Here is a 72089-nt window from a genome sequence, read left to right as displayed (position 1 = left end):
CTGCAGACACAACTACTGGAAAACGGTTTGTTTTCTTTCTAACCGCTTATATAGGATGAGAGATTCCACAATTTTAAAACATGGAAAACGTGTTTTAAAATAATGCTCTTGTGTTTTTTTTAAGCAACATATTTGTTTTTGTCTAATGTGGCTAAAGCAGTGATTCCCAACCTTTACTGGGTTGGAACACCATTTTAATATCACACATTTCTGGTGACCCCAGACACATATTTTCCCCCTAGTATTATTATCATTTGATAATGTTTGTACTGCGTTACAAATATAGAGTAGGCCAGAATTAATGCTCAAAGTGACAACATGCACCAGCTCACCAAATTACACTTCATTTATTTGAACTAGATTTATATATTTTTTTAATTTTTTTAATTTATTTTTTTGATCAATTACTAGACATTTCAGGCGACCCATGGTAGAAAAACTCTGGAATAAAGCAATCAGTGTTTGAAACCGTATTTATGAATGTGTGTAACACAAACAGGTTTTAAACTCAATTTATTTGTCCACATGTATTGAGTTTGATGTTCAGATTAAACATTAGTCATAGCAGCAGCTTTGAGATTCTAATCTCCTTGGACTAAAGCTTAATCTCTGTGAGTCTAGACACAAACTGAGTGGATTCCCACTTTGTTCCATCTATTAAACATTAGCATAAAATCAAGTTGAGGTTTTGTTTTGGCTCAATATTATGGATTATGTATGCAAGAAGTGCCCACATGACATAAGTATACAACATTTGGGCGAAAAAGTTGATTTTAGGTTTTGTACAGTCAACAATAACCAAACGCAGGATACAGCAAATCCTACAAGATACAGGATTAAATTGAGAATCAATACCTGATGTGAACCATTTACACCTTATGCACATCCACAAGCATGGTTCTGTAAAACTATATAATAAAAAATCTGCTAATTTTTTTTTTGACGGTTTTTTTTTAAAATTTTGCAAACAAACAGTATACAAGGACATACAAATACACAAAAAAAGTCCCAGAGGGTTCAAATCACATACAATCAAACATTTTAAAAACTGTGCAGATTTAAATGGTTTTCTGAGCCTTTTTATATTTGGATTTCTTAATGAGATTTATATAATTTATTATGTCAATATGAAAGTGATTGTTGTAAATATCTATCATTTTTGTATATTATTATTATTTGTAGAAAAGGCTCCAAAGTTGTTAGTGTGAATTAAGTGTGTTTATTCAGGCTGCTGGTCAGTTAAGTGAATTCAGTGACAGGATGTAGTGGCATGCTGGATATTTCACAATAAAATCAGCCTGTGAGTTTCCGCAGTTAAAGAGGTTCATATAACCGGAAATTATACATAAAGTTGGTTAGCAGTAACTTGATATAAGATTGGTATGTTTAGGTCACTGTGAATTCGGTGTTTTATGTCAGTTCATAATGGTGTGAATGAGGAGAAATTTGATATTAAAAATTGAATTACTTTATCTGTGTGAATATATATATATATATATCAAGTTGATCATGTTATTTTACATAGGTGAAGTCAATTTATGTTTGTTATTTTTTATTATTGTAATTGTATTTTGTTATTCTGTCTTTATAGAAACCACACACACGTAAACCAAATAAAGAAGAAGTTGAGTCTGAAACCTCTCTCTGCTCTTTTCTCCATTATACTTCGGAACGGTGGCCTTAAAGGAGACATATCATGCCTTTAAATCCTTCCTTTTTACATATAAATCATACAGTTGTGGTCTATATAAAGCGGAACTGCAATGCTTGGGTCTGAATTCCTCATTATTATAGCTCCACAGGCCCCTTTTCTACCCCTTTTCTCATGTGCTTCTGAGAGCAACTCGTTTTAGTGCGGTCTCTTTAAATGCAAATGAGACACTTCATACCCCGCCCCCTCTCCAGGTTGCAGAGGTGACGCTCGGTTGAACTCCACCCTGTTCGGCCATTTTTGTAGTTTGATAGAAGAGATACGATTATCTAGGCATCTTTGAGCTTGGACTACAAAATAAAAGCGAGAAATAAAAATGGCAATAGCTCGAGTCGATGTCGTAATTTGGCAGTTTCGCTGCAAATACTGTGACATCATTGTTCGAAAAACGTAATAAAGAATAGAAAAATCGAAACAGATTGAAAAATATGACCAAAACAGAATATAAAGATATCAACGGAGCACCTGAAGAGACTAATTTGAACTATACAACAAAATGCATTTAAAGGCTAAAAAAGAGGATTTAGCACGATATGTCCCCATTAAGTGGTGTTCTGGCCGACACCCTGGTGTGAATCTAGTGCATAACAGAACCAGTGCCTAGCCAGAGCTATCATCATTATCTCCACTACATTATTATTATAATCTTACTTTATTTATTTATTTTATTTTATTTATTCAGTTTATTTCCGACATGGTTACATTCACTTTTTTTTTTTTTTTTTTTTCTTTTTTGTACATGCCGAAAAAGGAGACGAGAGAAGCAGTTTGCTTATCCGGGTCCCGTCGCCTGTTTTACCATCGCAAATTTACATGGGTTTACATGTCTCTCTGGTCAAACATTCTTGATTTCTTCTGAACGTCCTTTTTTGTGTATTCTCATCTGTAGTCAGTGTTGTCCTCTATCTTTGTTCGTGTTGGCCTTGTTTCCTGCCAGACGTTGTTAGCATTCCTCCAGTTCAAGAATAGTTCCTCTTTCGAAGGTGTTTGGAAGTTTTTTCCCTTTTCATCCACAATGTCACCTTGTTTTGTCTCTACATCAAGGGTAATCCAGCTGTTGTTAGTTCTATTGGCAGTGTTGTATTTTCCACTGTCTGATGATGGGATCAGATCCAACTTGTATAAACACATCACCACATCCCAGTTCACAAGCAAAGTAGTATTTTAATGTAATATATCTTAGTTCATAAGTGTGTTTCTAACTGCTGTTGTTAGTTTTATTGGCAGTGTTGTATTTTCCACTGTTAGATTTAACTTGTATAAACACATTATTATATCTTAGTTCATAAGCAAGGTAGTAATTTCATTGTACAAGAAAACGTGTTTCTAACTGCACATATGACAATAAACACTTTGAATTTAAATTTAATGTAATCCTTAATCACCCCACCACCTAGCAATTGAAATGAATAAATGACAGACCTTTTTTACTCTTGGTTTCCACATTTAATTCGGTCTCCGTAAAATAATCACAGTCTGAGTTTTGTTTCCAGTGTTTATATAGATCTGGGTCCATATCCATGATTACCATCAGTAATGTTGTTGTTTAGCTTCGTATTTTCCCAAGTTGTCCATCGTTTTGATGAGAACTGGTTTTCCGTCTTCTTCTTCCAGGATGTAAATCCTGCAGTTTTTTGACCACGTCTTCACAATCTTTCCTTCTTTTTTTATTTGGTGTGCCTTCCTTGCAATGCTTGCATTTTGTCTCGTCAGGTTTTCATTGATGTACACCTTCGTTCCCTTGAGTTTGTTTCCTTGCTGGAGTATTTCTCCTTTGAATTTTATATTCGTGAAGGTTATTTTTACAGCTCTGGTATCATTTTTCTTTGGCAGGAGATGGCAGGAGTTGATGTTGTCAGGGTTCAGGACAATGTCCTTCGACTTCAGGTAGTCAATGACCTGTTGTTCAATCGATTTTGTTTCTTCGTCACTCCTGGGTTTTATCTTTAGGCCTGTGATGATGACATCTTTCTCTCTTTCCTTTTGTTCCAGCTGTTCAACCCTCGCGTTCAACAATTTTATCTCTTCAGCATTTCTTTCATTCTTTTCTTTCAGTACCTTTGTTTCGCTTTGTAGTCTTTCCAGTGAGTTTTCCAGCGTCTTTTCCAAGGACTTTATCTCGGCAGATAGGTTTTGTAGACCCTCGCGTATCATCTCCTTGACCTCTTCCAAACCCGAATTGGGTTCTGAAGGGCCTCCCTGCGTTTTTTTCACCATTTTCCTTCAGTCTTGGGCCCAGTTTTTCAGGCTGTTCAGCTGTAGCCAGCTGTAGCCAAGGTTGTGTTATCGGAGCAAAGGAAAACACGTCTGCTCTCTCCAAAGACATTACTACTGTAACGTGTGTGTTTCTGATCCTTATTTTGAACAGTATTTTACTTAATTATACACTTATTTAATGTTTATTCTTCCTTTCTTTGTTAAACGTTTTTTTCTTTTATTTGTGAATTTTCTTAAGTGGCTGGAACAAAAGCAATTTCCCCCTGGGATTAATAAAGGAATTCTGATTCTGAATGAAGGTTGATTTTTGTTTGCTATTGCCAGGTTCTGTTTGGGTTCATCACTTTTGTTCTGAGTCTTTGTTTATTCTGTGTTCTAGTTTAACTCTTGTCTGTGTTTCAGGTATTCCTTCTTGTGGCTCCACCCACTGCAGGATCTTTGTATGTTGTCTTCCCTCCTCATGTCCTGCTGCGTTTTGTTCCCTGCACCTCCTGCCTCGTTGGATTTAAGTTACTTTTGTGTGGTTAATTAACATGGATTGGTTCAAGAAACGCTACTCCTGCATTCGGCCTCCTTCTCTCCCTGCATTTGGGTCCACACCCACACCGGACCCAGCGGAGAGGATATTTTTTGAGAGACTTTCTTACTGGCAGAGCTTTCTCCTCGAGGTGGAACCCGGAGAGATCCAGGCCAAAGGAGTTCCTGCTCAGCTGGATGACGATCCTGTCTCTCGCCAGAGCCCTCAGCAGACCCAGCAGGACCCTCGATGCAGGATTTTCCATTTTGCAGTGAGTTGGAGGAGCTTCTGGCCGAGCTGGAGCCCCTGCTCTCCAGACTGACGGAGACCGTCTGTCCCCAGGAGAGCGTGGACACTCCAATGGGAGATTGTGTGGCCGATCGTCTCCGGCCTGCTCTGGAGTGAGTCCCCGTCGTGGCAGAGACATTGGAAAACGCTAAGAAGCAGATCAGGAGATTGCTGGGTTCTCTCTGTACTCCACTACCGGAGACGACCTCCGCCCCCAGGTCCTCCTCGTCACTTGAATCCACGCACCATCAAGTCCCTCCTCAGCACACAACTCTCTCCAGTACCCAGCGTTTATTCAGTCCTCAGTTACAGTCCAGTTCCCAGTCAGGATCCCCTAGCTGTCAGGCTAGCTCTCCTGAGTCCCGTAGCTGTCAGGCTAGCTCTCCTGAGTCCCCTAGCACCCAGCCGCCAGCTCTTCCGCCAGTGCCGGCTCCCCGCACCAGGCCACTAACTCCCAGCTTGCCGGAGCACTCTTCGCCTGGCCTGCCGGAGGTGTCGCCGGCTGTCACGCCTGCGCCGCCTCATGGGAGGCCGCCGGAATCCTGCTCCTCGACCCCGCCGCTTGGTTCAGTGCAAAGTTTTTGTAAAGATGGACAATGATAAATTGACTGAATTTTATCAAAAAGTCATTGAGTGTGAGCAGTACCAGAGGAGGTGTTGCACTGTTTCTAGGTGGGTTCCACAAAACAACAAATCACATCAATGTCTCTTTTAAAATTGGTCATTAAATGGTTGGCTGGGTAGTATATGTACAGTGTTGGGTAAATTACTCTAAACTTAGTTACTGTATTACAATATTAGTTTTTTTAAAATGTAACTGAATTACATTATGAGTTACTTTTGGTCCAGAACACTAATTACATCTAGGGATGTAACGATTCACTCAACTCCCGATACGATTCGATTCACGATACTGGGTTCACGATACGATTCTCTCACAATTTAATTTACAAAATGGGACTGTAGACAAATGATGATTGAAAAATATTCCTTTATTTTTTTTAGGAAAAAAACTAGAAGATACGGGACTATTTTCCTTTTATTTTTCATTGTCAAAAGAATTCCTTGATAAACTATTCAAAACAATGCAATTTAACTAAAAATAAATATTGAATGAAATAAATAAAGGAATAATACAAATGAAGAAGAAGCCTATTAATTTAAATTCTGGTTCTATAATAAACAATGCAAAACTGCATAATAGTTCTTTTTCTTTTTAAAAGTGCAATTGAAAATGTATTTTGTGCCTTAACAATTGGACTTTGGAAAAAAAAAACTGATTGCACTGATGTACGTCATATTTGTTTCGACCAGCAGAGGGCGATGGTAACACAGTGGTCGGTTGGCATGCAGATATCTTGCAGTGAAGAAGAGAAGCTATGCCAGCAGACAGAGCTAATAGAAAAACGTGACTTTTACAGATATTCAAATAATATTACAGATACTCTTTCGGTGCTAAAGGGGTAATGAATCATTTATTAACACATTTAAGAGTAGAAGGCGGCCAGAAAGAAAGTATTAGCAGACTCCGCCCGCCGCCTACACTTCTGGATAGATAAAAAAAGTACTGCGATTCAATTTTCAGAAAATCGATATCAACCGTGATACCTATGAATCGATTTTTAACTGCCTTACGATTAATCGTTACATCCCGAATTACATCACACTGATAGTGTTCCAACAACATCTGTCTAAGTTTTGTTTCAAATACTTCTGCTGTTTCAGGAGCAGAGAGCTCTTTTTTGTTCCCCATACGTTATTTATTTAATGATAATGATGATCTTTTTTTCCTCAAATAATTGCAAACAGTGAGAAAACAAAGCAATAATACACTTAAATTAAATATGCCTGTAACTTCAGTTACTTTGTAACTAGTAATATATTACCACTTTTCACTTTTGTAATGAGTTTACTGATTTACTTCAAAAAATATATATTACTGTAATATATTTAAAAAATAACTGGTTACTCCCAACACTGCTTATGTAATATTTTAAAGGACAACATTCATTTGGATCTAAGCATGGGTTTGAAACTCGTGTTCTCTGAGAAGTTAGCATGTAGCGCCCTCTGCTGGCTGTTTATGGTAAGATTATTTCACACAGTGCTGCTGCCGCACCAGCCCGGAAGTGAGATGTTTACGGAACTGCCAAGCCTGACGCTTTGAGTGTGACGCAATTTGACGCATTCTCACACCACGCGCCACACTTGACATTTCTCACGCTTATATTCAGTGTTTGGAATAACGGCGTTTAAAATAACGGCGTTTGTTTTTCAGTAACAGGGTAATCTAACTAATAATTTTTTACGCCGTTATCGTTACTGAACGTTAAATGCAGTGCGTTACATGCATTGATTGAATAAAATGTTATCCGAAAGCATCCCCTGCTTCTGACTCAGCTGTTGTGAGGAGGTGGGTTAAAAACAAGGTGAGCGATTATGATTGGCTAAGGCGACGTGCCAGCACACGCGACACACAGCAGATTGGATGAAGCAGCAGAGATGGTGAGCATGGAGCAATCTGATGAAAAGTTGACATTTTTAAGGTGATGATACAAACACTACTTTAAATGAATTGTGGTCAAAGGCAAGAATGTACATGTGAAGTGTACATTATATCCAGGAGAGAAGACTTTGTCGACATCCGTTGTAAGCAACTCAAATTTAATGAAGCACCTCACGACACACGCATCTAAAAAATGTGAATTCTTTGACATATAGCAACTTTTTTTTTTTTTTTTTAATAGTAACGCAAATAGTTACTTTCCTTGGTAATGAGTTACTTTTATTATAGAGTAATTTAGTTACTAACGCAGTTACATTTTTGAACAAGTAGTGAGTAACTATAACTAATTACTTTTTTAAAGTAATGTTTCCAACACTGCTTATATTTCCCATTCAGTGCTCTTTTTATTTTTTTCATGATAATGAACTTTGGTCCTCGTAGCTCGAGGAACTCTGATTGATGGACTGAGATAACCAATCCCAGAACAATGCATGCCTTTTTGTGCCTAAATCTAACCAACCACGGCAGGCATCACACAATAATAAACCAATCAGAAGCAACGTAAGGCGGGTCTTGACGAGTTGGTCTCTAATGTTGTCGACATGCTTACAGAAAGAAAGAACCTCCATACAAAACCCCAACCAGACTGAACCACATCACAAGAAAACAAAAAGAAAACTACCTGAACCACTGGAAAGAATCAACCCAAACCCAGAGCAAACTGGAAGTATACTTGGCCCTAAACAGGAAGTACACAAATGCAGAATACCTGAACACTGTGATCAACCCACAGCTCAGGAAAATCATGACCCGGTACAGACTCAGCGAGCACAGCCTGGCCATAGAGAAAAGCCGACACAGACAGACGTGGCTCCCCCGAGAGGACAGACTGTGCACCCACTGCACCCAGGGCCAGGTGGAGACCGAGCTGCACCACGTTGAGATAAGCCTGTTTACTCAGACTCTGCTGCTGACTCTCACATAGAGGTGACCTCGAGAGTTCGTTAGCAAAGCCGGGTCCAGGTGTGCATGAAAAGTGAGGGTAAGGTCCGAGTGTCTTATCAACATTCCGTCCTTGGAGAGTTTGGAGAGAACAAAACAGATCACAGGCTGTTCATTCCGGGGGGTGCCGAATGAGAAAAGAGAAGGTGTTGTGAGACGGGCTAGCCATAACATGGCTGCCGGCCCTACGGTTCCTGGTCAGTTTGATAAGTAATCCAATAGTGTTTTTCCACCTGCCAGGATTACTGGTTTGTCTCTGGCCTGTACACAGATTAGCACAAGAACCATTAGATTTCACTGCATCCTGTTACAGACATGCAAACACCAACGGCATGAAAAAGGTAACAACAAAAACCATTGTAAAGGGGTCTCGGGGGGGATCCTCCCCCAAATAATTTTTTTTGATTTTAACACATATTAAGCAATCTGGAACACTCTAAATAGTACAATAAAGCAAAATACACAATTTTCTTCAAGCCTAAAAACATTTATTTACACCACTTAAGTTGTGGTTTGAGAAAAATTACAATATATATATATGATATAAAAGTACCTAAAATTTGCAAAACATTGAGTACAATAAAAAAAAATTTAAATTTATTGCCATTTCTGAATTTAAAGTTAGTTAATTCTGTTGTGACATATTCTCCAACTGCACTCCATCACTTAATACATTTGACATCAACATTAGTAAATTTAATCCCCATAAATAATTGTAGGTGCGTTTCCTAATTAATACAACATGTACTAGTGCAGACAGGCAACTGGCGGCTCGGGGGCCAAATGCGGCCCTTGGTCTAATGTTATGTGGTCCCCAAAGTAAATGTACAAAAAAATACACAAAATAACAAGATAACATAAAAAAAATTACAAAGAATTCCAACATTGAAGGAAAATACAGTAAAAAAACAAGAGAAAAACACAGAAAACTACTACAAAAATGAACAACAGTAAACAACAGTAATACACACAAAATATACAACATTACAGAAAATGACAACAAAAGTACACAAAAAGATAGAAATACACAAAAATTACTCCAAAAATGCAAAATGGCAACACAAATACACAATATGACTGCAAATAAACATATATTTTACAGGAAAAATACATAAAAAGGGGGGTCCCGCCGTGCTCCATATTGCCGGCGCGGTTCGGGGGGGTGCCGCGGGGGGTCTCCGGTTGTGCTGCTCGGCGCGTCCCTGGGGCCCGCTGTGCCGCGTGCCCGTCTGCGCCATCTGCCCTCTCCGGTGGCCCGCCGTGCGGACGGGCCGGGCCCCTACCAGACAAGCCTCCTACATGGTCACTTCACATCACTCACTCCCAGCTGGTCTGGCTCACCCACTTGTTGCACCACACCCACATACCCAACCCTTGGGGGGCTGGATGGTGGTGCTTGGGGTGGAGGGGGCCGCCGCCTGTGCTACTAAGTAGTGGCACGGGGGCGGCACTCCCACCTCTGGCTGCCCTACTAATCCCTCCAATTTTAATTACACCTCAACACACCACCCCCCGGAGGGTGGGACCACCATTTCCACCCTCCGGAGCTATTGCACTACATACACATATATACACATAGGCTGGATGGGGAGCGCCGCTCCCCTCCATCCACCCAATTTCAATCGCACTTCATACATTCACTAAACACATACACTCACTCGGGGGATAGGGAAGTGCCTCTCCATTGGGGAATGGAGAGGCACCATAACAGGGTGGTGGGTAAATTCACACATCTGGGCCTGTCGGATGGGGGCCCGGCCCCTTTGTTGATGGCTGGGCTACCGTGTGGGGATCGGGGGGTGCGGTCGGGCGTGGCGGGGCGGTGGGTCTCTGGGGGGGTGTTGCTGGGGGCTCTTTGCGGGGTCTCTCCGGGCGGTGCCGGCCTGGTGGGGCGTGGGGGTGCCCCTCCCTACGGGTGGGGCTTGGCGCTTGTCTCGTCTCCTGGTTGCCTTGGGGGTGCGCCTCGCGGCATGTGGGTCCGGGCTGGCCTGCCGCGCCGGTGTGGGGAGTGGGCGCGCTTGGGGGTGCCAGCTTCTGCGCCGGGGTTGGGGTGGGGTTGCTTGGCGCTCCGGGGTGGTGCTCTTTGCTGGGGGGCGGCTCTAACTGTTCCGGTGGTTGAGGTCGGTATCGGCCACTTGGTAGGTCTGTACTGCTATCTGCGGGCTGGCAGGTGGGTGGGTTCTGCGCCTTTGGCTGGGGGCTGCTGCTCCGCATCGGTTGGGTGTCGTTGGGGTGCCTCTCTCCCGAGGTGGCGGCCGCCGGTCGCTCTTGCGCCGGGGGGGGCATTGCCCTGTGGCTTGCGCTGTCCGGTGGGGGGCGGGGCCTGGGCAGCTGTTCTTGTACCGTCTGGGGCTTGCCCTTGGGGGTTCCCTGTCCTGCGGTGGTGCCCTTTGGGTCCGGCGGGCCTGGCTGGCTGGCTGGACCGGTCCGGGGCGGGTGGTGCGGGCCGCGTCCTGCCATACCTGCGGGTGCGGCGCCGGGTGGCCCCGGCTTGGGTGGCGCCCTGGGAGCCAGGCTCTGCGGTGTGGCTGGGCCATTTGGGGGGTGGGCTGCTGTCTGGGGCTCATCGCGCGGGCAGGATCAAGGTAAGGCGATCTGGCGCGCTCTGGGGTGCTTGGTCGGTGTGCCTGGGGGCCGGCGGGGCAACGTGCAGCATCCCCTTGGTGCCCCCGGCGACTATGGGCATGGTCGTCATCCCTGGGGGCGCTGCTCTCGGTGCTGCTTCCGTTCTGGGTCCTTCAGGCCTGGGGTCCGGACCCTGCTGGCTCTGGGCCCGCCAGCGGGCACCCGCCGGCTGCTCAATATGGGTTTCAGTAAATATATGTTTCACTTGGTAATTATGAGTTCTTCCATTTCTACCAAATGTTCTCTCTGCAACCCACAGGACATTTTTTGTCCTTCCTCCTTCATGGCCTGAGAGCGATGGTGTGTGACTGTGTTAACAGGTTTACTAAAGGTCCAGTATTATGCTATTTTTCACCCCTCTCCAATTTCTCTAAGAATCCCAACTGTAGTATTTGAGGTTTATTTTCCCAAACTCACCTGTTTTCTGGAGTTTTAGCCCTGGGTTTATTGTTTTGTCCAACCGCTGCGTCGCATTGGGTCACAAACACATCAGATCCTCCCATAAAAGCAATATGAGACGACATAACGCCTACTAAAAATGAAACTGATTGTGAGTGCTCACGCTGTTCTTTGGAGTATCTTTAAACTGAATGTAAATACTGTATATTAACTGTGATATCAACCTGCCTTTGCCATGTTTGTGAGGTATACTGAGAGGGAGGAGCTCACATTCTTATGTAGGGTAGGAGGAGCGAGGATTGTCAGGAGGAGGAGTTATTTCCCCATTATGACGCATGAGGGGGAAAAATCCAACTTTGGTTTTTTTCCGTTTGAAGCTCACGTTTTATTAAATGTGAAATAACAAGTGAGGAAACAGAACATTTTCAAAATTGGCTCTCTGAATGAGGCTAATAGAATTAATATCACTATAGCAAAACCATTATTGTAAGATATGCTATAGTGTGTGTGTGTTTTTTACTACTTTATTAGTTATAATTAAATGATTAAACGATAGTTAGAATATGAAATTATCCATGATTAATTGTGTGTGTGTTTGCAAAACATATCCATTGTCCACCACAGCTGGTTTAAACTAGTTTGGGCCAGTGTGGGTGTACGTGACTCACTGCATGGACATATGAGCTGTTTTCTACCCAAAGTTTTTGTGTTTCCATATATGGTATTAAAACTGCACCCAGAGCGTTGTTGCACAGCCCATCTGGGTGTGGTCTATGTTTTCTATAATAAATACCTCGTTCTGAGGCATCACCTCAGAGCAACTCAACTTATATCAGACTTCTGTGTCTCTTTGTTGGGTTTTTCTCCGAGCTGCAGCTCGCACCCCTCTGCCTCTGGTCGCCTTTTAAGTCAGATAGTGTTTTTCTCCTTGAGTTGTGATTGAGCAACGGTCTTAACGTATTTAGACCTAACATTCACTGGTGCCGAAACCCGGGACCTTATATCTTTTCTTCTGGATCGGCGCAGGCGCAACCGGACCATTAGTAAAACTGCCGGCACCCCCTCCTTTGCAGGGGTGGTCACAGCTTGCTCCAGCGCCGACCCGGGGGACGAGTGACGGGTCCCACGAACCAGGGAGAGCACTGACAAGGTGAGAAGCAGTTTTCTTTTCACCATAATACCCGTGACGTACAACGGGGAGTGAAGACCGTGGTGGGTGACGTAATACTCACACGGCGTGGTAAAGGGACAGAGGGCAGACGGGAGTTGTTGTGTGGTGTTTCTTTGTGGTGTTTCTTTGTGGTGTTTCTTTGTGGTGACGGTGTCTGTAAATCCTGTGCTGAGAACATGGGTAACGCGCAGCGTAAAGCATTGATGGAAAATAATGATGTGAAATTCATGCAGAGAAAGTATCCCGGTAGTTGTTGCTATCTGGAAGATTGGTACAAGAATTGTGGGTTTGCAGGGAAATTGTCAGATGAAGCTGGAATAGAGAAAGTGTCTATCTGGTGTGAGGGAAAGAGAGTGAAGGCATTAAAAAAGTTACGTCCTAAACAGGCTGAGTTAATAGCAGACCACTTAAGAGTAGTGTGTATCTGGAAAGATGCTATGAGTATCAGGAAAAAACAGATAGAAAAAGGTGAAGAGAGAAGGAAACAGAAAGTGTTAGCAGCAGCTAAAATACAGCCTTGTGATGAGACCGTTTGTGCACCGCGTAGAGTTGAGGAGACAGATCAGCAACAGGTTGGGGCTGCAGGAGGATTGGAGGAGGGGCGGGCAGTTGTAGGGCAAGAAACAAAGGGACCTGTGACTAGGGCAGCTAAACAAAAGTCAAAACAGATGAAAGAAAGTGTCGACAGTGAGGAGGATGGGCAATATCATGTAACTCAGACGGGAATAGAGAAAAATCTATATCCAATTTTGTCTATGATAGAGGTAGCTAATCCTCGTGGAGGAGAGCTCCTCGACCCACAGGATCCATTACAGGGTGCCCATCCCCCACAGCTGTTGTTGTTTCGCCCATGGACGGAGCAGGAAGCATTAGATGCCTGTAAGGGCGTATGTGACGTTGAAAAAGACCCGACTGCTTATGCTGAACAAGTACGTGGGTTGATTGAGACATGGCATTTAAATGGACTGGAGGTGGAAAAGGTTCTAAAACTAACACTTAGACACCGATATCCAGTAGTGGTGGGCGGTTTTACGGGGAGACAAGTTAACCGTCAGCCCCTAGCACATAACTCTAATGAGCTGCGACAGCAGGTTGAAGCACTGATGCAAAGAGTGAGAGCTACTTACACTAAACCCCCAAGCCACGAAGAAATAAGTGCGTGTCGTCAGAAACCAGACGAGACGCCAATGGAATATCGTGCCCGTTTAGAAACGGTTTTTAGGACTAATAGCGGGCTTCCCCATTCTCCACTGGCGGATAATCCATACCAAATACAGCTAAAAATGTGGTTAATCAGTGGTTTGTTGCCAAACGTGTCAGATTTCATAAAAAGAAACTGTGTCACACACCGCACCCTCACTGTTCCAGAGCTAATGGAATGGGCCGAACATGCTTATGAAGTCACTGAAAGAAAGAAAGCAAAAACTGAGTCAGCTAACGTTAATGTATTGGCTGAGGCCATGGCTGCAGCTCTAGTGAGCCAACGCCCAGGGTTTAAAAGACAGGGGAAAAAGCCATACCGCACCAGAACGCCTGATGAGGAAAAACAAGCAAAAATAGATCGAGAAAAAAGACAATGTTTCATTTGTCATGAGGGAGGACATATGGCAAGAGATTGCCCAAATAGAAAGCAAAAAACAGACCATACGTCGTTCGGGCAAACTCCTCGGCAGTGACGCCAGGACTGGCCGGAGGAAAATGTAATCAGTGACTCCGGAACAGATAATGAAACCCCAGAGTGTGACATAGCCTTTTTAGGGCAAGATGAGGATGTTGACCAATATGACAATGATTTACCTGCAGAATATGAACATCCCCCACCTTTAAATCCAAACCATTTTGTTGATTTCTCCATTTATGCAGCTGTAACATTAACACATGACAAATACCCAAAACGTACACTGTTGGTGGGACCAAAACAAACACCAGTCACCTTTTTGTGTGACACAGGGGCTGATGTTTCGGTCCTCCGTGATCAGGTGGAGGGCGTGGTCACTTCCAAAAAGATTATTGGCATAGTGGGAGTAGGTGGGAAGCCTCAATATGCATGTTGGTCTGAGGAGGTCATTGTACAAGATGAAGATGGTTCGTATCACACACACCCATTTATTTTGACAACTGATTGTCCCTTCAATTTAATGGGAAGAGACCTCCTCAGTAAATTACAGATCAGTTTAGTGCCAACTGCTAATGGAATAGTGCCAAAGAAACTTTTATCAGATACTAAAGAATCACTTATGGTGTTGCAGAGCCCAGTCATTCCTAACAAATTCTATACATTGGATCCAGTGTCAACAGGCCCTCGGTCAGTGGTTGGGTCTATGGAAGAACTGCGGGCTAAAATAGCTAAAACATTTGTAATCCCTACAGATGCGCAGACACAGTGGCCACCACATGTTACAATGATTTATGTCAGACCGGATGGGCCACTGCCAGGTCAACCAGACTGGCTACGGAGACCAGACCTGTCCCCTGAAGGCAGAGCAACTGCTAAAGCCTGGGAGGAAAAGTTTTTGCGATTGTCACCACAGAAAATAACATTGACAGACGTTTGTTGGTCTCCAGATGGATGGATTATAATCAGAGTGACGCTGCCTCCAGAGTTGACACCAATAAACCCCCCACGGTTTCCACACATCTGTTTACAAAAACCTGCACATAAACAGTGGAAAGATGCAAATGATCTGTTGGCTGCACTTCCTGTCAAGAGTGACCTTTGGAGGAAAGAGAGAAACAATGTATTCACATACAAAGGCTCCTTTTGTGGCTTTGTGAAGAAACAAATGTTGAACTGGTGTACTTTGGCGCCCCCTGCTGTGCATTTGGATGCATGACTTTCTGTGTGCACTCTGACTTTAAATGACTTTCCTACAGTACCATCATGTCTGTGGGCTACATCAAAAACAGATGTTGGACTTATGACAACCGCAACATCTGTAACCATAGATCCAGCCACATCCCACAGGCCTCGAATTAGACAATATCCACTCAAATCAGATGCAAAAGAAGGAATAAAGCCTGTTATTAATGATTTACTCACTGCAGGTGTGTTACAGGAACATGACGCAGCTGAATGCAACACCCCCATCTTCCCTGTAAAAAAGCCACAAGGTGGCTGGAGGATGGTGCATGATTTAAGAGCAGTAAATCAGGCTGTTAAATCACGAGCTCCAAATGTACCAGACCCACACACATTGTTAAATGAATTACAACCCCATCAAAAATGGTTCACTGTAATTGATTTAAGTAATGCATTTTTCTCCATCCCTCTTCATAGTACAGCGCAGGGGTGGTTTGGATTCACATTTGAGAACAAAAAATACTCTTACACTCGCCTTCCACAAGGGTTTTGTGACAGTCCTACGATCTTTTCAGCGGAGATTAACAGATGCATCAGCCACCACACGTGGCCAGAGACCACACAGATAATTGTTTATGTTGATGACATTTTATTGGCAAGTCCCACCAAAGCGGAAAATGAAACAGAGGCAATCAGACTGTTCACACATTTGGCAATAAGGCCTCATTGGAAAAACTCCAATTTACACAGGAAAAAGTAACATTCCTTGGACATAACATTTCAGCTGAAGGGAAAGAACTTACCACATCACGTAGGGAAGCAGTACAAATGGCACCAAAACCACTTACCGTCAGACAAATGATGGCCTTTTTAGGCCTGGCAAATTATTGCAGGTCGTGGATCGTTGATTATGCCATCATAACTGCCCCATTACAGAACCTAATGTTAGACACACATCAAACTTTAAGCGCACCTTTGCAGTGGACACCTGAAGCGGAAGAAGCATTTACAAAAGTGAAACAAATCATAACAGGAACAGGGGTGATGGCGCTGCCAGATTACAACAAGCCATTTACACAGTCTGTTGACTGTAAGGACGGTTACATGACATCAGTACTACTACAGCAATATGGTGAGAAGCAACGACCAATAGCCTATTACTCTAAACGATTAGATGATGTGGCTAGGGCGCTTCCCCATTGCGTTCAGGCGGTTTGCGCCGCAGCCATGGCTGTGCACGCGTCTGCTGAAGTAGTGTTGTTCCATCCTTTGACACTGTTAGTCAGCCATGCAGTTGACATCCTGTTAACACAAACAAAAATGTCATTCTTATCTCCTGCCAGGTTTTTACACCTTACTAATACCTTGTTGACACCAGCCAACCTCACTCTAAAGCGCTGTGCTGCTTTTAATCCAGCTACATTGATACCAACAGCTGACGATGGGACACCGCATGACTGTGGACAGTTAGTGTCGGTGACATGCAAACCACGTTCAGATTTGACAGACATTCCATTGGAAGACGGAGATGTAGTTTTTGTAGATGGCTCCTCCTCCAAAGCACCTGATGGAACAAATCATACTGGTTATGCAGTAGTTACATGCGACACTGTGTTAAAATCAGGCAAATTGGCTGGAAATCAGTCTGCACAGGCAGCTGAAATTGTGGCCTTGACAGAAGCCTGTAAACTTTTCAAAGGCAAGAAAGTCACAATTTACACTGATAGCCAGTATGCTTTCTCCACAGTTCATGTGTTTGCTGCTCAGTGGGCTAGGAGAGGTATGAAGACATCTAGTGGTAGGCCTGTGCAACATGCCTCCCTGTTAAAAGACCTCCTCGCTTCAGTCCTCTTACCTACATCATTGGCGATATGTAAATGCAAGGCACATACTGGCGCCACTGATGCTGTCTCTCTGGGTAATGCGAAGGCTGATGTTGAAGCTAAAAAAGCTGCTTTTACTGAAGCACTTACTGTTCAGGTGTTGCCTGTTGATGTTGTACCACTTGGCTTGCCGGATGAAGTCCTGATTGATATGCATGCCAATGCTCCTGAAAATGAAAAAACAAAATGGGTTACTGAAGGTGCTGTTAAAAATGACTCTGGAGTATTCATGTTAAATGACAAGCCGTGTTTGCCTAGAAGTTTGTTTGACGTCGTTGCTAGAATGAGCCATGGGTTGGCCCATGTCTCAACAGGAGGGATGGTAGACATAGTCAAACAGTCATTTCATATACCACTAGGACTCCAAACCCATTTTAAAAACTTTTGTCGTCAGTGTATCATCTGTTGCCGTCATAACCCTCAGGGTAATGTTAGGCCCCCTCGGGGTAAAACACCAGCTGGTACATATCCTTTTGAGGTCATTATGATGGATTTCATAACACTGCACACTATTCAGAGGTATACGTATTGTTTGGTTCTGGTGGACTCATTCTCAAAATGGGTCACCATAGTGCCCGCTAAAACAAATGATGCAATGACAGTGGCAAAGGCCCTTTTGACACGTATAATACCTCAACATGGCATCCCACGACAGATTTGGAGCGACAATGGACCCCATTTTGTTAACAGAGTAATACTCCTGCTGACAGAAGCCATGGGCATTGAATTAAAACATCACTGCTCCTACCACCCAGCCAGTGCTGGATTGGTAGAACGCAACAATGGTACCATTAAAAACAGATTAAAAAAGGCTGTAGAACAAACAAACAGGCCCTGGCCAGAGTGTGTTCACCTGGTAGAAATGTACATGCGCATAACACCAAACACACAGGGTTTGACCCCCTTTGAGGTTGTCACAGGGCGACCTTTTCACCTACCCCTCACCAGTTCTAAGTGGGTGCAGGATCAGGAGGGAGAGTTGGATCCAATGACAAAATGGATGGTTAAATTATTCACAGATGCTGACATTGTTAAAGCTAACACATTGCCTAGCCTCTCTTTACCTGTTTCAGATCCCCTGCGTCCTGGTGATTGGGTCCTCATCAAGGTGATTAAGAGGAAACACTGGTGTACTCCACGGTGGGACGGTCCTTACACAGTTCTGCTAACCACACCAACTGCATTTAAGATAGCTGAAAGGCAAACGTGGATACACCAGTCACACGGGAAAAAGGTACTGAAACCCACCACAGCAGGTGCTACACCCTAGTAAAACACAGAGATGGATCTGTTGTTCCTCCTCCTCCTCGTGGAATCCCAGGAAGTGCTAGCAGGGACTCTAAGCTCACCTTGGTATGATTACACAGGTAGATGCCCCAGGGGCCTTAACCTCGTTATGTGCATACCACAAATACCGGACATTTTAAGTGACGTTACAATTCCACTAGAGGCCCTGGCTAATAAAGGCTACAAACCATGGAAACATGGTAAGGACTATGCAAATTATGATTGGTACATGCAAGTCCGGGGAGCAGACCAAACATGGTCTACTCATGGTTGGTCTGAGGTACCCCTCCATACAAGCTACACCCCTATTACCTGGCCCCTCACACCATCTACACGTACCGTTACAGCGGCATATCTGTCATTGCGAAAAACAATTGTCCAGAAACAAAACATCCTACTCCTAACCGTTAACACCACCGCGGTACCTCCTTCTTGTTTACTTATGGGATTCTGCCCTGACGTACAAGGAAAAGATCCCATTTTTTGGATGGATATTTGTATTACACCTCCGGCCACTCCCGTTGTAATTAAACCACGCATGGACATAGTGTTGTCTCCTGAGGCTAGACAGAATATACAAGTTATTAATGCAAAATCTATGCCAACTGAAGAACCTGACTCGTTACTCGCATTACTGTCTGAGCATAATAATCACGTCCATCATCGTCTGCGCGCTAATTCTTGGTACCGTATGGTAGAACTATCTGCACGAACAGTAACTAATGATAGTTGCTATGTTTGCTCACATCTGCCGCATGCTGTAACATCCCCAACTTTGTTGTCTGCGTCCCTGCCAGCCCCTGACTCAAAGAACGTGCTAGATTGTTTACAAAATAAGTCCATGATCTCGTGCCCTCCTGTTCTACCAGTGCTAAAAACCCTCGAGCCCCTAGGTCAGGCTGCTAAACACCTAAACACGAATGCTGTCCCCTGTGGTAATTATACTCACTGCTATCCTTTATGCGTACGATTTATTGGTCCACCAACTAACACCAAAGGTCTACCATCAGTAGACATAAACCATTGTGCTACCGTTCAGAGCGTCAGTACGGTTGCCCCAATGTTTGCTAGAGACGGTGTTTGGTTGAAGTGCGGTGACAAAGTTTATCCTTCCCCTCCAATTAATATGTCAGCCGTTTGTGTACCAGTAGCAGTCACAGATGGGTCTTTCATAGTTCATATGACAATGCCTAGTCGTTCTCGTCGTGAGATTATAACCTTCACCCCTCATGATCCAATATGGGGCTCAGATGTCCCTCACGAACATAGACATTGGTCAACTAGCCAAAAAGTCGTTCTTGCTCTTTTTCCTAACATAGGCGTGGGTAAGAATTCCCTTATGATAGAGACCCTCCAATACCGCCTTCACATGCTTCTTAATGCTACTTTAGCTGTTGATAACAAAATGAATGCTAGAACAGCGGCCACCGCGCAAATGGCTATTCAGAACCGTATGGCCTTAGATACGATCTTAGCTTCCACAGGTGGTGTGTGTGCTATGGTGGGTGCTACCTGCTGTACATACATACCTAACAACTCCTCGGAGTCCATCGAGGACGCCCTGCAAACACTCCGCAACCTGGAAGGTGCCATGTCAGCTGACGAGTCCAGTGTCCATTCATCCGGGTGGGACTGGCTGTTCCAAGGCTCCTGGTTCCAATTTCTGCTACGTCTGGGTCTCCCTCTTCTGGCTGTGCTGCTGGTCGTTGGTCTTGCCTGCTGCTGCATCGTCCCCTGTGTGAAGAAAGGCATAGACAACATGATCATCGGTGCTATGCAGGTCCAGGCTTCCCCAGAGTACCAACTCCATGTTATGGGTCTCTCCCCATCTGCCCCATTGATGGACTAAGACCCTGTCACACCTTCCCATGATTACAGTGAGCGGTAAAGGTTCACTGCTACTGAGGGTCATGTGCTAGTAACCTCTGACCCTCCCTTACCAACTCCAAAAACACACTGAGACTTAAAGCCCCATTTTCGACACCATGGTTTTGGGTCATCATTTGTACATACACTCAGAACTGTCTCCAGATCACCGTGGATCAGAATCGATGTTTGCCCCAGCAGGGGGGGACGGTGGGGAATTTTTCCCGTACTAGCTGTCGGGTTTTCGCCCCACCCCTCGGTGGTCATCCCTGTTGTTTTGGTCCCATGATGGCACCGGGTAAACCTGTGAAGACGCCCGTCTGCTTGATGTTTTCCAAACCCACAACAGGGCGGATATGTAAGATATGCTATAGTGTGTGTGTGTTTTTTACTACTTTATTAGTTATAATTAAATGATTAAACGATAGTTAGAATATGAAATTATCCATGATTAATTGTGTGTGTGTTTGCAAAACATATCCATTGTCCACCACAGCTGGTTTAAACTAGTTTGGGCCAGTGTGGGTGTACGTGACTCACTGCATGGACATATGAGCTGTTTTCTACCCAAAGTTTTTGTGTTTCCATATATGGTATTAAAACTGCACCCAGAGCGTTGTTGCACAGCCCATCTGGGTGTGGTCTATGTTTTCTATAATAAATACCTCGTTCTGAGGCATCACCTCAGAGCAACTCAACTTATATCAGACTTCTGTGTCTCTTTGTTGGGTTTTTCTCCGAGCTGCAGCTCGCACCCCTCTGCCTCTGGTCGCCTTTTAAGTCAGATAGTGTTTTTCTCCTTGAGTTGTGATTGAGCAACGGTCTTAACGTATTTAGACCTAACAATTATCAAGTGATTTTTTCATAATACTGCCCCTTTCAATGGAATTGTGTTACAGTGTTTATTGCATGTGCTGGAGCAAACACTCTTCTGTCATGTGAGCAGTCAGTGATGTGTAGTGTGGCACTGCAGCATCATCTGCCACTTGACATCCTCACAGCAAAGTATCGAGGGAGGTGTGTGTAAAAGATGTTGGGGATAAATGTTGCTTTGCTTTTACATCCCTGGTGATAATAATGCTAATATTACTTCTTTGGCTCAACAGATGTGAGATTATGTCAGACACTGTTCTGGAGAGTAACCTCACCTCCTGACTGTGATCTTGTGGGGTTTCCTGAGGACAATGGCTTTTGTCATTAGCTTTGCTGATCTTTCTCCCATTGATTGTGTTGCTCTGTTGCATAATGCTTATGTTGCACAAATGCATCTCTTCCCTGATGTCATTTCAGTTTATAGAATTAAATATGCTTTCCAATCATCACACTTCTGTTTTTTCATATCCTCATACATTAATACTGACAGTGACGATGACTGACCTAGATGCTATTTCAGGATGCTTTAATGCAGTGGTTCCCAAACTTTTTTTGTCCCTTTTGTCTCTTTGCAATTCTGTTAAATCATGTGTTGCTCCTTTTCATATCACAAGAACTCCTTCAAACTTTCATAATCTGTTTAATTTGTGTATCAGCTGGTTCTCCTAAACTCCAACACGTGACCTAACGCTTTAACTACAAATGTAAAATGCTACGTGCATAAATGAAATAAATTAATAAAAATCAATGCAACTTTCATGATTACTTCATTAGTAAGTAAATATTGTCTTTTTTGTAGAATGCTATAGTCTCCTATCAGAAGTGTGATTAAACGGCCTCTCTTGCATAAATTAATTATGTTTCAATAAATTACAATAAAAACTGTATTTTATTGGTGTTAGTCTGTGATTAATTTGACCAAAAGAAGCTTAAAAGGGAACTAGGAACAATTTTTTATGATTTAAAAAAAAAAATTCATAAATGTTTCTGGGTACTAGTTGCCCCTTCAATGTGCTCTCGTACCCCTCTGGGTATGTGTACCCCTGGTTGTGAACCACAGCTTTAATTGGCAGTTGGGGTAATCTTTATTTCTATAGGTAGTTTTTAATCAACATGATTCTAAACTTGTATTCTTAATCAGTAAAATTTACACCAGTGATTTAAAATCAATAATGGTCATTCATGTTATACAGTAAAAATCAATATTTTAAGAAAGTAGTTTGATTTACATAACTCAGTTAATTAAGTTTTAAGTTGTATTTAAATTAATTTGAATCAGTTTTGTGATCTAGCTAAGGTTATTTCTTTTCTTTATTACAGGTGGTTTTTCAAAAATGGATGATTGTGAATGATAGTTTTTTGTGTACTGTGTGTCTTCTGTGACCTGAATGTGTTCTGCTCTAAGGTCTGTAGTAGATTAGCTCCTTAAAATACAATTCTCTGCATGTTGTTTCTTTGATGTTGTCTTGTTCAGTGTTGAGTGTGTAGTACATAAAGTAATTGTATACTGTATGTACATTTTAATATGATACACTGTACTGTAAAAATGTTGAACTTAGATTTATTATCATTATTGCAAACCAAAACAATGGCATTCTGTTGCTTAAACAAAGCCCCTTCAAAATAAAAGTAACAATAAATATATTCTTATCCTGGAAGGTAAGTTAGTTTTCTATTGATTAATCTACACACACCTGTTTGATCAGACCAGGGGTTCTAATGACATTTTGCTACAGATCAAGAAAGCTAGTCTAGATCTGACCACACCTGCTAAGATGTTGCTCTGATTATTCCAACATTACTCCTTTATTATTCCTCCATTAGCATCTAATATTAGACTGAAATACAAGTTATTTTCATTACACTAAGAAAACACCAAAAAAAAACAACAAAACTTCTTTACAGCAAGTACACTCTAAAAAGAGGCAAATTGAATTAAGAACACTGAATATTACAATCCAGTGTAGCATCAATTCTCAAATTATCTGCTCCAACTTTGAGGAACCTTTCCTATCCCTGGGTGTGATCCAGCAAAATCATTGGGTGGATTTTAGCCTGAGCTAAGCTATGTTAGCAAGGCGTCTCTTTCTCAGCTTTCCCCTTTATATTTTCCTCATCCACGTCCTTGTCTTTGCTCTTTTTGCTCTTCTTCTTCTTGTGTTTCTGCTTGTGCTCCTTGTGTGGGGCCTCTTTGTCCTGACTGCTGTGTTTTTTGTGCTTTTTGTGTTTCTTGTGTCTTTTCTTCTTCTCTGCTGTGGTGTTGGCGGAGCCGCTGTGGTTGCTTAATGTGGGGCTGTGGGTGGCACGGCTCAGGGTGGGCGTCAGGCTGTTGCTTCCTCCTCTTTCCTGTTCTGAACCCTCTCCCTCACTGTAGTCGGGCACAAAGGCTGCTTCATCTGTCTCGCGGCCGAGGTCCGAGGCCAGCCGTTGTCTTCTGGGCTCGGGCCCTCGAACTTCCTCTCGTTCACCTCCACTACGGCTTTCTGCAATCCTCTCCTCTTTTCCTGCAGCTCCTCGGTTGTCTTCTCTTCCTCCACCTTTTCTCTCATTTTCTCTTGCAGAAGCTCGCCCTTCTTCTTTGACGGCTTTTCTCTCCTTTCCAGTTTTTGTCTTGGTTGTTTTGTCCGAGTTGGCCTGTGTTGTTCTGCCAGTCTTACTTTCTTCCCGTGGCGCTCTCGCCTTTATTTCCTCCTTTGTTGTTCCTCTCCGTTCATCCTTTGGAGTTTCACGGCTTTCGCTCTTCATTGGTTTCTGTGTTTCCAGCAGTGCTTCTTTAACAATGGTCTGTGGGACAACTGGAAATGCTTCTTTAGGTGCACACGGTTCATCTTCCAAACCATCTTCATCGTCTTCTCTTTCCCACTTGGAGCGGGGTGGTGGTTGGTTGAGGGCCTCCTCTCGCACTTCACTAGGAGCTGCACTGACTCTCTGGTTGCAGACGAGCCTAGTGACTGGGCTGGATGAGGGCTGCTCTGCAGTGATGGAGGAAACATTGCCCTGGTCTTTTTCTAAGTCTGGCTTTGTTTTTTGAGTTGATCTTCTATTTAACAACAAAATGAAAAAGAACACACTTTAAGAGACGTAAATATGAGTAAAGGACACCAAAATGAATTTCTAAGAAATTTTACAATTATGAAATTACATCCAAGTAGTACAATAATATATTGACACCCATTGGGCAATATTTGGCCTTGAAAGAGACGATTTTTATTTATTCCTCCAGGTAAATAACCGATTTGAACTTAACATCAGAAAGGAAACAGACCTTAGTGACCCCATATTGGTAATTTTTTTTTTTATGCTTATCAAGGTAATTCGAGCAGGAGTGTCATCTCCAGAATCTATAAAGGCCTATTGTCTAAGAAGTCCCACAGTAAAGGACATGTTAAAGGGATCCTCCACTGTTTTTACAAATGTGGCCTAAAATCTTTGAAATGTCCTTATTAGAAGATTTTCAGTCAAAATGACAACTTGTGCTGTTTTGGGTTGCTCTAAAAATCAGTAAAAGTGAAAAAAGTAGATGCAAACTTCTTTTGTTTACCAAAATTTTATAAACAAAAAAATCTGCGACCGCAGGGGGCGACAGTTCCATCTCTGCTGTTTCACAGGCGCCATGAAGAAGAGAAGAACAGCTCAACAGGCAACCAGGATCAAACTGCTGCTCTGAGCAGCAGGTCTGTATTTAACCGGAGCTCTTCTTCTCTTCTTCATGCTACCTACGAAACAGCATTCATAGGGCCCAGTGCTGGAGAAACTGTGGACTTGTGGGTGATCAAACGCACATATTCTGGGACTGCCTCATTTTGCAACACTTTTGGACTGAAGTTGAAGGACTAGTAGAAAAGTTACTTTAAGTGAACCTTTAACATTTTTACTGGACATATTCCTGGATAATCTGTCCCACAATCACAGCTTTTTGCTGCATCTCCTAATGACTGCAAGAACAATAACAACATGCTGGTTAAACCTGAACCACCTACGGTCTCACAATAGATACAAAAAAATTAGACAGGTTTAATAAATAAAATAGCTGACAGCACAGCTAAAGCTCAAGACCTACATCTTTGAAAGAAGATGGGGACCAGTTTTAAGACTTTTGGAAAGGCTATTTATACCTCTTGTTTTTTTTTTTCCTTGAAGTATGTCTATTCTTTTTTCCCTGTCCTTTATTGCAACCATATATTTATTTTATTGAGAGCAAGGACCCAATCTCAGGACTATTGTTGTTGTTTGTATGTACATTGACTGTTTGATAAAAAGTTCAAAAAAAAAAAGTTGAAATCACAGAAGTCGCAGAGCGTGTGGCTTCACACGCACACAGCTCTGCTCATCACAGCCTATTTGAAGCTGCTGTGCACCGATACATCATGGGCCGCTACTTAGTTAAAGACCAGACACCCAACAAAGTGAACCAGTCCAAGTTCCTCCATCAGATCCACCCAAAGTTGCTGCAAAGTTCCAGTTGACAGAGATTCACACTGCCAGTAACAATTATGAACTGGTAACTGGACTAAAGCATGCTAAGCTAACCCACCGACACACAAGGCTGTGCTAAACGCTAACGCTAACCACTTCATAAAAGGAAGAGACACAGTTAAAAGTACACATCTTACTGTCACCAAACCACTAAGAGCCACCGATTTACTTATGGTAAGATTTAACACCTGTATGGAAGGGTAAAATCTAACATGTCACACATTGTGGTAAATATTGAACTAACGCCACTATTCATACATCCCAACTTGTGAAACGCAATATTTTTTATATGTTCACAGACAAAGCTGGTCCCATTAGACAGTAATCTAACTATTATTATTATTACACCTAAATATCCTGTTAGTACTGCTCTCAGTAATTAATGCACTTGATCTGGTTTATATTTATTATATGAAATCAGTGATATTATCAGCCATAACTTTATGTAACATATTATCAGATATAAAACAAACAACTGCCCATCACTGGCTTTAAACTCCTTTATTATGACACAATACAATAATGTCTTCTTAATTAGGCCTTTAAATGACCTTCTCTGTGAGCAGAAGCAGATTTCTCTCCTGAGGACACACTTCTCTCCGTTCTGTTCCTGGACACACACATGGGACAGAAAAACAATTACAGTTGAAAGCATTTTTGTTTGATTGACACAATAACATTAATTACAGATATGAAGAAGACTTTAGACTGCAGGAGACTCACCTGTCAAACTTAGCAGACCTCTCAGTGCCCTTGCCTCTGTATTTTGAGGAGGTTTTTTGTTTCTCGTGATGGTTGTCCTGTTTCTTTGAAATTTTGGATTTCTCTGCAATGGTCATTCTATCCAGACACACAGACCTTGCTGATTCACTCTGGCCTGTGGAGGTCTTAAGCTCAGTCCGTGACTTTTCTCTCTCAGTTTCTCTGTCTGCTGTGTCAGCTAACTTTTGCACAGCTGTCACTGTGGACCCTGATCCCCTGTCTCAGGCTCTGTCAGATCGAGAAGGTCTGTCTCGCTCACGATCTTTAGCAATGGTGCGATCCTGCTCTCTTTCAGCTCTGTGTGTTTTCCCTCCAGCACTGCTTGGTCTTTCTCTGGACTTGCCCCTTTCAGTAGATGAGGATCTTTCTTTTCCTCCTTCTGCTGTTCTATGATCTCCTTCAGACATGTTAGCGGGTGATCGATCCGAGATGGAAGAAATCTTTTCAGAACCTGTTGTTGGTTTCTTTGATGTTGACTCAGTGCTGCCTCTTCCTCCCAGAGCTGTTTAACTTAATTCTCCTCGGTGGTTTTACCTGCAAGTAGAAAAAAAAGATAAGACAACTAAGATATGACAACTATGTAGCATAACCTTTAGTTGAGGAATGTGAAAAAATGAAAAGAGTCCTACTTCAATGTTCATAAGAGCTTCGATAGGAATATGATGAGGATCACACCGATTTAGCTCTTGGCTACCAGGCAGAGGAGGATTTCCAGGTCTGTCAGAAGGTGGAACTCTGTGGAAGTGAGGGTGATGAGGGGCTTGTGAGTGGGAGTTTGCTTCACTTTCCATCCCAGGGCCATCAACTCTCCTCAACTTTCCCGGAGGTGGTCCGCGTGAAGTCCGATTTTCTTCTCCCATCGTCCTTGAATTGGGGGCATCTTCTGATTTGCGTTTACTCGGCTTTACAGATTTTGTACGGGACCGATAGCCAACAGGTGAGCGAGACCGTGATCTAGATCTATAGGGTTTCCGATAGGAGGAGGGGGACTGCGGGCACCCAGAGCGCCGGTCGGCATAGGACCTTGAATGAGAGCGAGATCTTGTCCGTGAGCGTTCATCACTGCGCCCATTGTGTCTAGAAATTGGGGAACGTGGGTAAGACCGACCGTCTTTGTGGAAGCCTTTTGGGACCTCATCAAGTTTGGAGGTAACTCTAAAAAAAAAAAAAGATAAGGAATGGATCAACTATTTTATATGCATTGAACATTTACATTTTGCATTAGTGAATTGAGTCAGAACCAGCAGTTAAAGCTTTTTATACAGAATATACCAACTTGGGATGGCCCTACCACTTTAATAAATCACCAAAACTAGCATTTTTGACCAATCACTGTCTGAATTCTCAACTACGCCGCTTTTTTAGGTTATCATCTTTCATTCCTGCCATTGTGCAACATTCACTGAGAAATATTACAGTGAGAGAACAGAAAAGCCACTTTGCACAGGGTCAAATATATAAGTGAGCAGGACGTTCATCAGTGTGAATTCTAGATCTTGAGCCATGCAGTTACAGCAGAAAACACAGTGGGATACAGCTGCGTTACATTTTTCCCTGCTGACAGATTGTGTGCTTTGCTAGAAACCCCATTCACTAAAACTACAGTTAACATTTTCACATTACCCTAGAAATGACCCACAGTGAGAAAGGACATCCCTTTTTTGGTGTAAAAGAACAAATAATCAGCTTGCAGTCTTAAGTTTTGAAACTTTGTTGTTTGTGCTGTTTGTACAGTTTTACTGTTTCTGAGCTAGATCTAGGAGATATATCTTGAAGAAAGCTATATTTAGCACAATTTGTTCAAAACAATGCGTTAGGCAGAATTACACATGAATGAGTAAACATTTATGATGAGCTACAGCACAAGATGTCTAAAATGCAGGTAAATAATATGTTTATTTTAAATGTCTAAATGTTTGTTTTAAATGGTTTGTTTTGCAACAAGACAACAGGAACAAAGCTTTTGAAGTGAATAAAAAGGCTAAAACTGTTTTTCTGCAAAGCAACTGCAACTTGAGGTATGATTCTGCTCCTAACATTCAGTGGACTGTCTGAGGCTTCCAAAACTAACAGGTTACTCACTTTTCCATCTGGTGATGTCTCGGTTTGTAGAAATTATCCTTTGAAATGGAAGGCTGAGGGAGGGGTGGTGGAAGATGGACAAGCGGGGGCTGGGAACCAGGGGCCCACCATGGAGCATTAAAAACTGGGTGTCCAGAAGCATAGACGGGCTGAGGCTGGTAACTAATTATGGGTGGTGGGATGAGGCCAGGGCCTGAGGTGTATGGTGGGAGGTATGGTTGTGGTGGGGGTCCGTAGAGGGCTGGGGGCGGGTACACAGGAGGCAGAGCTGGGTGGTGCACCTGTGCACCTGTGTATGTAGTCCCATTATTGAAGTTGTTCACAGCCTGCATGAATCATCACAGATGCATTTGATTACATTGAATACTGCAAAGTCAAGTAAATAACAATATGGTAGTGTGTGCGTCTCAGGTTTACCTGTCGTAGGAACTTATTGGCAATGAGATTATCAGGCGAAACATTAGACTGTTTACATGTGAAACAGACGTGATCCTCCGAGTCCAACAGGGCAGTTCGGATACCTTGAGACAAAACACTCAAAATCAACTTATGGGTTAACACAATAACATGTTCACACATTATCTAGCTTAAGGGTCAACTATGGAAATGTTATGCAGTTGGTGAGAAGCAGCTTTTTACTCACATTCATCACAATAACTGTTTCCACAGCAGGGTATCAATACAGCATCGATCATCAGTTCAGTGCAGATTGGACATAAAAGGTTGTCTGGGATTGGATCAGCGCCCTCTTCAGCCAATGACTGCTTATGTGGGACAAACGGGGGGCTCTTCTTTTTGCCTTTGGCATATGCTTCACTGTAAAAACATATATTTCATTATTTTAGCAACAAACATTTACGTAAGTCAAATAAACATGGCAGTGCTGCTTTCATGTGCCATTATATTCATTATTTCTGAAGGCTTCTGTTAAAAACCTACGCATTGATAGCAGGTTTTGCAGTCTTGGTCAGCATGACTTTTTTGGTGCTTTGCCCTGTTGTCATCATAAAGCGCTTACGGAGGCTGGCTCTCACTTGTATAATTTCCTGGGTTGGTGGCTGGGAATCATGAGAAAATAAAAGTTTTTGAAAAAGCACTGAACAAATTACGACAGTTACTGGCTAGAAAATCAACCGGGTTGGCAGTCTACAAGAAAGGAATTATCCAAAAATCCCAGAGAGACCAGGATAAGCCCAGAAATTCAAAGACACTTCACAGTTGTGATGCAGAAAGATGTGAACGTGTTAAACAGTACCTTGATTCCTTGGTGGAAAGACAAAGGACAGGAATCCGTCTGCAGGAGAATCAGAATACATACATTAATGTTATTAATGTTTCTAGCAGACATTGTTGGACAGGCAGTTCCCCTCCAACTCTTTTTGTCTTTGCATGTTTTACTGTTTGGAATGGAATATTTAAAATGATGTCTTGTTTTGTTTTGTTCCGGAATCCAAGTACCGGTACATCATTTAAACATCAAATAAATCTATTCAAACTATACAACAGGAGGAATTTTTTGAGAACATAAGATTTTAACAGAAAAATATATTTTTTCCATAAATATTATTCCACTGAAGATGATTTTGGTTGTGACTCATGTTCCTTTCAACACAGTTAGGTACTGAGGAAAACAAAACAAAACAGTGATATTTACTTTTCTAAAGTTGGACTATACACACTGCAAGTCTCATCTCTTCTTGCTAGGCCATTAAATTAATTACGATTCTTCAGTTCTTTTAACTATCTAGTTTGATGCAAATATATTTTCAAAATTAAAGCAGCTTTTGGCATGTTTGTGGGGATCGGTAAATAGTTTTTCATGACATACAGACTTTTAAAAGTTTTTTTTTTTTTTAAATGCCATAAAAGTCTTTTTGAAGCAAATGAGAAAAAACTCCATTCCAAACCGGCATTACCTTTCATTTCATTGTGTTCCCTATGTGAATCGACAATTTCCTAAAAGGAATTAGGAGAAATTTGAATAGTTTTCATTTCCTAGGCCACAGAATTAATTGTTTCCAATTACTTTCCAAACACAATTAGCAGCTGAAATTAATGCTAAAACACTTTTAACCGTAATACCTGATAACAATAAAAGTCAAATTAAAAAACGTGATGTAGTCTACCAATTTTTCCTTTAACTTTGTTCCTTTATCCGGCCCCTATCTGCTACATGAAAATGTTTCTACCTCAAGTCAAAGTCTAACACTACGTTCACACTGCAGGTCTTAATGCACAATGTGATCATTGATATTACATATTAAATGCATCTTGAATCAGTTTACAGTATGAACGGACAGCGACAATGAAGTGATCTGCATGGGCAGAAGAGGTCCTACGGTGACCCATTACCCCGCTGGCTCGTACGATGTTTACAAAAGTAAATATGGAGGCGTCCGGTGGTGGACTCAGGATTATGATGTTTTTGCATGGTGATGACGTAGGAGTCGGATAAAAAGCGCCTCGGCCGTCCAGACTACAGTTGCATTGCAAAAAATCGGATATGTTTTGAATTTGGGACCACATATGAAAGTGACCTGGGTCAGATTTGAAAAAAATCGGAATTGTGCTGTTCAGACAGTCTTTAACAGATTGGATACAGGTCACATATGGGCAAAAAGATCAGATATCGGTCGCATTTGCCAGCAGTGTTAACGTAGCATTAGTTAGCGCTCAAGCGCAGTAAAATGTACGGTTCAGTATCTGCAAGGCTAACTGGGTAAACTTTCCTATTGAAATATTAGTAAATCTAAAAGAATATGCGTGGCTCAGGAAAAACACTGAAAATGCAGAGGGGTGGTGAGGGAACACACAGGGATCTGGTACAGGCGGATTTGACACCGAACCACTGAATAACTTTATTGACAGGTTCTGCAGCTTACAGCTCACAGGACACTACACCAGAATACTTCTCACTGCGGTGACCATCGGAAAGCCATCGGGTATCAACAAAGTGGTCACTAATCACGTGTCTTAAAGCTTAGCAGGTAACATCAAGGATGTGAATGGCCAAGGCAAAGCATTTCACTTGTTAAAACTAGCTTCTTCATTGTACTGAAAACCACAATTTTAACAATGCACTTTAAACTAAATCCTGATCTTCAGTAAGAGACACAGCAGTAGGGTGTATTTTAGTGCAACAGAGCGAAATGTAAGCTTTTAAGTTATGTGCACACCATACTTGGAACACAACATTAGAATGAATAATGTACAAAGACAAAATTGACACTGGCAAATATCACCTACAGGGGTTTACTCTTAGCACGTAATAGATCTTTAAAGATAAAAATCATTGGGGGGCCTTTTCTCAAAACACTCCAGATAAGTTGATCACAATTAATTACAGCCAAGATGTACAGTATGTTGTCAGAGCATTAAAAATATTTTCACAGACAATATGACATCAGAAAAAACATTCCTTTTAAACTCTTGAAATACATTTGTTTGGCCTGAAGCAGGCTACAAACCTTTCAATATGAATTACAACCATCAACAGTTAAAAGGTTTTTAAACCTTTCATAATATAAACAAAGGAGGTGTGTTTTTATTTTATTCCCATGTCATTCAACCAAAAATGTCTTGAACCATTAAGAAAGTGAACCAACCTAGAATAGCATTTAGTCAACAACACACAGAACCTGGACACTAAACAAACCAAAAATATCAAACTTGATGTGTGTTAACAGGATGTTCTGTAAAATTGCCCAAGAAGCAAGAAAGAGGATGAGATAATAGAATGGATGAGGTGAGACAAAATTAGTGTTTTGGAGATTGTTTTACTTACGGGCTTGAATGATTCCATCACTTCTTTTAAAGAACGATATCTGCAGAAACAAAAGAACACATCGATGCAATCAGACAACTTCATGGTTCTACACTAATTACTGATAGTATGTTCTTGAATTTGTGGTCATTTCTGAAACATTGAAATGTGATTTGTGGGAAATTTATCATTATTTTGTATGAAAGATTTCAGGTTTTTTGAAAAAGGTGTGCACATTCACTAGACAAAGAACAACCAAAAAATACTCATCAGAACATGAAAATGCAACCGATATGACGTAGAACAGCTGATTCAGTTCTTCTTTCATACATTTTACAGTTTATCTGACACAATATGAATGACTTAACCTTCTGAAATGGAAATAGCAACTGTATAAAACACAAACTAAGCCTTCAAAAGTCTACAAAACTGAAAAGTGTAAACTAACATGTAATTTACAAACTAAAACAAAACTGGGGACATTTTTAAAAGAGAATGTCAGAGGTTATAAACCTGTCATGTTGGGAGCAGCATTTTTTAAAAAAAAAGAAATGTAAATGATTACACCTGAAATTTCTCAATTTAATCTTTTGATGTACAAGTAGTATACGTACACAATGAACGGCTTGCCAGCTGGTCGCACTCCACCGACCGGCGTACGACGGACGATGACAGATGAGTGTCTTGGGATTTCAACTTCATCATCTAAGTATTCTGTAAAAAAGAAAAAATTACAAAACACACAAAATATTTAGCCTTGACATTTCTCAATATTTAGAAAGTAGTGTTTTCTTTGTGAGTAAACAGAAACTCATATTAAATAATGGGAGTCCCCTGTGCTACTTTCAATCAATAAACAGCAAGATCATAACTGTGTCTTCTTAACCACTCTGTGATGTTTGTTTGTAAAGACGTCCTTTTCTAAACAAAGCTAATGTCATTTTACCAGTTTAGGAAGCTTATAGAAATAATTACACTGCATGTTTACACAGTGGGAAATGCTTTTAACAATACTTGACCTCTTTAGATGATCTAAAGGAACATTAAGTTTGACACACTGCTTTAAATGGTTCAATTAAACTATTATGTAACAAAAAGTCTTTTTAATTAGATTCCTGTGATTTATATTTAGGGGTGAGGGGGACAATTAAATGATCAATGATTTGTGGAATAAAGAAATAGTTTTTGTGAAATGACAACCCAAATGTAGCAATATTTATCAAAGGCCAGGTAGAATTTTTTAATAGTCCAATAGTTAGTGATGCGACGTTCTGTATTGAATAATCCAGGCGGTGATATGTGATGCGTGCTTTGAGGCTTGTATCGATGCCATAGGCCGTGATGTGCAAAGACTCGCTGGCTGGCCACGCCCTCCAACTAGTTCATGAAGTGGTTTGTGAGTTGGTGTGCGACTCAAAATAAATAGGATAGTCTTACAGACTCTTACTTTTTATGCGTTGATTATCAGCAACATTTGAAAGATTAAAATGGAGCCGGCAAAAAAGAAAAAATGTGAGAACCTTTTGATCTCATTTCACCCAACACGGTAGGTACATATTCATTTCTGTGTATTTTTCTCATAAATAATACCAATTTTGCAATGCAATTTATCTTTTGCTCTCTTTAATAATATTACACAATTAATATAATTATTATTGTGTTCATATGTATATAAATAGCATATGTTATAATTATAACTTGTATATGGGTAGTATATAATATTACTGTATATATTGTTTATGTATATAAATGTATGCATAGGTGTGTGTATATATATATATATAATGTTGTATTCATAAATAGCTTAGATAAATTGGTTATACTGGTTTTAAGAGGAGTAGGATTCAATAAGTCAGACTCCATCCTACTCCTTTTTTGAACGTGTAAATGTTTTATTGAAAATTTAAATTTTACTTTGTGTTTTTGACTTGTTTTGGAAACTAACTTGTTTTGTGACATTCCTTTTATTTTATGTGTTGTTTTTGTTTACACATGTTCAAAAATAAATCAATCAAGTGTCTGTTGTGTGTCAGGGAGTTGGGGTGACAAAAAGTTTCACTGTCTATACTCCACCTTTAAAAATACTTCTATTTTCCATAATGCCAGCATTTCTCATTTAAACAATACTGCTCATAAACAGATAGAATAATACATGCATTGCATACTTCTGTATTTTGCTGACTTTTTTTTGCAAAATACCACACACTTTAAAATTGATGTCAACTGATATATTTGCCTATTATACATTGTGTGTCCCATCACTACCAATAACAGAAGTGTACCATATGGTAAAACAATCAATGTGTTGTCAGATTATATTTCATCATATTTTAAAATCCTTACAGATTCAAAAACAAACATAATTTCAGTTTAGAGCCTACATACTAATGTGTAAAGATGAAATTGTTAATCCATTGCTTTGATTTTTAATATTAATTTCAAGATACTTCTGAAATTAAATCTGACGCACATTCCAAGTTAAACAAACAAAACATTGCATAGCAAGGATTAGGGTTATGTACCTTCTCGAGTATCCGCATTGGTGATCTGCAGGTCGCAGTGTCTGGACTTCAGATGTTCCTGAGTCATGATCAGTTTCTTTAGCTCAGTGAGAGTGATGTGCAACCCATCAAAAGTGACAGTGTTGTATTCCAGTTTGGAAAAAAACTTATAGTGAATACACGACATTTTTACACGTCTTTACACGTCAACCTGAAGATGAAAACTGTCTCAAGACTGAAGACAAGGGCCAAATCTGATCACTTTAAATTAGGAAAAAATCCTAATACAAAGCATCATGAAATGAGGAGACCTGTTGGTCTGTATAGGCAGTGTTTAAAGGATTTTAGAACGAATTCAGTCGTTTCTGAGAAACATCCAATCAGTAACTGATAGATTGTTCGATTCTATGTTGCTTTCATTTCAACGTGTGTTGTTGTCATGGATACGACAACACGTCAACGTATTCGATGACGTCATCTGACCAAAACAAAGGTGGCGGCGCCTGAGAAAAACTAACGCGAGTGGCTCCTCCGAGTTTCAAAAATACAAGGCAGTGAAGACACTCATTCGTCGAAGGCAGCTGTTCCCCGTAAAGTGACACTGTGTTGTTACTGCTGCGGAGGTATGTGCACATAGAGAGAGAGAGTAATATGCTTTTAACATAGCATGTTATATTTCTGTAATGTTGCTGTCTGGCTAGTTAGCATGTTAGCTCCTCGGAGGGATTGACTTTGGAATGTTTGGAGGGAGGGATCTGAGAGTGACCGTGTGCACCTTTAACTAATATTAGCCACTTAGAACATAAACAGGGCATACGAACCTGGGGGGTGTTTGATCAAACCCAGATCAGGGTTAAGTCCATGAGAGTCCGGCTCCGTTAAGTCGGGTTAACTGGAACGATGTTTTCATCACAGTCCGTGGGTCACACCTGCTCCTGACCAGGTTTAAGCAGCAGGCTTGGCTTAAGCTGCAGACGCACTCGCAAAACCACGTTATCATAATTAAAGATGTAATTTAGTGATGCTTTAAAACACTCAATATAGATCTACAAAAGGAAAAAGGAGTCAAAAAAACTTCTTAGACTTTTTATTTTATTTATTTAAATACCGCTTTAATGCGGCATTTTAAAAGGAAATTAAACAGAATATCATGATAAATGTTTTAATTAGATTATAAATCCATACAAATGACGACAGAATCATTGTCTTATTACATGTTTAATGTGTACCGTATTTTTAATGAGACATCATAGTCTCCATGTGTTTAAACCATCAGTAATAATATATAAGGATACATGCGTATCCATCACCTCCGTTTACCGCACCGTATAAATGTGTCCATTCATTGATCAGAGATGAATAATGAGAACGCTGTGGATACACAGAGAGGGAGGGGCTTCAGGGACAGTCACAGGGCAGAGCACAAAGGCAATGACAAAGATATGCAGTCGCTCATCTGCACCTGCAGTGTCTACAGTGTTGGATGTGATATTCAACAGCATCCAACAGCACTGCTGCTGCTCCCACTGTTCATTTAGTGCTGAGTTCAACAAACTATTCATCACTCACAAGTCTCATGAATTACACATAAGTTACATCATCTTTTTTATTAAACGCTGACAGGTGTTAAAAAACTTATCAAACGCACATGATCAGTGTGTGATTACATGATTAGTTGTTTGCTATGATAAATGGACTAAATAACACCTTTAACCCTTTACTACTTTTAAAATGTTCAAACCACAGAAACACCTTGAACATGTCTGTCCTTTTTTTTTTAACGCCATTTATCACTGCTGATGTCACGTCCTGTTGGTCTCAGCAGTGGTTCCTATTCATCGTAAAAGATGCAGCGCATGCGCCGTCACTCGCTAATCATTAAATCTGTGATTGATCTTGTGCGTCTTATGAGGACTTAAGCTAAACACTGTCAGCTGATTGGCTTAGCTGGGGAGATTGAAGCTGAGAAGAGTTTGATGAAATGGTAAAAGCCAGCATGGTCACAGACGACTTAGCTGAACCAGGTTTAAACCAAAACCTGGCTCTACTGAGAACACTTTGATCAAATACCCCCTGGCATTGGATATAAATCTGTGTGACGACACGGCAGGTGTTTTATGAGGTTAGATTTGTTCCCTCCCTCCTTTGGCTCTTATAGCTTGATGGAAACGCCTCTTTACCGTCTCTACCTTGTTTAAAGCCAAAATAGTTCCAATTGTGACTTTTGGAGTTCATTTTTTTGAGCATAATAAGTGATGCTACAGACAATCGACGCCGCGGCAAACTCTCTTTATCTCGCAGCTGCTTTTCAAAGATGGAGGGACTTCCTGCTTTTAAAAGGATTCCGAAAGGACCAGGATTTGGCCTTTGGACAGGTAATAAACATGTGTTAATTAAAACTTACGGGACTCTAACAATAAATGTGTAGTTTTTGTAGTTATGTGACTTCAGGTAGATTGGCAGATGCAGGGGAGGAAGTAGAGCTGTTGAGGGCGGGACATCAAGACGTTCTCTTACAAACTCCAGATAGCAGCTTTAAGTGTTTAGACAGACGCTCTGTGATTCCTCCAGAAGAGGGCGCTGTCAACATAAAACCAAATATTTTTGAAAGTAGATTAATGTGTTTTGTTCTAATGAGGGGCAAAGTCTACAAGTAACATGATTTCCTTCACTCATAATTTTAACAGTTTAGACGTTTAAATGTATTAAATATAAAAATCACAAATAGAATCGCAATCGCGATATTGGTCCGAGAAATCTCAATTAGGTTTGAAGTCAAAATCGTGCAGCCCTCGTCCCGTACCCCTTTAGACATTTAACTTGAAGCCATGTACCCCCTACTCCTGCACACTTCAGAAACATAATAATGTAATGCAGGGTTTTTCAACCTCGGGGTCGGGACCCAATGTGGGGTCGCGTGAAATTCAAATTGTGTCTCCTAAAATGTCTAATAATTTTGAATAATAAAACTACTGATTAAAAATGTATTTTTCAAAATATTACACCACACACACAAAACAATCTTAAACTGTATTCTATACTTTCACTTTCTCAACTATAAATCTAGTTAAAACAAGAAGACATAGGGGTCTATTGTCCCGTCTGGACTTAAGCACTATTTTGCGCGCCTGTAGTTATACTGTTCTCTCCTAACGCGTATTCTCTGGTCCAGGTTCCGGACATGCCCACCGCACGTAAGGAGCCAAAATCGCAAAGGAGGCGATGATGTCATTTTTTGGGCTGTGCCGCAAAATGTCACAAAGTGCCGTGAAGTGTCGCAGTCTCGTGAAGTTTCGCAAAGCTGTGTGTATACTGTTTTCAGCAGACATTAAAGGGGACATATTCTGAAAAATCCACTTTTGCAGTTTTTTGATTACAAATGAGATAACTTGAGTCACCGCCGGCACACAAAATGTGAAATAAATCCATCCAGTCGTTTGTTTGTGGTCTGTGTAAGTCTTACAACACAGAGAAAATTGCTCCATTTCAAATGTTCTACATTTGTGACGTCACAAGTGAAATCGGGTAAGAAAATACCCTCCTTTCCGCTGGTATCTCCACCCATGGTCTCCACTCCCAACCTGATGAAAACTTTTGCAAAGTCCGCCAGTGTTTTTCTTGTTAGCGAGAGGGGTTTGGACTTTTCTATATTTCCCACAAAGTATTGCCGGCGGCAATTATGGAAGGCTTCATTTACACGCGAATTGTTGTTGATCATTCATCCAGTGATAATGCCGACAACGTGTGCTATTTTCAGCTGCCACAATCAAGGTGGGAGAGATACAGCTATCTTTTATCGCATCCCTAAGGTTATTTCTGGACAGGGGGAAGCGGCTGAACAGAAGAGTGAATGGCAAAGGCGAGCATGGATTCCTGCAATCAACCGATCCGATGTGACGTGCTAACTTTGTGTTTGTTCAGATCATTTCATTTCAGGTAAGCTAAATGACATCCCCACTTTGCATTAACTTGATGTGCTTGGTCGAAGAACATTGATAGTAGTTGTATTGATAAAAAATATTGTAGCCAGTGTGTATTTTGTTTCATCTGACAACCCCGTTTTGTTTTAAATCAAAGACAAATCAAAGAACTTTGATAGTGACAGTAGTTTAATTTGTGGGTAGAGCTGGTCAGTCTTGGTAGTAAGAAGCCGTTCATTTAAAGATTATATAATTTGTTTGTGATAAGCTTTGCAAAGAGTAACTGAGTTCAGCATGTAAGGCCAGTCATTTAACAGTTGTGTGTACAGCCTGATTTAAGGTTCAGTGTCTGGACCTATGCCGGGGGCGTGCCGTCAATGTGACGTGGAGGTTGGCCTATTTACTTCCGCGTGGAGGGAAGGCCTCGCTATTGGCCGTCCTGCCGCCAGGGGGTAATGGCTGTGTGTGTTGATCTATAAATGCGTCATAGTTTATCTTCCGGTAACATTTTTTTTACAATGGCGTCCCAGATGCAGTTGTGAGATGGCTTCACAATTGTCTGTAAGACAATTTGTGGTACATTCATGTTGTCATATTTTTGTCAACTAGTTTAGTGTATATGTATACATTCTGTTTTCCTTTTTTTTTTTTTATAGTTTTAATAGTTTTCATAGATTTGAATATGTATATATTGTTATATTGTGCCATTTCCTTTCTTGTAACATGTTTTTCCCTCTTTCTATCGGTACTGTGTACATGCCCATGTGTATGTAAATATATATATATATATATATATATTTTTTTTTTTTCTGCTGCTGAAACTGCAAATTTCCCGTTGTGGGACGAATAAAGGACATCTCATCTCTCATATCATAATATTGTGCTTTCCTAGACCAGCAAGTCTACAACTACCGCCATTCCAGGGCTAGACAGGTGATAGAGAAGACGTTTGGCATCATTCTTGGGAGACCAATAGAGTTCCTGCCTGAGAAAGCGGTGGACGTAGTAAAAGCCTGTGTGATCCTACACAACTACCTCACCTACACATAGTGCTTCTCCAACTTCTAAAGCTTAAATCACTTCAGTTTGAGACAAATGGAGCAGTGATATTGCTTGCAGCATGTTGTGCAGAAGCTCACCTCAGGTTTCAAGTTGCTGACAATAATAGAAATATGCATCTGAAAAATAAAAACGTTTAAAACATTAAGCATCAGCGAGTTAAATAGGTTCATTTGGAAAAAGTTGCTTTAATTCTATAATAACACATAAAGAGAGAAAACATAACATTTGGTGAGAGAATATTTTTTATGTAACAATCAACCCAAAACCTTCAAATCTACATTTAAAACGCATGAAGTGGCAATTTACATTACGACAAACCTCTGCTAAATAAGACCAACCATGCCATCCTTTTTTAATGGACACAAAAATACAACAATAAATCAAACTACAGATTTTTATATTTCCTGGTAAACTGTGAAACCATTGTTATAAATACGCACTAGTATACGACTGTTATTACAATTAAATGATATCAAAATTAACCCTTGCTACTAAATTCAATGTCATGACAAATAACAGAAAGTTTTTCCATTTTATCTATTTGAATAAAACTAAGCCACGTTAGCTTGGCCTTATAAATATAAAAAATGCTTTGTGATAGTGTAATTATTGTATTTTACATCGACAGATCATCTGAAGAAACTAATAGATGATAGATACAGTAGATATATAGATATTGAGATAAACTGCAGCTTTGCTCAAATCTCCATCTATTCTGATTTATAGGAGAATAATGACACCATTCATGTCTTTATCTGAGGAGGAATGGAAAGCTTTGTCTCACGGTCATTTGCTTTATATCTACAACACAATTATCTAATATGTTCATTTAATTTCATGTGTTTTTAACGCTTTCGAACTGATGTTTAATGATTTAATGTAACTTACAGAAAAATCCTTCATTTTCACTTTAATTTGAAGCTAACGTGACGTCATTTAACCACATTCACTGTGATTAAAATTCAGTTTAATTTAGACTCATACAATTCCCTCAACTCATTTATTAAAACTAGTTGACTAAGTACAGTTTGTTGGTTTGCCACTTTGGATAACTCTTCTGACATAAAGTTAAGCGAGAGTTTTATTTCCTCCAGCTCCTCAACCTGTGCCTTCCTATGAAGCATAGTGAGTGCTAGTATTAGCCTGGGAGTACCGTGATCAGTAGGTGTTGTAGCAGTTGCTGACTTACTAGCCAGTTCTAGTCAATGGATTTTGTAGCAACCCCGGTCTCCTTCCTCCTTTCACTGCTGTATCTTGGCCTTTGTGTTTAACATTTGGATTAAATTTTTTGGATAAATGTTTAATTTAGATTAAACACTTAGATTTAGATTTAACATTTAGCATTTATATTTAAATGCTAAACATTTACATTTAACATTTACATTTAATTATTTGTTAAATGTGTATTTAGATTAAACATTTAACATTTTGATTTAAGCTTTTGGTTTAACATTTAAGATTTGTCATTTAGATTTAATATTTAACATTGAAATTTACTATTTAATACTTAGATTTAATATTTACATTATGTTTTTACGAGAAAAGTAAATATCACAAACGTCACAAATATTGCAGTGGTCAAAAGTAACAGAAAAAATAACATATGACAAAAAAATTCAACATTTAGATTTAAATTTAACATTTAGAGTTAGATTCAACATTTAAAATTTAGATTCAACATTTAACATTTAGATTTAGATTAAACATTTAAGATTTATATTTAACAGTTAGATATAAAATTTACATTTAAGATTTACCTTGAGGATTTACATTGAAGATTTCACATTTAAATTCAAGCTTTCGATTTATCATTTAAGATTTATCATTTAGATTTAATATTTCAGGTGACCCCATGGTAGAAAAACTCTGTAATAAAGCAATCAGTGTTTGAAACCGTATTTATGAATGTTAGGAAGAGTATTAGTACGATGGAGCATTGTTGTTAGTAAAAAAACAACAAAAAAAATCAGTTTTCCAAATTAATTTTTTTTTTTTTTTAATTCGTTTTCCAAATTAATTGTTTGTTTTTTATTCGTTTTCCGAATTAATTTAGAAAAAAATCTGTTTCGTTTTCCGAATTTTTTTTTTCATCTGTTTTCCGAATTTTTTTTAATCCGTTTTCCGAATTTTTTTTTAATCCGTTTTCCGAATTAATTTTTTTTAAAATCCATTTCCCGAATTAATTTTTTTAATCCATTTCCTAAATTATTTTTTTTTTTAAATCCGTTTTCCGAATTAATTTTTTTAAATCCATTTTCCCAAATTAATTTTTTTTAATTCCGTTTTCCGAATTAATGTTTTTTCCAATGCTTCATGGTAGGATTTAAAAAAACAAAACAAAAAAAAACATTAATCCGGAAAAATTATTAAAAAAAAATGTAATTCAGATTTAGAAAAAAATGAATTTGGAAAACGGATTAAAAAAAAAAAAAAAACGGAAAACGGATTTTTTTAAAAATTAATTTGGAAAACTGATTTTTTCTTCTATTTTTTTTACTGACTGCTATGCTCCATCGTAATTATAGGCAACCCCATTTTAATTTCAGGTGATACCACATGGGGTCCTGATTCTAAGGTTGAAAAAGAAAATGGTAATAACCTAATGACTTCATATCCATTGCTTGTATTTTAAATATGTTGTACTATATTTTAGTGGTTTATTGAATATTGTGTTTGTGACATTTTTGCGACAATTTAGGGGCGGCTGGTAATTTTTTATCTTATTTTTTTAGGGGGAGGGGGGTATAACTAACACACACACAAAGCAAACATGTACAAAGGTTAATAAAAGGTAAAGATAGAACGATTAGAATCATGGGAATTCTGGCCACCTACTTAAGACTTGGTGGCAGTAAAATATAGTCTTCGAAATATTTTTTATTTTTAAAAACTGAATTTCCAATTAAGATTTGACGTGCAAAAGGAATGTTCCAGCATTTAAATGTGCAAGATTGTACGTAACAAAATAACATATTGCCTAAAAAAGATGTGTTTTATAGCTCACCTCTGAAAAAGTGAGTAAGCAGCAGATTTCCCTGATTTCTCCTTCTCTCCCTCTCCTGTCTTTCTTTTTTTGCATTCATGACCTGGTTTTTCTTTCTTGTGGAAAAACATACTGCTGTGTGTCTATCTCCTGCTCCTTGTTACATCCACAGCTGCAGCAGCAGCAGCACATGTGGGTCAGACCTTTTCTACTGTTTTAAAGGGGGTGGTAGCTAGAGCCTAATGCAGTGTAAATCATTGTTTTAGTGCCAAACTGTGCTTAACAACCAGCTTATTTTCACACAGGACCCTTATCATTCCAATATAAATTATCTAAAAATGTTTAAAAAGCATTTTCGTACATATTTACAAAAGTATTTATGAAAGGTTACTCAGTACCTTTACCCCCTCTTGCGACACTCCTGCACAAAACCGAGTAAATTTCTTCCACATAAAGTAAAATTAGACTTTTAAAAAGGCTGGTTAACTAGTAGTTTTATATCTACTTGATTATTTCATGAAGTTACCTCAAACACTAATTTATTTATAGGTGTTTGTCAAAATAAATAGTTTTTTTTTTTTTATTTTTTTTTTTTATTACACATTATATATAAGATGGATCCTATTCAAGTCACATATTCTAAGATGTGTTTATTAACACAACAGGAAAATTGGATGAAATAGTTTATTAACTTAATTTGTTCACTATGGGGCAGAAAAACACTGTCACAATCAATGAATATGAACTACATTGAATAAATAATGAATAATAATAATACAATGCGTTCTATATGGGTGTTTTTTTTATTTTTAAGTAAGTAAAGGGACAGCTTTAGAAAAATCTTTCAAAAGGTTTTTTATAAATTACTGCTGAATGAAAGTCAGTTTGAACACATTTTAACAAGTGAATTAATTTAGTTTTTTCCCCCTAAATTATTCACTATATTTAACTTTCTTTTTACAGAGTGATCAAGAGCATGATGAAGCAGTTTTAAAAATGGCCATGCTAGAGTGTGTGACTTTTACCCAGTAACAGTGAGAAAAAAAATGGTGAATTTGCTTGTTAGTTCAATATTTAGTTTACTTGTGACATTTAAATTTAACATTTAGATTTCGTTTATACATTTAACATTTAGACTTAACTTTCAGATTTTGATTTAACATTTAGATTTATTGTTTAGTTTACATTTACATTTAGATTTAATGTTTAGTTTACATTTACATTTATATTTAACATTTCATATTTAGATTGAACATTTAACTTTTAAATGTAACATTTCGATTTGATTTAATACTTATGTTAAATTTTTACAAGAAAAGTGAATATCACAAATTTCACAATTATTGCTGCTAATCTGGTCAAAAGTAACATGAATCACAATCACATATATTTTTAAATGTGGTTTGCTGCTAAATGTTTATTTTATCATGCACAACTTTACAATCGGTGTCAAGAGCATGATGAAGCAGTTTTTTTTTTATTAATGGCTGTGCTGGAGAACCTGAGTGTGTGACTTCTACCCAGTAACAGTGAGGAAAAAAATCCCATTGGCTGAACAGGAGGCTGATGGTCACGTGACGCCTCTGTGTGTTTTGGGAGCGCACAGTGTTTGATCCAGAGGAAAGTCGTGATGAGAATTCCGGCTCTTTTTTGAGAACCACCTCTTTGGGCTCGGCTCACTAAAAAGGCTCCCAAGTGGCTATTCAGATTTTATGGTGCTTAAATAATTTGTCACCAAAAATAATGTAAAATTATGCGCAATATGAATTACTAATGTAAAAACAAAACAAAAACAAGCACTGTATCAAATGTTTATTATATACTGTAAATGCACCTTTATTTATATACTCAATAAAGTGATCGATAAAAAATAATTATAAAGTGCAAAAACAAATAACTTTAGTTAAGATTGGCATTCAGGAAAACCGTGTGCCTCAGCTTTGAGGGGTCGGTCCTATTTCTTCTCTCTGTAACGATGCTGTAACAACAGTTGTAGACACCCTGGCACCTTCATTAATATCAGGTCCACTTGCTTGTCTTTTTTCTTCCCATTGCAATCAATGAACAATGAACAGTTCTCATATCATGTGCCTGTGCAAGTGGTTTGTGTTGTGGTCCTCGCTCTCTTTGTCTCTCTTCTCCCTCCTTCCTGTCTATGTGCTTGAGGTGTGTATGTGTGTATCTCTGCTCAGCGCACGGAGCGCCGCAGACAGAGACGTCACCCACATATTGACCAATCAAATGTGGCTTGAAAAGAATGGGGAAAAAAAAAAAAGAAAAAAAAGCGGCTCCCAATCAGGCTGGCTCCCGTAGTTCACGTCAAAGATCGGCTCTTTTAGAGCCGTTTCGTTCGCGACCGACACATCACTACAAGGGTATTCCAGAAAGTGGGTTATGTTCAAACTCTGAGTATGTTCAGGCTCAAATGAGGAAACTCTGAGTATCTCATTCCTAAACGCGAGGTATGTTCTTCTCTGAGTATGTTTCCATGGCAACATTGTCCGTGAACTTAACCTAGTTGCTGGCGGGTTTTATCAAAGAAACCCTGGGTTTCTGCCTGGCTCTGCCCACCTGAACACCGCTTCTGAACACATTAATGTACCTAACACTCTTCTCTGACACATATTACTAACATCACACACCATAGACGTGCTCACATCATTACTAATTTTGTGTTGCTTTACGTTCACACTGAAGTGGCGTTCAGTGTGAACTATTATGTCTTGATTTTATTTGTCATTAATCATTAATAGCCTCTGTAAAAAAAAAATAAGTATTTATTTCAATATATATATATGTATTTTTTTTTTTTAAAGCTATAAGGGGCCATTGCAAAAGAGTCAAAGGGCCACATTAGGCCCCAGAACCACAGGTTGCAGACTTCTGTCCTGGGAGAACCGCAGCTGAACATCTGGCCTGGCATCATAGTCCATCAGTTTTGGTCCCTCCATGCTGATTATGATGAGCGTGTATGCTCTATCACTGCGTTCGGCTCGTTCTTCCTTTTTACTGCTGCCCTCAATGTGAGCACGCTCTGAAGGGCTCGTTATGTCTGGCTCCGTTCGCTGACTGCGTGCACTCCAAAGGTGTGCATCGGTGTTTATACTTGGTGCATTGACCGTTGCATTACCCACAGCCAAGTTGCGTGAGCGCGCACCGGCTTCTCACCCGCAGCACTGCGGTCAAGCCAGCCTCCACTCCGAAATCCTCGGTCAACCTAACCGCCAGCCAATTTGCAGTGCCTGTTTATAGACGGTTTTACGGTAATCCCACAGTGCAGGTAGAAAGAGAGAGAGAAAGAGAGAGGGAGAGAGAAGTGCACTCTGTGGGACGTGACGAAACGCTCAGTCGCTCTGTATAAAATAAGGACACCATACGCACTACGGATGCGACCAGATAAAATTTTCACTCGCACATACTGAAAAAATACTTGCATATGCGACCATTTTGGTCAGAGTCTCGAGCCCTGAATTACTTAATTCCATTAAGTTGTACTTAAGATATGTTTTTAAGTTATGCTTACTTATAAACAAATATAGTTCAATTTACTCAAAAATTATTAGAAGTTACTCAAAAAGGAAGAACATGTTGCACCAACTTGACATAATTAAGTTAATTGAACTTTTTCTCTAACTTTGAGTATAAACTACTTAATTTTTTTAATTACTTTGAATGTTCGGGTTTACAGTGCTCATATTCTTCAAACACCAGCTTATTTTACTCATCAGGGTGAATGAATCAATCTCTTCCGGGTGGTTTCCATGGCAGCTCCATCCATTGATTATGGCTTTTTATCGCACGTGCACGTAAGTAACCCAAGGTTTACATACTCAGGGTTGATTGACCCACTTCATACCAGCTGTAATGAAATCAGATACCCAGAATTTCCCATCACGGGATATGTTGACCCAGAGTTTATGAATAAATTCAGAGTTTGTTAACCCTCCTTTATGGAATACCCCTCAGGAAAGAAGTCAGTGCTCACCTCCTCTATGAACACCTTCATCTTTGTGTTTCTCCTGGGAACGTCCGGCGTGACCGCAGGTCAGTCCACATTAATTTTCACACTTTGTTTGACGCTCTCTGATGGTCACTTCCTCCACTTTACAGCCTGGAGTTAGACTCACTTATTCACACTGGGACAACTTTACACCTACAACATCTTCTCTTTTTCATCACTTTCACATGATTTATTATTTTATTTTTTAATGCTTTCAAACACACGTTTATCAACGAGCCCGCGACAAACTTTCACTTTTTTCATTTTTAACTTGCGCAACAAAGCTGCGTGCCACGTGACGTCATTCAACCACATTCACTGATAATAAAGTTCAGTTTAATGCACACTCCGAAACACAGAAATACCAAAATTAGATGATTGATTTAGATGTTTTTATGAATCAATAAAAAATGTTAAAGACAAGTCTTTTTTTCATGTTCATTTTTAGTTTTTAATATGTAAACTCATTTAATCATACTTTTAAAAGTTTATATCTGCAGCAGAATGACCTTCTTTGAGTCAGTGTCTCATCAATAAAAAAATACTTTCATTTTCATGATCAAACTATAACTTGATGCGCGTCATCATCATTCCACCACATGAACTGACAATAAACTGTAGTTATCATTTTCTCTTCACTGAAAAAAAAAAGTTAATGTAGACTTCTGACTTAAATGTGATTTTAAAGCCAAAAAAAATAGCTAGAAAAAGAAAAAAAAGTTTGATGAAAACACTTTTGTTAAAGTTTGATTCATATTTTTATTTCAAATATTCAAAGAAATACTCAACTGAACCAACAAAATAAGAATAAACACTTCAATCATTCAGTTTGTGGTAAAACGTTTATTCTAATGTATTAATTCTCTCCTCCATTAAATAAAACAGTTGTTATGACTTTTTAGTGGACATGTCACGAGGTGACGCTGTCCTCTTTGATAATGACACCAAACGAAGCCAAGCAGCTTCCTGCATTGTTACAATAACATTGTTAATGAGTCAGAACAATCTCATGACTCTTTATTGCTGGCTATGTATTTCCACTGGCTGGGCTGAGAGGACCTACGGATTCTGTTTACACGGTTGCTAACATAGACATAAAATCTAAGTATCTCGTGATAGATATAGCCTAGAGCAACTTTACTGTCCATATAGAATGTGGCGTTGTCTAGTTCAATGTCTAGTTCGTCTGAGATTAGATCTGCAAGCTCTACTGCTAACACAGCAGCGCTAAGTTCTAATCTTGGTATGGTCTGATCAGGGCGTGGAGCTAACTGTGCCTTACCTATCACAAAGCCAACTTGACAGTTTCCTACTGTGTCTGTAACTCTAAGATAGGCTACTGCTGCTATGGCTGTAGTAGATGCGTCAGAGAAAACGCAAAGTTCTTTCTTGGTAGCAGCAGAATTTGAGATGTCTGTGTACACCCTGGGAGTTGACAGCTTTGACAGTTCTTTGAGTGAGTCTCTCCAGAGTGTCCAAGTTTCTTCTATTTCTGGGGGCAAGGGAGCATCCCAGTCCACATTCCCAACTGTGAGTTCGTGCAGAATAGACTTTCCCTGTATAGTGACTGGCGCGACATAGCCTAGTGGATCATAAAGGCTGTTTATTGTTGATAGAATACCTCGCCGAGTGAAGGGTTTAGTCTCATGTCTTAAAGGTGAAGCAGTCTTCTTTAACGTCCCAAAGAAGACCAAGACTACGTTGCATCGGAACAGAATCCGTTTCAAAGTCCAACTCTTTTAAGTCTTTTGCATGGTCTTGGGAGTGGAAAGCTTCTAACACTTCCTTTTTGTTGGCTGCGATTTTGTGTAGTCGCAGGTTTGATTTTGAAAGTGTGTCTCAGGTTCTTTGTAAAAGAGACAGCTTGGTCAACAGTGGGCAGGGATATCAGTCCATCATCCACATAGAAGTCACGTGTGACAAACTGTTCAACATCTGGATCACACTCACAGCGTAGGATGGACTGATGCAAGCCATATATAGCAACTGCCGGAGAAGGGCTGTGAACAGTCATTCTGTACTCAATAATATTTTCAGAAAGATCATTGTCACGGAACCACAAGAAGCGCAAATAGTTCCTGTCTTCAGCTCTGACGTTAAAACAATAAAACATTTGTTCGATGTCTGCAGTAAATGCAACTGCTTCTTTCCTGAAGTGGATGAGGACTCCGAGGAGTGAGTTGTTAAGGTCTGGTCCAGTTAACAACACGTCGTTTAGTGAAACGCCTTCATGCTTGGCGCTGCTGTCAAAGACCACTCTAATCTGCTTAGGTTTTTGCGGGTGATAAACCCAACAGTCTTCTCCGCCTTTTAAAGGAGGAACTATTTCTGCATGATCATTTTTGAATATTTTGTCCATGAAGCTAATGAAATGTTCCTTAATTTCCTTTTTCCTTGGAAAGATGCGGATAAGTGACATGAGGCAATTCAGTGCTTGTGGCCTGTCATTTGGTAGTTTTTGATGCTGTGTTTTGAATGGCAAAGGATCTGTCCAATCACCGTCTTTGTCCTTGGTTAGTCCTTCCTCCATTTTTTTCAGAAATGTATTGTCTTGAATAGAGGGTGAGATGTAATTGTCAAGTCTGGCTTGTTTGAACACATTACATCCTAAGTGGTCTGTTTCACAAGTGGAGCTGTCATGGAGCTGAGTGCTGCATTTGTAAGGGATTTGCATGTCACAGTGTTTTTCTTTTACATTGAATACATTTGGGCACGGCTCAAACATTGTGGGGCGGCCTTTCTCTGTTGCGTTAGTGAAGAGAGTTTTTACTGCCAAAGTTTTGTGGACGTCACCTAAACACACGTTTCCTACTACGACCCACCCTAAGTCCAATTTTTGCGAATAGGGTGCGTTGTGAGGGCCACTTATCTGCTTGCGGACTTTGTGTACTCAACGTCCCGTCCAAGGAGCATAAGTATTTGTGCGTTAGAGTCCAGGTCAGGGATGAGATGAGCAACTGACTTTAGGTGACTGTGATGCAGAGCTGCACTTGGAGTTGGAATCTCAGCTCTCTCATTGAGAATATTTTTACATTCAATGAGGCTTGGCAGTGGGTTTTGGAGTGTGCCATCTAAAGATTCCACTACATAACCAGTAGTAGCTCTCCTACCCATAGTCTCATTAACACCTGCGCATGTTCTGAGTGAATAGGGAGAACTAGGACCGCAGTCGTGAAACATTTCAAAAAATTCTGGGCGGACAAATGATCTGTTAGTCTGTTCATCATGAATAGCATAGAGTTGTACTGCTTTGTCTGGTGAGCATGCAGGGTAAACTTTCACAAGACAAATTTTAGAGCATGATCTACCTGCCTCATGCTCACCACAAACCTGAGTGCATTTTCATGTGATCTCATCCGGCTGTGTGTTGTCTGGCTCCCCACCGTGATCTGCTGTCGGTTCAACTTTTGGCTCTTGTTCTGTGTGCTACGGGGCTGGGCCAGGATGAAGTGCAGCACAATGTTTTTCATTGCCACACTCAGAACACTGGAGTTTGACTTTGCAGTCCTTTGCAATATGCTTGGATGGGCCACAGCATTTGAAACAGATATTGTTTTCTTTTAGGAATGTTTTCCTCTCATCAAGTGATTTCATACGAAAAGTTCTACATTTTGTTAACGGATGAGGCTTTTTGTGAAGCGGGCAGAGTTTCACACTATCTGCTCTTTTGTTTGCATACGCTTGTTTGTTGGAGCCTGGATCAATGATTTATTTTATTGCTTTATTGTGACCATCACCAGCCCTCCCTAAGGAAGGGTAAGAAATGTTTTATTATAGGGAGGATATAAAAAGGGAGACCAGTGTTACACCTAAGTGGAGGGGGAGGGGAAAGGGAGCAGGGAGGAGAGACTCAAGATAGGAAATAGAAAGGGTGGGGAAGAATAGATTGTTTTATAGTGAGGGTGAGATGTGAAGTTGTAGAACATATTGTGCTTATTATGTTGTGTAATCAAGCCAGTATAGTGACAAGTGTGAAGCTTAGCTATAATGGTGGTGGCTGTGGACAGGGGGAATGAGTGAGTGTTAGTACCTAAAGTAGGTATTTGGGATTTACGTGTCTAAAGTTAAGCCCAGTATGAGTTTTATCCCACATCCCAAGGCGTGCCAGTGCATCGTATTCCAGTATATGTGCAAAAACCGTTACCGCAAACCCAGGAACTGCCCCGGGCCTGCAGATGCAGCCAGGCCAGCAGAAAGAGTGGGGGCCAGGGAGCCCCAGGCCACCCCCCACGGCCGAGCAACCCCCCAGACGCCCCCAAGATCCCAGGCCGAGAGGCAGCCACCGCCCCCACACACACACATCCGAGGAAGCCCCAAGCAGCCGAGCACCCAGCGCATCCCCCCACTGAACCCAACCCCCAACCCCAAGGCCCCCCGCCAGCATCCCGCCCCCCCATCCACCCACACCCAAGTACCCAACCCCCGAGGGGGGGCCCAGAGAGCCCCCCGCCCGAGACCCCAGCAGAGGAGCCAAGGCCCACGCCCAGCAGACGGCCAGAGTCGCGCCGAACGGGCAGCCAGCGAGCGCCCGCCGGTGGGCCCAGAGCCAGCAGGGATCGGACCCCAGGCCAGAAGGACCCGGAACGGAAGCAGCACCGAGAGCAGCGCCCCCAGGGACGGCGACCATGCCCATAGTCGCCGAGGGCACCAAGGGGATGCTGCAAGTTGCCCCGCCGGCCCCCAGGCGCACCGACCAAGCACCCCAAAGCGCGCCAGATCGCCTTTCCTTGATGCCACCCACACGATGAGCCCAAGACAGTCCCCCCCCACCCCCCCCCCCTCATCAAAGAGCCAAGCCATTTTAACATTAAGTCCATTTCTTCACTAGCTGTCAAGTCTAGCCCTTTAGTTGCATTGTAAAAGGAGTGTTTCCATGCTCTGAAGTTTTGGGGTTTATCATTAAACTGATGTAGTTCAGTTGCCACTATTTCCCTGCGGGCAAAGTACCTGGTAAAGTCACTTACATTGCTGTCTTTGGACTCTTGGTAAGGAATGTAATGTGCGGATGGTGACACCTTGTGGGACAAACCGGTAGTGTCAGGTTTGCCAGGATGAGAGAAGGCACTAGTTTGGACATGCTGGGAAAGGTTGGCATTTTGATGAGGAACATGTGGAGTGAAATATCCGTTGTTATTTACTTCAGTGGGGTGTAATACTTAATCTCTTGTGTGCTCCTGTTTAAGCTGTATGTTATTGTCACTGAATTTGCGGTTAATGCTTTCAGCATTAACTGCAAATTCAGCTTGGTCAATAACATACTGTTTTGTGTGTTCAGCTGTTTCAGAAGGGGTCACATCACTTTGTGTATCTAACTGTGAGGCGACAGCTGCTTCTAATGCCTCTGCTTCTGCTATAGCTTAAGCTAAATATTTTCCTGCTCTAATAGCTCAATAGATGCTTCAAGTTTAGCTTTTTCTAATTTCAAACTATTTTTTTTTTCTGCAAAGTTGAAACGGGCTTTTGCTGCCTCAGCTTTTGCCCTTGCCTTGGATGCTGCAGAACCTGTGGACCCAGCCACTGATCAGGTCTTGTAGGTTGATGCCTTTTTGCTCGGTGCTTTGGAGGATGTAGTCTTGCATTAACAATACAATTGGCGCTACTACTACACATTTTTACTGTATTCTACAAATAAAAAGAAACAAACTTGTAACACAAGTGTAAAAGTACATACCGGTGATGCAACCTCGAAATATTTGCGGTCTCAAAAGACGGTTAGAACTGCGTGCCGCCATCTTAACTTTTGCTTTTGTTAATACACAGTTGAATAAAGTTTTATTCCAAGCAACAATTGCACTAACGTCCTTTATCCACCGGATGGCACTATAAACTAACTGAAATGAAAGATAGGGCAAAATACACATTTTAAACTAAAAACTATGCTTATTATGCATAACAGAACATATATCAATTGAAAAACATTGAAGAGAGCAGTAGAGAAACCCTATCATGTTAGCTAGCATGCACAGCTAGCTAAATTTTAAAAAAACCTACTTCTAACGACTGATTGTGTTAAGAGTTAGCAAGCACAACGAAAATAAATTATACCAAAACTTGATCCATATCTGACTGCAGTTCATCACTTCTTACCTGTAGTTCAGATTCCCCTCCACTCACACCTGTTTTGATCATTTTATTTTACCTCATCAGGCCACAAAAGCAACTTTTTTCAACATATCTAACTGCAGTTCATTACTTCTTACCTGTAGTTCAGATTCCCCTCCACTCGCACCTGCAGCGGCCGCCAGTCTCTCCTCCTCCTGCCTCCCCTTCCCCTCATCCACCTGACGGCCGCCTCCACCATCATCACCCGCGGGCTGCGGCCACTTCGGATGCTGCTGAAGACAAAGCTCCGCCATAGCCACCAGCAAACATCTGTTTTATTTTCACACATTTGGCAACATCTGCCTGAAAAGCTTGTTCTTCTTCTCCTTCTCCTTCTCCTTCTTCTCCTTCTTCTTTTTCTGTTTTAAGGCAGTTGGCAGTTGGTTCTGGGATTACTGCTCACTGTTCTTGTGATCATTTTGGCCCCACGGGGTGAGATCTTGCATGGAGCCCCAAATTGAGGGAGATTATGAGTGGACTTGTATGTCTTCCATTTTCTAATAATTGCTCCCACAGTTGATTTCTTCACACCAAGCTGCTTACCTATTGCAGATTCAGTCTTCCCAGTCTGGTGCAGGTCTACAGTTTTGTTACTGGTGTTCGTTGACAGCTCTTTGGTCTTGGCCATAGAGGACTTTGGAGTGTGACTGTTTGAGGTTGTGGACAGGTGTCTTTTATACTAATAACGAGTTCAAACAGGTGGCATTAATACAGGTAATAAGTGGAGGACAGAGGAGCCTCTTAAAGAATAAGTTACAGGTCTGTGAGAGCCACAAATCTTGCTTGTTTGTAGGTGACCAAATACTTATTTTACCGAGGGATTTACCTATTAATTCATTAAAAATCCTACAATGTGATTTTCTGGATTTTTTTTCTCATTTTGTTTCTCATAGTTGAGGTATACCTATGATGAAAATTGCAGGCCTCTCATCTTTTTAAGTGGGAGTACTTGCACAATTGGTGGCTGACAAAGTACTTTTTTGTCCCACTGTATGAGCTAAAATACAAATGACAGACCTTTAAGTCACGTGGTGCACCTATCACTTGACCTAAACTGGCCAATGAGGGGTACTGCGTATGCATAGAGTGGCAGCCTATGGATATGTTTAACGTATCCATAGCCATGGCCTAACATTTTTTTTAGCGCTCCATGTGAGCCTTTTATCACTTTCAGCTCCTGCAGTTGTGTTTTGTAGGAAATAAACATTGAAACAACTGTTTTAAAACAGTTGAAAAAGTAAGTAGTTCACCAAGACCTGGTATGAAACATCGGGGAAGATGTCATGGTCTGTACTCCACTCAGACTTGTCGATTAGGTAAGGATCCTCACATCCAATTATGGCTGTTTTCTCCTTGTAACGTGTAAGGGCCTTCTTATCGAGTGACTCAGATTATTTCTAAATGGTACCAAAGCCGGTGAAATGTTATTTTCCACTGAATAATTCCGAAAAATCGCATGTGCATTGAATAACGCTATCGTGAAGAATGACGATCGATAAACAAAGCCTTCCAAAATGGCCTCCCGCAATACATTGTGGGATATTTGAGTGAAAAGTCCAAACCCCTCTATAGCGAAGGAATGCTGGCTATCGGTAAAACTAAATACAGAACTGGCCTGCTGCTGCGCCTTGGGAAGCTGACCTGACCTGAGAAGTAGAGCAGGAAACATAACAGGCAGAAATGGAAAGTCACAAATTAAGGCTCTTAAAAGGATAAGGTCTATGAGTAAATATATGAATAAACATAACTAACCAATTTTGCCCTAACAATATTCAATTAACAAAGGTTTCCAGCTGTATCTGTAAAAGTGAAACTTTCTGAAATAAAACTACAAACAAGTATCAGTCTAAAAAACAAAGAGGTCCAGGTAGATGTGAAACTAAATAAAACAAACTCAAACCCAATCAATAGTTCTTGTTGAGAATTATTATTATTATTCTGGATACAGTGGAAACAGAAACTATAAAAAAATAGTTATATTGTGAAACTGTTTATATTGTGGGGAACATATACATAAATGTAAATGAAGTATAAAGCCACAAAAAACCACCACTTTAAAAAGATAATAGGCTAATATAAGACCTCTTTACAGTTATTTGACTCATTCTGCGCATGTGCAATTTGCGGCAATGACGCGCTGGTGACGACATAATCCAAGATGGCGGCGGCCCGGACTACAGCCGATACTATGTAATAAAAGCCTTAAAAGACATGGCTATAATGAAAAGAGTGGATGGACAGAGGCATAAACATGAGGACTTTCACACGGACACACACAGACTTATTAAACACACACGGACCTTGGTAAACGGAACAGGCTTCACCGGCCGGCAGGCACTAGGACCCAGTGGCGGAGTAAATGTGTCCCTGTATTGCATTCACAGGCTGTTTCACCAGATTTTCATTTTACCAGTTGTTAGAGCTAATATCTTTACCAGGGAGATATTTATTCATGGTGATTGTTTTCTGGAGTTTTACTGAGATTTTACCGGTGATTAGTTCATATCTCCATTCCGCTCCGCGGCCCTAACTGACACCGTAGACAGACACACACACACACATGAATGTGTCACACACGTCACTCAGTCACATTAAGGAAGGTTGCTGTCATTATACGGGGTGGATTAAAGAATTAAAGAAAAGATTGTTTTATCCCGTTCTTCTCTGTGTTATTATCACATTATAAAAAAGTTTAAAAATAGCAGGAATTAGTGCTGGTCCCGAACGGTCTTGAGAGAAAATCTCGAGTTCGGGCAGCCCGAGTCCAAGACAAGACAGAGTCAAAATGCTTCAGAGTCCGAGACGAGACCGAGACCTTTAAAATTTGGTCTCGAGACCAAGACCGGTCTCGACTACCACAACGCTAGGTAGTAGCATTATGGTAAAATAAATATAGATAAATAAACTAACAAAACACAGAGAGGGGTTAGGATTTAATAAGTTTAGATTTCTTCCCCCTTTGAACAGCACAGAAATTGAGGTTAGCTGTTCACCGTATTTGTTTTTGTTGTTTGCATTTTCCAAACCAATGTTTGAACATGTTTTGAAACTCAGAAAATGACCTTGATCTTGACACACACATTGGAACTTTCAGTGTGTTTACTCGTCTATCAAAACTTTGTACGGTTATTTAAGGTTGTTGGGGAGCTTGCAGCTCATCTTTTTGTCTTACAATTCTGCTTTTTTTTAGTTGTGTTGAATTAAAAGGGCTAAAAAGTACAATCTACAACAGATGGACACATCACCTGATTAGATCTCTATCTTTTGTATAGTTATGTTTAATTTTGGTCTTGCACTTGTGTGAAACCACTCACTCATTAATGCAAATAACTTCATCTTGTTCCGCCTGAGAGAGAGAGAGAGGGAGAGAGATAATTAAATAGACTTTGTAAAGACTACATGCTGGCTCCACTGTGCAGATGTAATATCAACCTCTTTTATACGCCCAGAAGTGAAGGAGGTAGTGAGGAGGGAACAAATTCGTCCTCCACTGATAGTCCTCAGCAATAGACACTGAGTCATAAAGTTCCTCATGTCTCTAATCATAGAGGTCTATTCTCCCATGCGCGTAAGTCCAAAAAGCCTTGCAGCAGCGCTGTTTTTGGCTCAGCGCTATTCTCCCCCTGTACTTAAGTCGCTGCCTCCATCCTAGTTACGCACTCTGGGCGAAGTGGCACTGAAATGTGGGCATTCTCCCGTCTGCTTAAGTCGTTTTCCTCTTATGAGCTTCTAACCCTGGAATAAAAGCAGCACACAGACTCGTGGAGCTGCTCTGTGTTACAGTTCCTGCTGCTCGATTACTTAAAACAGACGCAGACTTCTGTCCCCAGTTGCCACAGTGATATTCAACTACGTGAACACATAATACTAATATGTATTCGCGTAAGGCACTAGCAGAACTAATCAGAGCCAGGCCGGGGGCGGGGCAAATGACCGAACCCTTTACACCCAAACAGCGGGGCTTATAAGCTTCAGCACCACGGAGAGCAACTATGCTATTTTGAAGTCCATCAAACGAAGATGAAGTATAACAAAACCAGAGAACAACAAAAACATTAAGCTCCATGGTCACTAATATTGAAACAACACAAATTCAAAGCAGTTCAGCACCACGGATAGCAACCACATCATTTTGACACCCACTTTAACATTTTCAACTCAGAGCCTGTATCAGTAGCTATAAAGTTTAGTAAAACTGGCACAGCGGCCCACATGTTCACAAACACTATTTCAATATGAAGTACTATAGGCCTACTCACCACTATTTGAAGGGCATGCGACGAGCCTTGCGGGCTGCTGTACTCTTGTTACCGAAGGTTTCCGTGTGTTTCCGCATATTCCGATCAGATTCAACAGATGAGTTTACATCTCTACATGAAGTCTCTTCCTCACTGTCCCATGTCTGCTTATCAGTCAATTTACAGCTTTTTATGGTCACTTTTTACTGGATCCAGACTGATAGCCAGGGCCAACTCGTGCTATACCAGTATAGGCAAATGTTTGGGGAGCCAGCCATCATAGGGGGCGCCAAAACTAAAACAAAACAAAAAATATTATTGTTTTTTTTTTTTTTTTTTTTTAATAATTAAACAATCAAAGTGACGATATTAGTAAACTTAATTTGATAGTATTATTAATAATTAGTCTAGTTTTGATTAAAATAAAAAAATTGTTTTACTCCCGCCCCCCAGACTCGATTGACAGGTTGTCTGAGGCGTGACCCAGGCAGCTCGGACCACTTGTTTACTATTTACTGCTGCAGCAGTGGTGTCATGTCTGAACAATCAAACTAATGATCTTGTGCCCAGGGAAGTAAAAAAAAAAACAGAAAGAAGAGGAGGAAAAACGTGGAAAAGCCAGAGGTAAGCCAGTGTTTGACTATCATGGATTAATGAATTGTCGTGCATTATCAAACAAGTGAGCAGAGCGACCATGCTAAGGCATGTTAGCAGCTAGTGCTAAACAGAAACAGATAAAATACTAGCCTAACAAAAACATTGATTGCATGGCAACAGCGGCCTTTTAATTTATTACATTGTAGTTTAACGTCATTTTAGGAGAACTATGTATTATTATGTACATGTAAGGAGTGATGTCACAGTTTGTGTTTCATACAGGATCAGAGATAGCTGGTGCCTTATTTATTTAATCGATATATATATTTGTATACAGTATACATGACTTGACATGATCTATAGATAGGTAAACATATAGCATATAGACGAATAAATTATTAAGAAGAGCGTTAATATCTCTGATTTAGCAGAGACCTTTTTACTTTAAATAGAATTACATTCTGTATATAAACTTGTGTTTTATTAGTATTCTGTGTCAATCTCCTTCATAAATAACTCATCTAATTTTATCTGCTTTGTGCTACATCTTAAATTTGTACAGCTTTTTTTTCTATTTATAAATATCTAAATATTTTTCAATTTCTAATCATATCATAAATATCCTATGACTTGGTTTGCTTGATAGACTAACTAGTGGGTTCACGTTCTATTTTTCCTTCAGATTCACCGAGGAAATGTGATGATGTCATCTAAATCTTCGCTGGCGGGAAAACCAGGAGAATAAACGTGTAAAGCTGGAATGAATGATGAATAGTATGGGGAGAGATTTGTCTTGTATTTTTTAGATTTTCAATTCATTTTTTTAGATTTTTACATGTGTTCTACAATACATCCACAATTTTCACATGTTAACAGATGCACAAATATATCCACAATTGACACATGTGTTTTATCATGCATGTGTGTGTATTTATCATGAAGTATCATGTGTAAATCTTCTAAAGCTTGTGAATTGTGTAAAAAGCTTTGTGGATCAACTTTTATTTTTCAGATAAACGTAACTGCTTTGCTCAGATCCAAATCTAAAAAAAACGTGAAATTTGTGCATCTATTCGTGAATATTTTTTAGACAAATCTCTCCCCATAGAATGGATGGGGCTTGTGTTGGTTAAAGCTGCTTTATAAATCAACACCAGAAACTGATACTATTTTTACTAAATAGTTTATTTATGCTATACCTCTACAAACTACAATTGTTTGATTGATGTGTGTTCATTATTACAATTTCAGTGTTGTTATGTTAAATCTGGAAGTTTTTCATCTTTTCACAAAATGTGAATGTCTATAGTAAAACATTTTAGTGTTTAAAAGTATTTAAAATAAAGATAATACTTGATGAGCCAACCCACCACTATCTATCTAGTTTTAATGTGTATCTTGTTTTTGTGCAATGCTTTACTCTAATAATATTAATAATTTGTATTTTGAACCTGTTACTAAGATATTTTAATTGGTTTTTTTTTTACTTGTTTGTGTTCTTTTATGTGTATGTGAAACCCTTTTATCAAAATTAAATAAAATGTCAAAAAAATGATTTGGCTCATGTTTTCTCCTTATGTAAAGTGTCTTTGTGGATACTATACTTGTGTACTATAGACTTTATACTTTGTTAAGTGCACTGAGATGACTATGTTGTAATTTGCGCTATATAAATAAAGTTGAGTTGAGTTACACTGCATTAATCTGATCAAATCAACCTGTTTATCAGAAGGCGTTTCAAATTAAAAGGGCGCTTAATAATTCTCACGGACTTCAATGACATTTCACTAGCGTTGGGAAAAGTCCATGTTTCGGCATATGTAGACATCCCAAACAAATGATATCATCTTCTCCTTTCCATCAGACCTCCTCCATTGACTACGTCTACCTAGACGGGCGAATACGAGCAGGAGAGAAGTGCGTAACTGCAGGTGTGCAATCAAGCTAAACACTGTCAGCTGGCTTGGCTCAGCTGGGGAGCTCCAAAGTTGATCACAAGAAATGTGGAGCACCACCTCTGGTTCCTTAAATCACATTATTGTGTGTGCTTTTCGTAAAATCCATTTTTTGTTTTGATTTATTTATGTAATAATAACATTTCAATTCACCATTACATCAGTCGTGACTTATGCCTTGCTCCTTTTTTTGTCCGGGAGTAAAAGTCCCCCCTTTCAGTGGATCCCCTCTGTGTGGTGAGCTTAAAACATGAAGCTCTCGTCCATAATTTCCCCATAAATATCCAAATATCACACAAACAGAAGATTTAATTCTAAAACAGAAAAAAGCTGCTTGTCTGTGTGGTGGCAAAATTGATTAATTATGTATACTCAAATATTTGCTTTTTGATCTCATTCAACTTAATACCCCAAGTTGTAACTTTCCACGCCTGTCTGATGTTTTTCCTTTTCCTGCAAAGTCAGTGGGCTCATACTCCCATAATACAGCTTCTCTAAAGGAATGTCAGTTGGCCTCAGTTTAATCTCCAAGGCCAGAGCACGTCCAAACCCACCCCAGACATTATATACACACACACATACATCACATACACATACACACATACATACACACTCACTCACACACCCACACACTGTCTGGTCTTCATCATTTATCACCGCAGAGTGTGTTTTCAAGTCAAAGACAAGGTAACCGTAAATTTAACCGTAACATCTGTTTTTTGATTTTTCTGTAATTCTGTTTAGGTTTTAAGTCAGTAAAACAAATTGACAACACTGTTTATATGTTATTTTACTGAAATGTTTATATCATGATGTCATCATTTGACATCACGTCAATTATTTCATACATTTGACCATACGGCAGTTATAAACAGTCCCAAAAACACTTACCTTTCCAAACAAAGTAATTTGAAATATTCCAAAGTTCACTAGAATCAATGTTCCTGTAAATACACTTCCTGTCAGTGATTTACCTCCCCTTGACTGAACTGTCATACACCACTCATTTACATAACAAGTTTGAGCAGCAAAACATAAAAATCTGTGCACGGGTTGGAGACTTTGCAGAGGATCGTGTTGCCAGAGAGGGACGACCCAACTTTAGACATGGGGCACTTCCTTTATTTATCTGCTGAGACTTGGACCCTTGTTGTTGCCCTCATCACTCTGTTTTTTGTGTGAGTATTTGAACAGAAGTGTTTGGATCAGGGGTAAGAACTACAGTTCTTGAGGGCCAAATTCCTGAGACTTTTAGATGTCTCTCTGCTCCAACACACCTAGTTGAAATTAATGTGTAGTCATCAAGTTCTGCAGAAGCATGATAATGAAACATTCATTTGATTCAGGTGTGTTGGAGCGGGGACACATCTAAAAGTCTCAGGAATCAAGCCATCAAGGACTGGAGTTCCCACCCCTGAGTTTAGATTATACTAAAATATTTGTTTTATCTTCTTTTTACAGTTATGCTTATTCGACATATGGGACATTTAAGAAAATGGGCATTCCCGGTCCAAAGCCAGTGCTACTTTATGGGAATATGCTCGCTTACCGACAGGTTGGTTTTAAAAGCTACATGTTTGTGGTATTTTAGTAAAAATGTTATTTCTCTCTCAGAATTATTAGCAGACTTGTGAGAATGTCATCTTCTAAAGCTAAATGTAATGTATTTTAAAACACTGTGTGATTTTGACATAATCATGAAGGTTGTTAAAGATAGACGTAAGATTGATATATTAATGTAAAAGGCACAGACAAATATTTAATGTATCCACTAACAACCAAATGCAAGTCAACATAAAGGCTCATGGACTCAAGCAGCCAATGACTCAGCAAAGTAGAAACTTCTAAACAACATTTGAAGATATTATTTTAGTGACTAAACATGTGTCAAAGTCCCAAGTTGCTTCTCTTAGTGGGAAAACTTTTTCCATCTGTAAACTCACTGATAAAAGATTTACTGACCTTAACAATCTCAATTATTGAGAAGACATGATAAAGGGTATGGATATGTACTGTACATGTTATTATTTGTCCTTTTTTTGGATCACTAACTGCCACTTTTAATGTGTTTTGTTTATGTGCAGGGATTAATCGATTTTGATCAAGACAACTTTAGAAAGTATGGGAAAACATGGGGGTGAGTAGGCCTGATCTTACAGCCATGTTTCAGTTTGATATTGTCAGCATGGATCTTTTAATGCTGGTGTTTCCAATAGGGTGTAAATCACCCCCAGGCCTACACGCCGCGAGGCATTCATTTCATTTTCATTTTATTTCTAAAGTGCTGGGATCAAACGATAATTATTCTTTAAAAATACATAATTTTCAAGCAAACCTTGATCCAGAAAAGCATATGTTTGATTTAAGCTCGTTTTCTTGTAATTATTACAGCGAGGAAGAATTTAATTTAAAAATGGAAACTGGCAGTAATTTTTCTTTGATACATTTTAATTGCAGAAGTTTATATGCAAACGTAAATAAAATTGATGAATATTTGAATTGGAGTTGAAGATTGGAGATGAAACAAAATGTGATAATTGTCTACAAAGCTCAAGGCTCAAATATTGGAGAATCTAAAGAGAATTTTACTGGATTAATTGCCGCCATGATGAATTCATGAATTCATGTTGGGTGTGGGATACATATATATGTATATATACGTATATATGCATATGTGTGTATCCATAAAATGAAGAGTCCGTCCTTAAGACTGCTCTACTGTAAAGTGTCTTGAGATACCATTGGTTATGATTTGGCGCTATACAAATAAAAGATTGATTGATTGATTGATTGAAACAAAACAATGCTGTTATGTGGGGATTTTAATATCGATTTTATAAATCCACACAATCTTACAACGATCAATGATTTCTTGAACGAAATGCACAGTAGATGCTTGTTTCCAGTTATAACCCAGCCCACCAGTGTCATGCATTACTGCGACGTTAATTGACAATATCTTTTTTAATGATATCGATAGTATACTTCATAGGGGTTTATTAGTCACAGATCTCAGTGATCACTTGCCCATTTTCATAGTTTGTAGACTAAATGCAATAAAAAAAAAATAGCAGTACCAATGCCAAATCTAAATATATGCGAACAAGAACAGAGGAGGAAATAAACTAATTTAGAAATAACCTCTGTAGCCAAGATTGGGGAAAGGTGTATGTGCCAGATGTAAATGAGTCTTACAATGAATTTGTAAACACTTTTGTAAATCTCTACAATAAAAATTGCCCACTAAAATTGTGTAAAAAAAATAACAAGTTTGAAAAAAAGCCATGGATAACCCCTGGGCTACAGAGGTCATGTCAAAAGAAAAATAAAATGTACAGAGACTACATGAAATACAGAACCCAAATTTTTGACACTAAATACAAAACTTACAAAAATAAGTTAACAATCATATTGAGATGGGCAGAAAAAGACTATTATAAAAATAAATTAGAAGACAATAAGAACAATTTAAAAGAAACCTGGAAAATTCTAAATAAGGTAATAAGACCAAATTCCCAATCAAAGAAGTTACCAGAATATTTTATGCACAATGGCAAACAAATAAATAATGAAATTGATATAGCTAATGAATTTAATTCCTTCTTTGTGAATGTGGGAGCCAACATTGCAAACAGTTCAGAAAAACATAACCTTGACCCCGCCCCCAAACCCAGCCAAACAATCATGAATGACAGTTCTGAAAGTGGAGGGAGTAGAATTCTACAATCAATGTACCTTAACGAAATTACAGTTTGTGAGATTTTCACTATTGTACAAAAATTTAAAAATAAATCTTTAGTGGACTGTGATGGGTTAGACATGATTATTGTAAAAAAAGACAATAGACTGTGTCCTCACTCCTCTGACACACATTTTTAAACTTTCTCTCAGCACTGGCATCATTTTCCCTCAAAAAATGAAAACTGCCATAATAATATCATTGTTCAAAAACGGCGATGATCATGTATTTAATAACTATAGACAAGTGTCATTACTGTCTCAGTTTTCTAAAATCATAGAGAAATGGTTTACACAGAAACTGGACTCATTTTTAGAGACAAATAACTTACTTTTTGAACACCAGTATGGATTCAGATCCAACAGATCAACTTCTCTTGCACTCACCCATTTAACAGATGAAATACTAGCAGCAATTGATACAAATCAATATATAGTTAGTATTTTTTTAGATTTACAGAAAGCATTTGATACCGTAAATCCTAAATTATTGTTGTCAGAACTAAATAATTATGGTATAAGAGGGCATGTGTATAAATGGTTAGAAAGCTATCTAAACAACAGACAACAATATGTTCAAATAAACAATCAGAAATCTGAGTGTAAAGCAGTTATATCAGGAATTCCACAAGGTTCAGTAATTGGGCCAAAACTTTTCATTTTATTTATCAATGATATTTATGAGATCAGCAAAAACATAGATTTTCTTTTATTTGCAGATGACCGTGTACAAAAGCGGATCTGATCAAGAAACATTAATTAGTGATATGGGAACTGAAATGACAAATTTAAAAACATGGTTTGACAGGAATGATTTGTATCTAAATTGGGGAAAAAACAAAAAGTATGATTTTTGGGACAAAAAAGCATGGGGATCAGAAGATTACCATTGGCGATACAACTATTGAAAATGTTTCATGCTAGATGATAAAATGAATTGGAAGAGTCATATTGAATACATAAAGAAAAAAATAAGTAAATGTATTGGTATATTACATAAAGTAAAGTATACTTTTGATGAAAGAGCATTGTTTAGAATTTATATATCCCTAATTGTTCCATACTTCACATATTGTATTGAGATCTGGGGTAATGCAGGCAAAAGTTTCACTGACCAAGTTTTCCTGCTGCAAAAGAAAGCCATAAGAATTTTAAAGCACAAAGGTCCAAGACATCACACAAATGAACTTTTCATTGAAGGTCAAATTTTGAAATTTGCAGATTTTTTACAGTTAAAAATTGTCTTGGCCATGTGGAAAATCAAAAACAAATTAGTTCCAGAGCACATTTATAATAAATTTATATTAATCACAGATGAAAACAGGAGGAAAGGAAACTTTTGTACCATTTGCTCGCACTTCACTCAAACAGAGAGGTTTTGTTGTCACTGGAATTAGGTTGTGGAATTCATTGGACAACAATTTAAAAACTTGTCATACTATTGTTCAAATTTAACACATTTACAAAATGTTGTTGATTGAAAACTACAGTCATCTATAAATCAAATATATGTTAAACTTTTGACATCTGTAACAAACAAAACTGTTTTTCTGTTTTTTGTTGTTTTCTTTCTTTTTTTGTTCATTTTTTGGTAATGATGTGCCTGTTATAATGTTAAAAAAAAAATCTCTCAGAACTGATCAGCGACCATCTACTTGGACATTCTTTTACTGAACAAAAAGGGGCATGTATAATAAGACTCGGTCTTCAACATGCTCCTATTCTGACATGCGAAATATGAATACATCAATTACAATGCAGAAACTGTAAATAGGATTACATGGAAGAATAAATTTGATTGATTGATTGATTGAGTATCAGGCATTAATTAAACAGTATAAACACCATTCTGTAACATTTGACAAAGTGTTAGACTTTGAATTGTGTGAGTGATAAAAAGTATCTGGTAGTTTTATTTAAATTACTACAGTGTAATACGCTTTTAATAATACAAAAATATGGTTTTAAAAACAGTTGATTTCACTGTAACAAACTGTAACCAGACAGGGAAAAAGTTTCAGTGGCATGTTATTATTAATATTACTATAACATTGATTAGGGTTAGGGTTAGGGCAAAAATAAAAGGGTTAGCAGGGTAGCTAAAAATAAATTAGCCAAAATAAAACTGACGAAACTTTAAGTCACGTGGTGCACCTATCACGTGACATAAACTGGCCAATGAGGGGCGCTGCGTACGGACAGACTGCTGGTTTATTGCCACTGCCATACTTAAAGTATCAGATCTCAGTTTGTGTATCTGTGAACTCCCTAGAAAAACAACCTTCTTCAACCCAATTTTTATCATCTTAAAATCAGCATCACTACTATAGTGCTGCGCTTTAATTATTTCATTTCCTGATATAAACTGTAGTTAATCATTTTTACCTCTTTCCTCGCATGGCCTCCTCACTTTGCCGAGCAACAATGTAAACAATGCAGGTTTCGTGCCACTCTCAGGATACTTCCGCGTTTTCTTCATTGGTGTTTTATAGCGGTTGGCTCCACATTCAGGAAGTGGCAGCGGGGCATTACTGGTCGGCGGCCGCATAGTACCGTGTGCAAATTTGTGTAAGACCTGTTACTCTATCAGCCTCCCTTGTCCTTCTCTCTGTCTGTGTAGCTCTTCTGGAGCTTTTCAACCTGCAGTTCTCAGTCCAGGGGTGGGGGTTTCAAACCCCACTTCTTCACCAGTTACTGGTCTTGTGATAACCAACATGATGGTGACTTTCAGGGTCCATTGTTCTCTTTCGTTGCATTTGCTTCACCTCTCTGTTGTCCCCCTTTTACGATAAATGTGTATGTGTGTGTGACAGTTTACACATTTACCAACTCCCCAATAATGATACTGCACATGCATATCACCAATATAATCAGTTATTGGCAGATGCAGAGGATGTCGGCTTTTTAAAACCCCCAATATCGATATCGGTATGGGCCCTAAAAATCCCATATTGGTTGGGCTATTACATAAAATATTCAATTTAATCAGCCGTACATGTGCTTGACCAAAATCTGTTTTTGTTGTGACTGTGTTCAGTATCTTTGATGGTCGTCAGCCCGTGCTTTGCATCGCAGACCCTACCATGATAAAAGCTGTACTGGTCAAGGAGTGTTACTCTTTCTTCACCAACCGCAGAGTAAGCACACGCTATGCAATTTGTTCTGTATATTGTTAAAAGGAGTTGTTTTCATGCCCTCTGACCCTCACCTGTGGCTGCTGTCTGACTCTGATGCAGAACTTCCGTCTGAACGGGCCTATGTATGATGCCGTGAACTTGGTAAAGGATGATCGGTGGAGGAGGATACGCAGTATCCTCACTCCCTCTTTCACATCGGGAAGACTGAAGGAGGTATAACTGTTGGAAGCAGTTAATTTATCAACTTGGCCTGTACTCAGATACAGAGCAGGGCTCTACACTAACTTTTCCAATGGTGGCACTGGTGCGACTAACTTTCTCAGTTGGTCGCACCAGCACAGAATTTGGTTGCACCCTTTTTTTCCTTTTTTTTGAGCGAGGGGGGGTACAGCATAGTCATGCATGCTAATGAATAGTTGACTTAACTGGCGTACAGTGGTTTTGTATGAAGTAAAGATTGACAATGACTGAATTTATATTAAATATTAAAAAAAAAAAAAATAACAGCAAAGCGTAACAACAGGTTACATGTATTCTGTTTTTTTATTTTGCAGAAAGGCTGTACTTGAATTAACTTAACAGTAGCATAACCAACTTAGCATCTGTATTGCTTCACCCCATGGAATTAAATATAGGGTCCAGCTCTGATAGAGGGGTCTCCTAACCCTCTTCTCCTGGTCAGGGGTCAGCAACCTTTACTGTACAAGGAGCCATTACACCTCATCTCACCTGGATTAAAGTCCCCCTGGAGCCAAAAAAAAACCTTCTCAATGAAGACAATACAGTGTATTAAATTCCCTACAATTAAAATTATACAGAATAATGTTTGATTTAATTTGATTTATATTGATCATGTAAATGGAAACTTTAAAACAGTTTTAAATAAAATAAATTGACATCAAGAAATAAAACATTATCTTGCATCTTCAAATTCTTACACATCTCAGTTTACATGAACACAATGTTATATAAAGATTTTTTTTTTTTTAGGTAATGTATTTGAAAGGCTACAAAAAATAACTTGAATTTGATAACACATGATCATGTGGTTTCCTCCGGGTACTCCGGCTTCCTTCCACAATCCAAAAACATGACTGTAAGGTTGATTGGAGCTTCTAAATTGCCCATATGAATGGGAGTGAGTGGTTGTCTGTCTGTGTTGCCCTGCGATGGACTGGCGCCATGTCCAGGGTGTACCCTGGCCCAGCGCCCGATGAGAGCCGGAGATTGGCACCGGCAGACCTCCGTGACCTTGAATAACAGGAACAAGTGGGTCTGAAAATGGATGGGTGGATGATCATGTGGTCAACACATGCTAATTGCTCATTTCTTGCCACACACAAAGCATGCATATTTAACCAGCACATTGGCAGTTAAATTAATCTGATCCCACACAATTAAAATCTCTATTTACTTCCAGAATAGTGCTTTTGTTGGTTTAGTTATTTTACCAGGGATTTAAAACTAAGGTTAGCTACAGGTGCAGGAAAGTTGATGATCTGTAGATGTTGCAGGAGATGAAGTAGGAAAGTGGTTGAGTAATTGCACAATGTGATTTATTTTAGGTTAACAAATTGTTGTCTTGATTTTATTTGTCATTAATCATTAATAACCTCTGTAAAAAAAAAAAGTATTTATTTCAATGGTTTTTTTTAAGCAAAAGGGAGCCATTGCAAAAGAGTCAAAGGGCCACATTAGGCCCCAGAACCGCAGGTTGCAGACCCCTGCTCTGGGAAAGTGCCTGTTTATAGACGGTTTTACGGTAATCCCACAGCGCGGAGAGAGAGAGAGAGAAGTGCACTCTGTGGGATGTGATGAAGCGCTCAGCAGCTCTGTATAAAATAACGTCACCCTGATAAAATTTTCACTCGCACACACTGAAAAAATGCTCGCATATGCGACCATTTTGGTCGCAGTCTCGAGCCCTGCAGAGAAGCAGTTGTTTATTAGTTTGGATGAGAACGGTGCCTGTTTGGGTCGCTTAGGTTTCCAGTGGTGGTGGTGGTGGTCCAACGTTTTTCTGGATGAAGTTTGCATGTTTCTTAAAGAAAGATTAAGTCAATGTGTCACCTCGTTCTTCTGTTTCTGTGCTTTTGTGTGTGCTGTTTCTTTTCTGTGCATCAGATGTTTGGCATCATGAAACATCACAGTGATAACCTGGTGAGCAGCATGAAAAAGACCGCAGACAAAGATGAACCTTTAGATTTTAAGGAGTAAGAATGTCTCCAACCACTCAACCTTACATAGGAGTTATTCCAGAAATATAGGGCCATCCCTAATTGTTCCTTTAATATTAACAAGTGGGTTTGGGGTGTCTTTTTGTGCCTTCATAGGTTATTTGGATCTTACAGTATGGATACAGTGGCTAGCACCTGTTTCAGTGTGGACATAGACTCACTCAACAACCCCTCAGACCCTTTTTTCTCCAACATCAAAAAGATGTTCAAGTTTGACCTTCTCAGCCCTCTCTTCCTCATCATTGGTAAATCCATGCATATATGGTTAGGAGCTCATTTCTAACCATATTTAATTTTCTCTTGTTGTATAATTTCAGCCTTCTTCCCTTTTTTTGGTCCCATTTTTGAAAAATTGGAGTTTGCCTTTGTTGCTTCAGAAGTGACAGACTTTTTTTACACTGCACTGCAAAAGATCAAGTCCAACCGTGAGGAAAGTGCTAAAAAGGTACTTCATGGTGAACGATTGTTCCTAGATATTTTCAGCTTTTTTACTGAAGGATAATTTTTGTAATACAGATGGAAATGTAATGCACGTATTTGTAAGTAATTACATTTGAGCCTATGCATGTTCCTTTTTGACCTACTGTCAGTTTCGTGTGGACCCTCTCCAGCTGATGATTGACTCTCAGAAAAACACTGATCCTAGTAATAAAAAAAAAGGTATATTGTGAATATAAATCAGCAGAAAAATCTACAATAAACCTGAATCTATGATTTATTTAACCTTGCTTGTCCCTCCAGGTTTGAGTGACCACGAGATCCTTTCCCAAGCAATGTTTTTCCTCTTTGCTAGCCATGTAGCAACCAGCAGCTCACTCACTTTCTTAGCCTACAACCTGGCAACCAACCCTGAGGTCATGAAAAAGATGCAGGAAGAAATTGACAGAACCTTCCCAAACAAGGTTTGTCCTAATCTGGCAAGTCTTCAACTTTAGAGATAAAGAACGGATGCAAGCATCATATCTGGCCAATAAAACAATCATATACCTGCAATCCCCACTTTTCCCAAAGTTGCTGAGGTCTATCCCACCTGACTCATTAGTCTATGCAGCGTATCAATCTGGTATCATTCATGAGCTCTTGTTAATTGAATGTAGCTAATCTGGTCATCTCCCACATGCCAAAAACCCTTACCGGTATTATTTTTGACCGGAGTCTCTATTCTCCAGTGTGCCTCACCACCCAGAAAAGAATAAGTCGGTTTCTAAAAAAAAAATGAATGATATCTGAGTGAACAATTCTTGGTCACACTATAAAGTCATGCTATAAACTATCTTTTTGTTGTACTCTCTGTCATACATGAGTGTATCCATTGTGGAACCATGTGTTTGGGCAGGCTCCTGTTGACTACCAGACACTGATGCAGATGGAGTATCTGGACTGCGCCATCAACGAGTCTCTCCGATTGTATCCCGTAGTTGTTCGTCTGGAGCGTGTGGCCAAGGCATCAGTAGAGATAAATGGCCTTGTGATTCCCAAAGATATGGTGGTTATGATCCCCACGTGGACCCTACACAGAGACCCCAATATTTGGCCTGAACCAGAGAAATTCAAGCCTGAGAGGTTCACACCAGTTTCATATTCATATATGATAATTGCTTGCGTAAACTTTAATGGGATCCTCCACTATTTTTATATATGTGAAGGTCAGTGCCAAAAAACATGTTCTACATAATCCTTTTATTGCCTCTTCAAGATGAGCCTTAGTTATAGATGAAGAGCCAGGGTCTGCCATCTTGAATGGCATGCAAAGCATAATGGGTATAAGATGTCATGTGAGCAGACTGCCACTACTTTCACTATACCAGACCCATTGTGTGCCATCCATTTGTACATTTTCTGACCTGCTTCTTCCCTTTTTCAGGGTTTGTGTTGTGCCATGTTGTTTAAATCTGCAAGAGAAGTAACAGTGGAACTTCTCCCGGGTGACCTCATCAACTCTTAATACGTTGCCTGACATTCAAGTATGCAGCCCGCCAGCATACAGCAATCAATAAGATCATAGAATTAGTAGCATTTTAAGAACCAAACCATAAACACAATACAGAGAGGAAAGGAACAGACCAACAAAAACACATACAAAAAAGTATACCTACATAAAGGCATTCAATAGAACATAAATCAATGGTACAGCAGAAATTGGATTTAATGGGGGCTTTGGTTTTTTGTCAAGTTAACTCTTTAATCATATCTATTAATTTGGTTACTTCATTATTTCTGTTTTGTGTACATTTTAAAAGATTTATAATACTGTAGAAATAGATTGTGAAAGTTAGTGAAATACGGCTTAACTTTAGCCTCGGCTCTTTAACCGTAAAAAAAGGCTCATCTTTAAAAGGCTTATGAGTCCATGTTAGACCCTTTTTTTTTCAGGACTGAAGTGTGTCTTTGATTGTAACGTACATTTTTATGTTCACATCTATAGGTTCAGCAAGGAAAACAAAGATACAATTGATCCCTACACGCACATGCCCTTTGGATTAGGGCCAAGGAACTGCCTTGGTATGCGCTTTTCCCTTCTGACCATTAAACTTGCTATGGTTGAGATCCTGCAGAAGTTCAGCTTTGCTATGTGCAAAGAAACTGAGGTGAGTTCAACCTTTCCACTGCCTGTTGTTGTTTTAAGTGTGATGACTTCTGCCTTAATTTTATTTGGCTGTTCAATGCTGTTATCAGTGGATAAGTCATTGAAAAAAACTCTTTTTGATTTATTCCCTTTTTTATCTACAAATGACTCCAGGTCCCTCTGGCGCTTGATTTGCAGGGTTTCTTGGCTCCAAAACGACCAGTCAAACTGAAGCTGGTGCCCCGCTCTTAAAGCCAAGTAAAAAAGGCTTTGAAAAACATGCGTTTACAATGAGCTGTCTGCAATTTATTATATATATCTGAATGCTTGTTTTAAAATATGTATCAGTGCAACAGTTTGAATCTTTTGTATAATTTTATATTAAATAAACAATCAGGAGGATTTACTTTATTTCACTCTGGGCTTTTGTTCTTTTTAATGCTACATGTACAGTGGATATAACATCTACACACCCCTGTTAAAATGCAAGGCTTTTGTGATGTAAAAAAAAATGACACCAAAATAAATATATTCACAACTTTTTCCACCTTTAATGTGACCTATAACCTGTACAAAGAAATTGAAAAACAAACTGAAACATTTAAAGGGGAAAAATAAAAAACTTAAGATAACCTGGTTGAATAAATATGCACACCCTTAAACTAATACTTTGTTGCAGCACCTTTGGCTTTTATTACAGCACTCAGTCTTTTTGAGTAAGAGTCTATCAGTGTGGCACATCTTGATGAGGTAATATTTGCCCACTTTTCTTTAAAAAAACCGCTTCAAATATGACAGATTGCGAGGGCATCTCCTGTGCACAAC

At 39.6% G+C, this 72089-nt stretch overlaps 2 protein-coding genes across 13 annotated transcripts; one reads left to right on the top strand and one right to left on the bottom strand.

Moving 5' to 3' along the window:
- Positions 1-23383: 23383 nt before the first annotated feature.
- LOC114464370 (E3 ubiquitin-protein ligase RBBP6-like) lies at positions 23384-35650 on the bottom strand. 2 transcript variants are annotated; one of them, XM_028448491.1, is made up of 12 exons: positions 35551-35650; positions 32843-32942; positions 32250-32289; positions 29721-29759; positions 29405-29523; positions 29109-29281; positions 28883-28986; positions 28466-28791; positions 27013-27538; positions 26345-26917; positions 26173-26231; positions 23384-24185 (listed from the first exon to the last, which is right to left on the bottom strand). In XM_028448491.1, exons 3-10 carry the CDS (start codon positions 32265-32267, stop codon positions 26861-26863), a joined length of 1362 nt encoding a protein of 453 aa, XP_028304292.1. In that variant the 5' UTR covers positions 32268-32289; positions 32843-32942; positions 35551-35650; the 3' UTR covers positions 23384-24185; positions 26173-26231; positions 26345-26860. The 2 variants fall into 2 exon arrangements, with proteins under 2 accessions (XP_028304292.1, XP_028304284.1); XM_028448483.1 differs by lacking the exon at positions 35551-35650 and adding an exon at positions 34751-35108.
- LOC114464332 (cytochrome P450 3A40-like) lies at positions 35218-71659 on the top strand. Of its 11 annotated transcripts, none has more exons than XM_028448445.1 (17): positions 35218-35352; positions 38554-38665; positions 46423-46500; positions 46661-46738; positions 59496-59562; positions 61048-61141; positions 61671-61723; positions 66362-66461; positions 66561-66674; positions 68586-68674; positions 68795-68943; positions 69016-69143; positions 69289-69358; positions 69440-69600; positions 70035-70261; positions 71124-71286; positions 71439-71659. In XM_028448445.1, the coding sequence occupies exons 6-17, from the start codon at positions 61082-61084 to the stop codon at positions 71514-71516; spliced, it is 1392 nt and encodes a 463-aa protein (XP_028304246.1). In that variant the 5' UTR covers positions 35218-35352; positions 38554-38665; positions 46423-46500; positions 46661-46738; positions 59496-59562; positions 61048-61081; the 3' UTR covers positions 71517-71659. The 11 variants fall into 11 exon arrangements, 10 of the variants coding, with proteins under 10 accessions (XP_028304246.1, XP_028304210.1, XP_028304200.1 ...); XM_028448409.1 differs by lacking the exon at positions 59496-59562 and adding an exon at positions 37031-37104; XM_028448399.1 differs by lacking the exon at positions 59496-59562 and adding an exon at positions 37031-37104 and having other exon boundaries at positions 38487-38665.
- The last annotated feature ends 430 nt before the right edge of the window (positions 71660-72089 follow it).

This window comes from Gouania willdenowi, chromosome 1 (assembly GCF_900634775.1).
Source record: "Gouania willdenowi chromosome 1, fGouWil2.1, whole genome shotgun sequence".
Classification (NCBI taxonomy): Eukaryota; Metazoa; Chordata; class Actinopteri; order Blenniiformes; family Gobiesocidae; genus Gouania; species Gouania willdenowi.
Note: the sequence above shows the minus strand (reverse complement) of the source record. Positions and strands in the feature narration are given on the sequence as shown.

Excerpts from the sequence above, each read along its gene's own strand:
- LOC114464370 (XM_028448483.1), bottom strand. The coding sequence starts at position 34,916 with ATGTCGTGTATTCACTATAAGTTTTTTTCCAAACTGGAATACAACACT. Across the intron at positions 29,282-29,404 it reads GCAAAACCTGCTATCAATGC|TGAAGCATATGCCAAAGGCA; the intron begins GTAGGTTTTTAA and ends ATGTTTTTACAG. Across the intron at positions 28,792-28,882 it reads CCAATAAGTTCCTACGACAG|GCTGTGAACAACTTCAATAA; the intron begins GTAAACCTGAGA and ends TGATTCATGCAG.
- LOC114464332 (XM_028448389.1), top strand. The coding sequence starts at position 38,580 with ATGGCAAAGGCGAGCATGGATTCCTGCAATCAACCGATCCGATGTGAC. Across the intron at positions 68,675-68,794 it reads GAACCTTTAGATTTTAAGGA|GTTATTTGGATCTTACAGTA; the intron begins GTAAGAATGTCT and ends GTGCCTTCATAG. Across the intron at positions 71,287-71,438 it reads CTATGTGCAAAGAAACTGAG|GTCCCTCTGGCGCTTGATTT; the intron begins GTGAGTTCAACC and ends AAATGACTCCAG.